We start from the raw sequence: 71365 nt of genomic DNA, 5'->3' as shown, positions 1-71365 counted from the left end.
CTTTCTTCCTGCTGTCATGAAAACAAGCTCCAATGAATCAAGTAAATTGCTTGGCCGCAATAAGGTAAATGTTCATTCAGTGACCAGCTCCTTAATTTTACTGATGTTGAGGGAGAGATTGATATTGTTACACCACACCACTAGGTGTTCCTTCTCCCTCCTGTACTCTGATTCATCATTGTTTGAGATCAGACCCACGACGGTCGTGTCATCAGCAAACGGGTAGATGGAGTTGGAGCCAAATTTTGTCACACAGTTGTGTGTGTATAGGGAGTGTAGTAGGGGGCTAAGTATGCAGCCATGGGCGGGTAAGGATGGTGAATGGCATGGCTTGGAAGGGGTGGCTGATAGAAAATGGTGTGGGAGGGAAGGGCTTGTATCGAAGGGATGACATGGAAAGGAAGGAATGGCTTGAGATGGGGATGGTGTGGGAGGAATGGGAGGGATGAGGTGGCATCAGTGGGGTGGCATGGGAAGGATGAAATGGCATGGGTTGTGGATGCCGTGAGAGGGATGGAATGGTATAGGAGGGGTGGATGAGATGATGGAATCGGTTAAGTCTACTAATTTGACTGCAAATGCTTTGCAGGTCTTTGCTAGCATCAAAATAGCATTAGGACTTCCTTTGTGCATGAAGATTTTCATTAATGTCAAAAGGACTGGAATTCCTGAGCTGCTCTCTGCAATTCCAACTACGATGGAATGGGACTTGAAGCTGTCATTTTGAGCTTTGGTGTAATCTAGGACAAAAGTTTGGCACAACATCGTGGGCCGAAGGGCCTGTTCTGTGCTGTATTTTTCCATGTTCTAAAGTACACCTGAAGCTACAATGATCTCATTGACACATAAAGTCCCTTTTTTAAAACACACAGATTGGCTGTGGTCAACACACATTCTACTCTGAACCCAAGTTAATGTCTGAGGATTTCTCCTCAGAATCTCTGCAGATGATTGTCAGGTGAGAGTTTTCAAGCTCCACTCCCAAAACCACATTTTAAAACCTTCTCTCACAATAAGGCTTTCCATTAGCATGTTGCATTCTGAACTCCACTCCATGTTTTCCAAAGGACTCTTGAACAGAGATTCCACTCCACTTCTACCAATAAATATATTCCAGGTTTTACACCAACCCCTTTCAGGATTTCTTTGTCTTGACTGCTTTTACACACTGGTGGTGCAACCACCAATTCCCACAGGTATTTGAATTCACATTCTGCAGGCTGTGGTAAAACCTCACTGATGCGACCATCAATTCACACGAGACGATTAGTAGGAGTGAACAGTGGTTTTAGTAAGCTAGATTTGTGCCTGCCTGCGACTGCTCTGTACTGAGTGCCACCTACAGGCTGCAGATCTATATACCTCCCCCGAAGGGGCAGAGCTACAGGCGGAGCCCACAAGGGCGTCAACATAATACAATACAATACAGTGGTGAATTGTAGCAGCAATACGTTTACCACACTCACAAACCAGAAAATCATTTCAGATGTCCTTCTGGCAACTCAGCCTTCATCTGAGCTCTGTCTGCATTTACTGAACATCCCTCTGTTCTCAGAATATTAACCACCTGGAAACTTCTCCATTTCTCTAGTTTCCTTAAATAGTTGTCCTTTTAGATATCTGATGCTGCATTTCTTAACCATTACTCTATTGTGTGGCTTTTCTTCTAACAGAGAGGAGAGAGATGTTTCCGTGCTAGCTGTCTGTCACCAACTGATGTAGCTTCCAGTTAAAACTAAAGAAGAAAGGGAATCTCTTTTCCTTACAAGGGGCTCTAGTTACTAAGCAACTATATTTATTCTTCACGCCACAGCTCTCTTCAACACAGTTGGAACTCAACCAACCCTCCCCACACACAAACAACTTTGACCAGCATGAATTCTCACTGTAGGTTCCTATCAGACACAGAAACATGAAATCAAACCCACCTAAAACTATATCTTATTTCAAATGTTTACTTATAGAGATATAAATCCCTTAAAACTACCTTTGTTTTCCTAACACTCTTGAAACCTCAACACCTGCATCACCATGAAATCATCCAGGTGCTTACGGGTAATGGCATAGAGTATTGTCACTGGAGGAGTAAAACCAAAGGCCCAGATTCAAATCCCACCACTACAGATGGTGAAATTGAATTCAATAAAAATTTGGAGTTAAAAGTCTAATGATGACCACAAAACCATTGCTGATTGCCGTAAAAACCCATCTGGTTCACGAATGTCCTTTCGGGAAGGAAATCTGCCATCCTTACCTGGTCTGGTCTACCTGTGACTCTAAGATCCACAGAAATGTGGTTGACTCCTGTGGTAGTGAGTTCTACATTCTAACAACTTGCCAGGTAAAGTAGTTTCTCCTGAATTCCCTATTAGATATATTAGTGAATATCTTAGTACCCATATTTCTGGTCTCCCCTGCAAGTGGAAACATCTCTATGCCTACCCTATCAAACCCTTTTGTGATCATAAGGAACTGATCAGTTCACCCTGTGTTCTAGAGAAAGAGCTCCAGCTTTTCAACCTTTTCAGCGAGATATTAACCTTTCTGTTTTGGTGTCACCCTCATCAATATTTTTTTGCACACTCTCTCAGTGCCTCTATATCCTTTTTATCATATGGACACCATAGTACCGCAAGCTAACATTATGCTCTGCTCTTAAATTTTCTCTCTCTGGAAATGTGTTTTTCATGCACTTCCGAACTTGCATTGTTACTTTTAGTGAATTGTATATCTGCATCCCAAATTCCTCTGCATCTCTACCCAATTAATAAACTTATTTTCCAATATATTTAGTCTCCACTAAAATATACTACCTCACAATTATATAGGTTGAAATGAATTTGTTAATTACATATCCATTCCACATTAATATCTTCCTGTATAATGATTAAGTGTTTGTTTTTATCACGGGTTGGCCACTTATGGGGATTTGATTTTTTGAATGAGCTTTTATGAGGTTTTTTTCAGTATAAAGTATGTTTGAATGAAAACACTATTAGATTTTTATAGGTTTATTTTATGAATGCCTATTTAAAAAACAGAATGGATTCTGGGTGAATGGCTGTGGAGGATACATGGGGAGGACATGTCGGTGGGTGTATGGGAATTGGAGGGATATGTGTATAAGGGGGGATGGGGAGTATGAGGGAATATGATGCGCATGAGGCGACATGAAGATATGTGGATGGGGCCTGGTATGAGGGGCATAGGGATATGAAGCAGTATGAGCGGATGTGAAGAGGCAGGGGAGCATGAGAAGACTTGGAGATATGAATGTATTTGGAGAGGAAATGGGGATATGAGGGGTATGAGGCAGCATTGCATAGGAGGGGCATTGGGAGTCTGAGGGGACATGAAGGGGATATGGTGGAATGAGGGGATATGCTGTATATGAGGGAGCATGGAAGTGAACACGGGGAGTACTAGGGAATATGGAGAGGGCATGGTGATGTGAGGGGACATTGAGGTATAAAGGAGCATAGGATATAAGGGGATATGGAGGGGGCATGATGGTATGAATGGCATGGAAGGAAGCATAGGATGTACTGTAGCCACCTGGGTTGGCCAAGTCCCGATTTAAAATGGAGAACAGCAAGGCTGAAGGGAAATTCAGCCAACACAGGCAGAAACTAGCAGGTGCAAGTTACTGTGTATTAAACTCTGCAAAAGCCCAGACAGCATCGATACAAGCAGCCATACATAGAACATAGAACATAGAAAATACAGCACAGAACAGGCCCTTCGGCCCACGATGTTGTGCCGAACCTTTGTCCTAGATTAATCATAGATTATCATTGAATTTACAGTGCAGAAGGAGGCCATTCGGCCCTTTGAGTCTACACCGGCTCTTGGAAAGTGCACCCTACCCAAACGCAACACCTTCACCCAACACCAAGGGCAATTTGGACATTAAGGGCAATTTATCATTGGCCAATTCACCTAACCCGCACATCTTTGGATTGTGGGAGGAAAACGGAGCACCCGGAGGAAACCCACGCAGACACGGGGAGGACGTGCAGACTCCGCACAGTCAGTGACCCAAGCCAGAATCGAACCTGGGACCCTGGAGCTGTGAAGCAATTGTGCTATCCACAATGCTACCGTGCTGCCCTTGAGAACAAATAAATCTACACTATATCATTTAACCGTAATCCATGTACCTATCCAATAGCTGCTTGAAGGTCCCTAATGTTTCCGACTCAACTACTTCCACAGGCAGTGCATTCCATGCCCCCACTACTCTCTGGGTAAAGAACCTACCTCTGATATCCCTCCTATATCTTCCACCTTTCACCTTAAATTTATGTCCCCTTGTAATGGTTTGTTCCACCCGGGCAAAAAGTCTCTGACTGTCTACTCTATCTATTCCCCTGATCATCTTATAAACCTCTATCAAGTCGCCCCTCATCCTTCTCCGTTCTAATGAGAAAAGGCCTAGCACCCTCAACCTTTCCTCGTAAGACCTACTCTCCATTCCAGGCAACATCCTGGTAAATCTTCTTTGCACCTTTTCCAAAGCTTCCACATCCTTCCTAAAATGAGGCGACCAGAACTGTACACAGTACTCCAAATGTGGCCTTACCAAGGTTTTGTACAGCTGCATCATCACCTCACGGCTCTTAAATTCAATCCCTCTGTTAATGAACGCGAGCACACCATAGGCCTTCTTCACAGCTCTATCCACTTGAGTGGCAACTTTCAAAGATCTATGAACATAGACCCCAAGATCTCTCTGCTCCTCCACATTGCCAAGAACTCTACCGTTAACCCTGTATTCCGCATTCATATTTGTCCTTCCAAAATGGACAACCTCACACTTTTCAGGGTTAAACTCCATCTGCCACTTCTCAGCCCAGCTCTGCATCCTATCTATGTCTCTTTGCAGCCGACAACAGCCCTCCTTACTATCCACAACTCCACCAATCTTCGTATCGTCTGCAAATTTACTGACCCACCCTTCAACTCCCTCATCCATGTCATTAATGAAAATCACAAACAGCAGAGGACCCAGAACTGATCCCTGTGGTACGCCACTGGTAACTGGGATCCAGGCTGAATATTTGCCATCCACCACCACTCTCTGACTTCTATCGGTTAGCCAGTTCGTTATCCAACTGGCCAAATTTCCCACTATCCCATGCCTCCTTACTTTCTGCATAAGCCTACCATGGGGAACTTTATCAAATGCCTTACTAAAATCCATGTACACTACATCCACTGCTTTACCTTCATCCACATGCTTGGCCACCTCCTCAAAGAATTCAATAAGATTTGTAAGGCAAGACCTACCCCTCACAAATCCGTGCTGACTATCCCTAATCAAGCAGTGTCTTTCCAGATGCTCAGAAATCCTATCCTTCAGTACCCTTTCCATTACTTTGCCTACCACCGAAGTAAGACTAACTGGCCTGTAATTCCCAGGGTTATCCCTAGTCCCTTTTTTGAACAGGGGCACGACATTCGCCACTCTCCAATCCCCTGGTACCACCCCTGTTGACAGTGAGAACGAAAAGATCATTGCCAACGGCTCTGCAATTTCATCTCTTGCATAATAATGTAGCAGCCATCTACATACTAATGAGCGATCCCCGGGAACAATCGAAACATTTGGAATAAACAAAGCCAAGCCAGACTCCCTGGCGCCAGCAGGAGCCAACACAAAAGAGGTTAACGGATACCTCAAGACCACCCATCGATCAGGGAACCGCTCAAGTATTGGAGAAATCGAACCAAGTGATTGGAACAAAGTCCAATCACTTGGAACCAGGTACAGGGTCCGCCCCAAAAGGCGGGAAGCCCCTGGGGACTATAAAGTTAAGCCCCCAAGTTCCAATCGTTCTTCTTGACCGGGTCACTCAGAACGCAAACCAACCCTTGACAGTGACCGGTGCAGCTGCCGCCGATATCCAGTAAGTCTTAAGTCAACGCTCGCTATGCGATAGGTGCTCCTAGCTACCAATCCGTACCAACTTCGAATCCCGCAGACTCAGAACCCAAACGAAAGGCCATTTGTTCCCTGACCTGGTGGGCCAGTCCGAAGCTAAGTATAGACCTGTTAGTTATAGAAGTAGCTTAGAAGTAGAATTTATGCATGAGTAGCGATTACTGTGCATAATAAATATGCTTTGATTTGAATCTTACTAATCGGTGTATTGAGTTATTGATCATTACTTGAACTTGAACCTCGTGGCAGTATCATAAAGTACCTGGTGACTCGAAAGCAAAGGTTATAAAACAGAGCCAATTGAACCAACCAAAAGTTAGCAACATATTACTGGCGACTCTGGTAGGACCCGAACTAGAAGTGGCTTAACCACTCCGGGAGTAACCAAAAATTTGAATTAGAGATCCAATTGCGAACAGAAAACCACAAGTGTTCAAGCCGTTCTGATCAATCCTCATAATTCGGAAGTGTGTAAAATGCATGCTTAACTAACAGGGCTATAAGGTAAAACTGACAGATTTTTGTTGCGACAAAACTGTCGGGAGTTTGTATTTCGGAAATTAGCGAAAGCCGTACCGGTAACTACAGCACCGCCTTAGTCCCCCTGTTCAAAATTTAAAAGAAGCATTCAGATAAGAAAGATGGCAATGCAGGCAATGCAACGCCTCATGAACCCAGAAGAATTTGCGGTCGCAGCAACCAGCAGCAGTAGAGTAGGACAATGTCCCGTATTGGAAGAAGAAACCAGGAAGTACCTCAAAGGGAAAGGATGGCCCCTTTGGAGCGAATTCTGTAGCAATAAGGAAACAGGTCCCGGGAGTATACGACATACATGGTGGGAGAACCTGAGCGAGATTCACACGAAGAGCTTAGGAAAAGCTTGCAAACCGATGGGAAACGTGTCCTGCTTGGCACAATTGCGAGGCACAGAGGAGGTCGTTAGGATGCTCCGGAAAGAGATAGGAGGCATACATCGAATGAGCAAGGTCGATGTCAGTGAGGTAGAGAGAGAGAACTTAGAGTTAAGGGGGAAGTTGGCGGCAAAAGACGGAGAGGTGGATGATGCCAAGTGGGCACACCAGTCTTGTCTGGCGCACTTAAGCAGCTTCCAGTCCCAGTATGAAAAGGCCTATCAGGACACGCAACGTGCAGTCCTGGTATGAGAAGAAACTGAGAAGCAGGTAGAGGCATTGCAGTGGCAGTGTAGTGACCTGAAGGCAGCGTTAAAAGCACTGCATGCTGCCGCCACGGAGCAAAAACAAAGCTCACTAGACCACGCAAAGTGCCGGAAGCAGATTGCAGAGCTGCAATCTCTGCTTTCAGTTCAAAAAGGATTCCAGGAAACCTTTGGAGCAAAATTAGATGAGGAAGACGGCCCTGATTGGGAAGAGTTGAATGAGACAGCACAGAGATGTGCTCAGGGAACATGTGCGCAGGGAAAGCCCCAAAAGAGAAAAGCGCCCCAACCCCCCACAGAGCAGATAGTTCAGGCTCCAATGAACCCACCGCACAGCCACATCGGACGATAAGTAATTTCTGTACACCACCCCCTTAACAGTGACCCAATTATGGGACGCGTGCGAGAAAATCACACCATTCCTCCCCACCTCAGACTCCCACCACTTCTTTGCCAGAGTAAAGCAGCAGGCGACCATGTACGGCCTGGATGAGCGAGAGCACATAAAGCTCACCATTTTGAGTTTAGACCCTTCAGTCGTAGCAGCCCTTCTCGACCCACAGAATGTAGGAGGAGTCACCCTTGCAGAAATGCATACCGCGGTCCTAGACGCGATCGGGTATAGCCGGGGTGACCCCGTAGATGGCCTCAATAAGTGCAGGCAAAAGAAAACCGAGCACCCCACAGCGTTTGCTGGATGCCTATGGATCCACTTTGCAGCAGTTTTTGGAGACTTAGACCGTGCCCATTTGTCCCCAGACAACATGGCCAAATGGACCCGCACCCTTATCTCCCATGCCACAGAAACAGGACAAAAAAGCTTGTGCGAATTATGATCCCTCAGAGGAGGCTCATAATGAGAAATGGATCGTAAAAGGATTGTCCCGCGCCTGGGAGCAGTCTGTACAAAACAAACCCGCAGTTAAAAATCCCGAAGAACAGCAGGCAGAAGCAGACATACAAGCAGTTAAAACACACCAGAACCCCGCATGGGTAAATGAAGGAAAGAACAGCCCCCCACAGAAACCACAGGAGTGTTACAACTGTGGCCATTTAGGACACTTTGCAAGAGAGTGCAATGCCCCACGAAAGCCACAGAGAACCCAGCAACGGGCACTCTAAGTAAGAATAAGACAGAGCCCATACATAGTGTGAGCACCCGTTCAGATCAGATGGACCTGAACGGAACGGACTGATGGTGTTCGGGCTCCCCCAGTTGGGTCTGCGACACCCTTTCGGATAGGTCCGGACGACCGGTAGTTGCAGCGAAAATACGGGGACAGCCTATCGAGTTTCTCTGGGACACAGGAGGGTCCCATACCACAATAAATTCCTCCACCTGTTCCAAAAGGACACGTGGCCCACTACAGCCACTATCACCCTCAGCGGCTTTACAGGCCACTCACAGCAGGGACACATCACAGCCCCTGTACCCATTCAAATCGGCAACATCACCACCCCGTAGTTTTAATTGACCTGCCCCACACAGCAGAACACATTCTGGGAATCGATTTTATGAATTCCCACAACCTATCATTTGATCCAGTCAACCAGTGTGTCTGGAAAATGACAAAATCTTCAAGAGCCCCCGCAACGCTCACAATAGGAGAATACGCCAACAAAATTAGCGCAGTAGGCAAATTTTGGTTTAACCCGACTACAATTAGCACGGACAAGCAGGTTAGGACAGTGTTACAAAAGAACAGGACAGCATTCGCGACCCACAAACACGACTGTGGCCGGATGACTGGTTCAGTACAAATCACAGGACCTGAGCCTAGACCCCAAAGGCAATATGGATTTCCCCAAGAGGCAGAGGGAGAAATCTCAAAGGTAGTCAAAAGCTTTTTAGAGCAGGGCGTACTTAGATCAGTAGCCTCCACTAATAATGCCCTGATTTGGCCAGTGAGAAAGCCCGATGGATCATGGCAAGTGACCATCGATTACCGGGAACTCAACAAAATCACCCCCGCAGCAGCCACCACAGTAGCAACAAGTCCCGGGACCATGCTCAAACAGGGACTCAATTCCCAATACTTTACGGTTTTGGATATCAGTAATGGATTCTGGTCCATTCCATTGGCAAAGGCGTGCCAGTACAAATTTGCCTTCACCTTTAAAAACCAACAGTACACGTGGACATGCCTGCCACAAGGATTCCACAACTCCCTCTCCATTTTCCACCGACAGCTGGCAAATGGTTTAGCCAAATTTTCTCGCCCCGAATGTCTGGTCCAGTACGTAGACGACGTACTACTGCAGACAGACACCAAGGAAGAGCACATCGAGCTTTTGTCCGAACTCCTGGAACTCCTACAAGCAATTGGATGTAAAGTTAACCCCTAAAAGGCCCAGATTCTGGATAATAAGGTGATATATTTGGGTACAATTATCACACATGGTAAACGCGTGATCGAGCATAAAAGGATTGACTCGATTGCTAAATTGCCCTTTCCCCAGAATGTTTCAGCCCTCCGGTCGTTTATAGGACTGGTTGGCTACTGCTGAAACCACATTGACGGTTTCACCAGCAAGGCAGCGCCCCTCTCAGACCTCCTAAAGAAAGGAGCCCCCTGGGAGTGGCTTCCGCAGCATACGGTTGTGGATTCTTTGAAACAAGCATTCATTGTAGCCCCCGCACTACAAGTTCCCGACCCACTTTCCCCCTATGCGATAGAGGTAGCGACCACAGACCGCACCCTTTCAGCCGTACTCCTGCAGGAATGGCACGACCAGTTAAGGCCCGTGGCTTACGCCTCCAGAGTTTTAGATGCTGTGGAGCAGGGATTTTCAGCCTGTGAAAGGCACCTGCTCGCAGTCTTTTGAGCAGTACAGTATTTTTCGCACATAGCCGGAATGAACCCCATCATAATCCTCACCGAACACACCCCACCCAGCTTTTACTGGACGGACGACTCAAGGACGGTACATACAGTTAGTCAGATAAGAGCAGCCAGATGGACCCTTCTTTTGCTGTTAAAAGGACTAAGACCCACACTTTTTTAGCCGACAACCTACAGTACCCCGGAGCCCCCCATGAATGTGAAATTATATCTCCACACCACAACACAGGCCCCTTTATTGCGAAACCCCCTCCAGAAAGATAGGTAGTTCAACCCAGAGCCCCAAGCACACAGACACGTGCGAACCCAAAAGGATATATGTGGATGGATCTTCCACAATATTAGAAGGGAAGCGCATAACAGGATGCGGTATTTATGTTGAGGATCCGCAGGGACGCACCCTGGAAGAAATAGCAATAAAACTTCCAGGACACTTAGGCGCGCAGGCAGCAGAACTGGCGGCCATCGCATACATAGTGGAACACCCAGATTCCTTCCCCAGCCCAGCAGACATATATTCGGACAGCCTCTATGTCTGCAACAGCCTTACGGAATTCCTACCCCTGTGGAAAGCAAGAGGATTTGTTTCCGCAGACGGAAAACCCCTCCCTTCAGCCCCATTGCTCCGTTACATTTTAGAGCGAGCACAGAACAGGACTTTTGGTATAGTCAAAGTTCGTAGTCACCATCGTTCCTCCCCCCCTGGAAATGTAAAGGCCGATGCACTGGCTAAAGCAGGTTCCAGGCACGGATATTTTTGGACACCACCCGAAAGCGCACCAGTGAATGCAGTTCAGGTCTCGCAGACTAATATTGAGGATTTCGTGCAGGCCCAGAAGCAGGACAGCAATCTCAGGGAGATTTTGAAAGGAAACTATCCAGCCTCCTATGAGAGGTTTAAAAATGCTCTGACCACACATGACGGTGTGGCGTTAAAAGACACCCTTTATGTGGTTCCTGAACAGGACAGGAACCAACTGATTTGTTTGTTCCATGACGGTCATGGACATCAGGGAATCAATCCCATTACAGCCCACCTCAGGCAGCTCTGTTGGTGGCCAAGTTTGAAGGACGATGTAAATCACTACATTGAGAATTGCCTTATCTGTGCCCAGAACAACCCGGACAGATACGCCAAAAAGGCTCAGCTCAGTTACACCTGACCCGTTAATGGCCCCTGGACTAACCTCGAGATTGATTATATTAGACCATTGCCCCCTTGCAGGAATGGTTATAAATATGTACTCGTGGTGATAGACACGTTTACAAAATGGGTGGAAGCATTCCCATCCAGAACGAACACGGCAAAGACCACAGCCAAGATTTTAATCCACCACATCTTTACGAGATGGGGACTCGCCCGCAGCATTGAATCCGACCAAGGTTCCCGTTTTACGGGACGTGTCATGAAGAACGTCCTCACGATATTTGGCATTACCCAAAAATTCCACATTGCATACCACCCCCAGTCAAGTGGTATCGTGGAGCGCATGAATCGGACCCTAAAATCCATCCTCAGAAAAATGGTCCAGAAAAACAACTCCACTTGGGACTCAGTCCTCCCTTTTGCGCTGATGTTTCTGCGAAATACGGTTTCAACATCCATAGGTTACACCCCACACACTCTCATGACCGGACGCCCCATGAAAGGCACAGAATTTTTATGAGGATTAGATTTGACCAGCCCCGAAGTGACGGCCCTCACACACGAGAAAGCAGTCAAACAATTAGTGGAGATGTTAAAACGGCTCAGCTAGCAGCCGCAGTGAAATTGGGCACAAGAAAGAAACAGAGCAAGGCCTGTTTCGATAAGACAGTGCATGCGACTGAATTCAGTGTAGGACAGCAAGTCTTGCTCTCTGCATACAACCCCAGCCCATTCCTGTCACCTAAATATTCGGGTCCGTACTCCATTGCGGACAAAGTAAGCCCTTCCGTCTACAAAATAATGTACCCCAATGGAAAGACTGCGTGGTTCCATATCAACCAGATGAAGGCATATGGAACACAGTCTAACCACGCACACCACGTCATGCTCGACGCAGCAGACCACACCCCACCCACAGCCAACGTAACCCTACCCTCCCCCAACACGTCCAGCCCAGGCACGGACTCAACCTCGACTCCACCCCCGAGATATAGACTCCGCCCCGGAACGCCCACAGACTGCAGCAGCAGAGACAGTGACTGTGACTCGGACAATAGCCACAGCACGCCTCCCTACTATCCCCATGCAACAGGACCCACACCCAACGAATCTTACCACGATTCGAGTGATCCCTTCATGATCACTTTCCTAAACAAACCCCACCATCGACCACCGACTTACAATGACGACCCCGATTCCGTCCCCACAGAACTAGACACCACCTTTTGGCACCGAGATAATTCGTACAGACTCGTCCGGAACGACGAGAGCGATCCAAAATCACACCATGCAGCCCTATCAGCCCTGATACACTCGAGAGTTTGGCATCCAGGAGAAAATGCCGACTTTGAGTCTGACTCCCAAAACGAGAACCCCTTTGCGACCCTGTACGCAACCGATAACTGAGGTGTCCAGATGATGTTTAAAAAGGAACCGCTTGGGAGAAAATGGTGTCCTTTCTGATGGGACCTGCAGCATGTTTGATGTTGTTTGTACTTGTTGAATGTTAGACCGGAATTTTTTTTTCCACGGCCCCACGACACCACCCTTCTGACGCCCACTGGCAGTCAGAGAAACTAGTTTGGCCAGACGCTAGTTCAGCGGAACTAGTTTGTCCGCAGAGACTTGTTAATGTCCCAGATGCCAATTCAGCGGAACTCGTCTGTCGACAGAAACACAGACCCCCGTTCATAACTGCTTTTCTGGTTCGATGGTAGAACCAATACGGCAACCCCCCACGATGACTACATTTCTTGCCCGTTCTTGTCGGTTGCTCAGGCAGTGGTGAAACGGCATTGGGACCCACCCTGCCTGGGAACCCCCCTCTGGTCAGCTGCGCTCGGGTAGGGCACACACGGTATTGGTCGCCGTCCTACCCTGGGACTCCATCCAAATCGTACCCGTCGCGGCCCTTACGCACCTCATTTCGGCACGTTTTGTTCAAAAAAAGTTTTGTTTTGTTTTTAGGTGACCCTTAGGTTGCCAACCTTATGCTATTTACATCCTCAAACATTTGGATGGTAAATCGCACAGTCTGCGAGACGGCTCGCACTGGTTCATTATTTGTAAGTGTCTCTTATCCTGAAATTCGGTTTTTGGAAAAAAAAATGAGGAAGTCACACATAGTGACCAATTATAAAGGGAGTAATTGGCACTAAAGGACAGACAGGCTATCGTACGAGATATTAAACCAAGATAGTAACAGACACTATGCTTGATCACACAGAACCCCAGAATCTTCAGGACCAGAGAAGAGAAGAGTGAAAGAAGAAGAACCATGAGGACATCCTCCGCGTGGCTCATAACCATAATGGACATTTGGTTGCGCGCGAACGCGAATACCCTGACCTCAACTCCCCCAGCCGGTAATGATTCACGTCCCCACAGTACCCAGAGCCCAGTCACAAGCGACACCACACCATCTTGGTGTGACAGGTTCATAACCTGGTATTCCCTGTCCTACTTGATAGAATCCCTATTGGTATTGGCGATACTCTGCTGCATTGTGCAGACTATTCGTCTGAGAAAATGGAGAAGGAGAGCCTACCACGCTCGCACCCCGGTATATAGGATAAGATCCCTTATTTTTGGATATGACCAGACCCCCGACCCCCGCGATCTATAATAAAGAGCATTCGTTTGCAATTTGTTGTAAATAAAGAAATGTTCATGAGCAATTGTACAATCCTGAGCTTGACTGCCAAGCCAGAAAATGTGTATAATACTGCTATGATTTTGTTTGTATGGTTTAGGAAGTTAGTGTGATGAAATGTTTGAGTGAGTGTAGTTTGTTAAGGATAGTTAGAGGTTCCGATTTTCTTGTTTGGTAATGCATGTCCCTGTTTGACATAGCGCCCCTCAGAATTGTCAGTTAAAATTTTTTTGCATAGTTATGGTCAGTGTAGAGGCCATAGAAGAGTGCTCGCTGGGTCAGGGAATGAAAAACAACGCAGTTATGTGATCCTTCACGCTTTGCGTTAGGGTAGCCACCTGGGTTGGCCAAGTCCCGATTTAAAATGGAGAACAGCAAAGGCTGAAGGGAAATTCAGCCAACACAGGCAGAAACTAGCAGGTGCAAGTTACTGTGTATTAAACTCTGCAAAAGCACAGACAGCATCGATACAAGCAGCCATTTGCATAATAATGTAGCGGCCATCTACATACTAATGAGCGATCCCCGGGAACAATCGAAACATTTGGAATAAACAAAGCCAAGCCAGACTCCCCGGCGCCAGCAGGAGCCAACACAAAAGAGGCTAACGGATACCTCAAGACCACCCATCGATCAGGGAACCGCTCCAGTATTGGAGAAATCGAACCAAGCGATTGGAACGAAGTCCAATCACTTGGAACCAGGTACAGGGTCCGCCCCGAAAGGTGGCAAGCCCCTGGGGACTATAAAGTTAAGGCCCCAAGTTCAAATCGTTCTTCTTGACCGGGTCACTCAGCAACGCGAACCAACCCTTGACAGTGACCGGTGCAGCTGCCGCCGATATCCAGTAAGTCTTAAGTCAACACTCGCTACGAGATAGGCGCTCCTAGCTACCAATCTGTACCAACTTCGAATCACGCAGACTCAGAACCCGAACGAAAGGCCATTTGTTCCCCTGACCTGGTGGGCCAGTCCGAAGCTAAGTATAAGCCTGTTAGTTATAGAAGTAGCTTAGAAGTAGAATTTATGCATGAGTAGCGATTACTGTGCATAATAAATGTGCTTTGATTTGAATCTTACTAATCGGTGTATTGAGTTATTGATCATTACTTGAACTTGAACCTCGTGGCAGTATCATAAAGATACCTAGCGACTCGAGAGCAAAGGTTATAAAACAGAGCCAATTGAACCAACCAAAAGTTAGCAACAGTACGAGAGGACATGAAGGGGCATGGAGATTGGGTTGGGTGGGTGAGGTTTAGGGGCATTAGAATGATGTTGGAAGCTGGTCTGCTGTCTCCAAGGAGTGAGGCATGCCACCTAATTGGCATAAATCCATTTTCACGCTGCTTCTGCAATGCACCGTGGCTCATAAAACCTGGCCCCTCCCCACCCATGTCTTTCAGAGACAAGAGTATGATGGGATTGAGGCTTGGATTCAGAAGTCAAGAGTGGTCTGAACACATATTTCTCGAACCCGAGACAACAATCCAGGCCATAGAACTACAATTTGTTACAGAAGTCTTCAAGTAAATGGCTCTCCATCGAAAGCTAATGAGTTCCCTGTGGTAGAAAGTATGGTGATATGCCTGTGAGTAATATTGTATATAGTTAGCAATGCGACCTTCCATCAGCTGGTGGCGTCAGTCATCGGACATGTGATATCCGACTCTCGCCAGTTGGTAGTAAGGCGTACAACAGGACAGTCGCACATGGGGTAGTTCCAGCAGAGTTCACAAAACTCAAATAGTAATTTAGTCTGTATTGTCTTCTGTGTGTTATCTTTCCACGTGTTGATCAATAAGTCATCATTCTAGTTAAGGCACCAGCAGTTCTATGTGCATCATTGCAACGGCAAGGTCATAGAGCACAACAGGAAGAATCAAAGAGGCAGCTACTGAGGAGCCATCAGGGAAATGTAGGCCATCAACTGATTTATGTTCTACCTGCATTTCCATAAAAACTATTACTTACACCTCAGCACGCTACAATCAAAATGATAATTATTCATTGAACAATACTCAGTCTGATATTTGCTTTTCCCATAGTGCTTTTAAAAATACTAAAAACCTGGCAAATTTATTGTAATGCACTTGAGAAATTGAAGTTTTGACTTCAGTGCAGGATCTGACTCATGGATCCTTTCAAAGTGGAATACCTTGGGTTATAATAACACAAAATATAACAATATGAAGTCTCATATTTGTTTTATAGCAAAACAACATGAATCAAGTCAATAAAAGTTGGAGTATATGGCAAGCCACCAATTTATAAAGGAAATTTAAGAATAACGTGACAAGAAGCATAACTGAAGACAGGGTGGATTCAGTAATAAATTAGAGCCAAATCAGGGATTTAAAGGATTCTACGATTCTTTACTCCTTTTCCAACATTCTATTTTTACATCAAGTGAGTGGACAAGCCTATTACACAATTTGGATCATTAATGTGGCTGACAAGGCCCAAGCTTGTATATGAAGCTGTGTCCACCATGTTGAAAGCTGGTGCAGATCATAGCAGTTATTTTGAGCTTTCAAGTAATTCTAAAAGCAATTATCTGGAATCCGGGTAAAAGAAAATATGCTCATATATTCAGGGTTTGATATCCATGGCTTGATTTCACACCGCCCTAATATTGGCCTCTTACACATCTTTGATTTGCTTCACTCCCAAATTGGTAGAGGCATGTGCTTTCAGTCTTTTTGCCACAAGCTCTAGAATTTCCTCTCTAATCCATCTTACCTCTCTCTCCTCCTTTAAGGCACTCCTTAAAATCTACTTAGACCAAGCATTTGGTCTTCTGTTCTTATATCTCCTTTGGAGGCTCTGTGTCAAATTGTGTTTGATAGCACCCCCTCTAAGCATCTTGGGACATTTTACTATGTCAAAGGTGCTGTGTAAATTCAACTTAATGTTGTAGATACCTAGCAGAATTTGCTAAGAGAACACAATTGCTCGACCAATTTTGCACCTCCATTCAGGGACAATGAGCATTCAATAGGATCCTGATGAAAGTCCTGAAACATTGGCCGGAATTCTCTGGACGTTAGCTGGTGGCAGGATTCTCTGGTCCAGCCAGCAGCACACCCCCACCCACGGGTTTCCGGGTGGCGTGGGGTGCTTCAATGGGAATTCCCATTGACATCGGCGGGAACAGAGAATCCTGCCACCAGCAAACAGCACGCTGCCTCCCATTGCCAAGACACATGCTGCGGGGTGTGTGGGCGGTGTGGGTGTGTGTGTGTGTGGGGGGGGGGGGGGGAGAGAATCCCACCCATTATTTCTGTTTCTCTCTCCGCAGGTGATTTTAGTATTTTCGGCATTTCTTGTGTTTCTTTTTTTCAGATTTCCAGTATCTGTACTATTTTGCTTTTGTTTCAACAAGTGGATGTTCGGAAAGTAGGGTTGCCACCTGTGATAAAGTATGTTCCTGGAGGTTTCATCACGTGACATGCCCCTTCCTCCAGCCATTAGCCAGCCAACACCATCCTTGAGATGCATGATATTCCAGTGCCACATGGAATGCAAAGACTCAGTGCCCAATTCGATGTTGCATGGCTATTAGCCAAACAGCCTCTTCCCCCCACATTTTTAGACGTGATGAAGAAAAAATGTTCAAAGTAAATACCAAAAACAATCTTTTTAATGTTCCAATGATTTTTCTCACTGCTGCACACAGCAGTGTCCTGGAGATTGATCTTCAATTTCTGGAATATCCTAGCCCAGGCCGATCCTGGAGGGCTGGCAGCCATACCAGGACAAAGGATCATCTGGACTCAAAACGTTAGCTATTTTCTCTCCCTAGATGCTGCCAGACCTGCTGAGATTTTCCAGCATTTTCTCTTTTGATTCTAGGAAAATTGTGCTGTTCATTAAAAGTGCCTATGACTTGCTTTCTACTGAGTCAAAACCTGTACTTGCCAGTTTGACAATCATCTAGTAACTATCCTTCTTGGAGGTGCAGAGAGTGGAGGAATGAAGACTGGCAGGCGTTCTGAGGGTGAGGTGGCTTCAAGATGATGTACAATGTAATGTGTTATGATCCCCTTGGGGGCAAGGACTATGCTCTATACGATCCCCCCCCTTCACCTCAGAGTATTAACTCCCCCCGGTAATTGGGGGCAGCGTTTCCCCTTAACAAGGGGGAACCTCTCAGTATAAAAACCCCGATCTGGGTACAGGTCAAGGAGGATGGCTCTTTGGGAAGAGGAGTAGTAACTTTTGTGATTTTGTCTACCATAATAAACCTTTGTTCATTCCTATCCTACCATGCGTTCCTGCGTCATTTCCGTTGGATTCTACACTGGCGACACGGGAGCCCAGGGTGAAGCTACCACAGCCATTGTGCATTGTACCACCAACCCACTCTGTCCAGCCCAGAGAGGCTTCCACTCTGAACAGTGAGATGCAACACATCAGGAAATTTGAACAGTTAGATGGTGATCCGGATGACTGGATCCAGTACGTCCAGGGGCTAGTTTAGCACACTGGGCTAAATCGCTGGCTTTGAAAGCAAACCAAGGCAGGCCAGCAGCACGGTTCAATTCCCGTACCAGCCTCCCCGAACAGGCGCCGGAATGTGGCGACTAGGGCTTTTCACAGTAACTTCATTTGAAGCCTACTTGTGACAATAAGCGATTTTCATTTTCATTTCATTTCGAGGGGATACAGTATTTTTTTCGGTCTAAGGCAATTGTTGTGGATGAGCAACAAACCGATATCCTACTGACCGCAGTTGGGGGACCCAACAATGCGCTCATCAGAAGCCTCACTCACTCGGACTCGCCGGTCTCCACGTCTGTTGCGGTGTTGGTGTCCCTGGTTGAGGCACACCTTAACCCACAGCCCCGATAATGGTCCGTCGGTTCCGTTTTCACACAGCCTCGCAGGCCCAAAGAGAATCCAATGGGGACATGTTGGCATGCTTGCCGCTTCATGGGAGTTTGGGGCCACACTGTCCGAACCGCTTCGGGACCGTTTTATCTGTAGACTCCGAGACATCAACACACAGAGGAAACTCCTCACGGGGGCCCACTTAACCCTCCAACGGGCAGTAGGCATTGCCATTTCCTGGGAGTGCGCAGGATCCAAGAGTTGCAGTGCCTGGCGGTCCTGAACCTTGGTTGCCGAAACGATCGGCGAAAGGCCACATCCAGGCCTGAAATGCGCGAGCTTCCACAAAGCAGGACCGACCGCAGGACACAAGACCGTTGCTATGAGGCACCTGGAAGACTCCTCTGAACTGGATCACCAAGATGGCGGCTGCGACCAGGGCCGGGATGCCAGATAAGCCCGTGAAGTGCCGTTCCATGCCAACCCCTCAGGTGGTACCGCGCCCCCCCCCCCCCCCCCCCCACCCCACAGACCTACCATATTTTGTTGACGACCAGGAGGACGCAAACCAGCAAATGCATTGCGTTACAGCATCCAGGGTCATGCCCACCCGTATTGTATTGCAGGTGAATGGACACCCTATTGACATGGAGCTTGACACTGCAGTGGCAGTCTCACTGAACGGTCGACAGATATTCGCCATGATCCGGGTTTGGCTCCAGACCTTGGACCTTCAGGACAAAGCTGCCTGCTTGGTTGCATGCACTGGAGAGCCTTTGGCCATTGAGAGGGCACCACGATGGTGACCGTGGCATATGGGGACCAATAGCATGTTTGCTGTTGGTGGGAGTACGCAGTGGAGGACCCAGCTTACAGGCACCCAGTGGAAGACAAATTGCGGACGATCTGGCAGGCTCCCAGCCCTCAAGGTCCGACCGAGTTCCACTCTTTCTTAGGGCTTATAAATTACTATAGGAAATTCATCCCCAACTTAGCCATGGTGCTTAGCCCAGTCCACCAATAGTTGAAGAAAAGACAGGAGTGGGAGTGGGAATGACCCCCCCCCCCCCCGCCCCCTCCACAGCAGAAGGTATTCCAAGAGGTCAAGCTGTGGTTATCATCCGAGAACCTGCTGACACACTTTGACCCAGAAAAAACACTTCTCCTTGCATGCGACACTTCCCCTTATGGCATGGGGGTCCTTCTCGCACACCGATGCCCAATGGGTCGGAGCACCTGATAGCTTCCACATCCCGCGCACTCACCGACACGGAGCGGAACCATGCCCAAATCGAAAAGGAGGACCTGGCTGTCGTGTTTGGCATGAGTAAGTTCCACCAGTATGTCTATGGCCAAGCATTCACGGTCTATACAGACCACAAGTCTCTGCTGGGGCTGTTCAAAGAGGATCGAGTGATTCCCCGGATTGCGTCCGCTAGGGTCCAGCAGTGGGCATTACTCCTAGCAGAGTACGAGTATATGCTGGAAATCTGCCCAGGCACGCAGATCCCACATGCTGACGCATTGAACTGCCTGCCCCTCTCCACGAGGCCGCCAGTATCCACCTCTGCCACAGAGGTAATAGTGGCCTTCCACTTCATGGACTCTTTGCCGCTCACATCAAAGGGTGAACCCAGGTGGACCCGCAGTTATCCAAGGTCCAGCACATTGTCCAGTACAGGGTTCAACACAGAGCCCTGCCCGACTATCTGTGGGCTACACGACGAAGCTCCCGGAGCTGAGAGGGGAGGGCAGCATTTTGTTGTGGGGGACAAAGGTGGTTGCCCCGGAATGCGGTCATGCGCCTTTACTACAAGACCTCCACAATGGACACCCAGGGGTAACCAAGGTGAAGATGCTTGCCTGCAGCTACATTTGTTGGCCCCGACAGACTCGGACATCGAGAAGGTGGCCCAGCGCTGCTGCCCTTGCCAGGAGAACCAGAAGACCCCACCTGCTGCTCCGATGCACATTGCGTGTTGCGATATGTTGTGTTGCCCTATTATGTATTTTCTTTTATTCCCTTTTCTTCTCATGTACTTAATGATCTGTTGAGCTGCTCGCAGAAAAATACTTTTCACTGTACCTCGGTACACGTGTCAATAAACAAACCACTCCAATCCAATCCTTGGGAGCGGCTTGGAAAACATTGGTCCCGCGTCCACATAGACTTCGCTGGCCAATTCCAGGAGCGACATTGATCATCATGGTGGACGCCCACTCAAAGTGGCCCGAGTCCACTAGGTGCAGATCATGGTCAAAAAGACAACCGTGGATAGACTGAGGCACACGTTCAGTACCCATGGAATGACCAAAATGTTGCTGTATTTTCTTTTATTCCCTTTTCTTCTCATGTACTTAATGATCTGTTGAGCTGCTCGCAGAAAAATACTTTTCACTGTACCTCGGTACACGTGACAATAAACAAATCCAATTCAATCCAAATGGGCAATTAGGGATTGGTTAAAAAAAAGTGACACAAATGAATAAAAAACAATGATGATCCATATGGGGCAGTCAAAGGCAGTGTACATTCCATGTTGCGTAAGGAGTAACTCCCCATTCGTATGTGGGTTTCTCAGCAGCTGGCAGGTCCTGAAAAGCATGATGGCGAGTTTCTTTGTGCATCATGAATCCAGCTCACAAAACTAAGTCATCCAACAGTCCATTCTTGAGCTTATTATGAGAAATGAATGCGGCACTGGATGAGAGCAGCAGCTTCAAATCATGAAGATAGGAAAGGGAAAGGAGACTGGAGCAAGGAGCTGTTTTGTAAGTTTTTGTAAAACTCGGGTCCAAATAGGGGGTTTATTTTTTTTCTATCGCGCGCCCGATGGCACACTAGATGGTGCTCAACGTCGACAAATCCCCGCCGCACTGGAAGCAGCGACGCACATGTTTATTTGAAGCGCTGGAGGAGTTACAAGGTCTTTCCAGCTGACCTCTGGCGGAGTGCCCCGCCCCTAAATCTCTCCCGCTTTCCCATTGGCTCTTTGACACCATAGAAACCGGATCACTGGCTCCGTCACAATGGCCAGGGTTCGCTTTCCAGTGCAGACTTCTCTAGCCGCTCAGCCATGATGCTTTTCAATTGAGGGGGAAAAGTTCAGCTTCCGCTAATAAAGTTAGCCCGGGCCGTCTTCACTTCGTTCAGTCCCCTCTCGGCTCGGAACTCGTTCTGAGAGGGAAAAAAAAACATATATACACACGCTCGGTCAGTGTCGGCGGAGGAAAGTGAAAGGCAAACCGACCAGAAGCTGTCCCGTCTGGTGGAAAAAAAAGTCAGTCACGTTCGATAGCGGAGAGATTTCGCTTTCAACCGAAAAAAACATAAAACTAACCGGGGCGAGGTGGCCAAGAACAGAATAAAGAGAGCCCGAGGGGGCCCCGACAAGAAAGGGGAAAGTTAAGAGTTGCGGCAAGTGAATCCTCGAAGGGAGGTGGCGGTTGGAGCTCGAGCAGCGGCCGGCGGCGCGAGGGGAGAGCGCGAGCCCCGGAAGGCAGGGCGCAGGCGCACGAGGGCCCGAGGCCAGGCCGAGCTACCCGCTGCCGCCTCACCATGGACTTCAAGACGGCCGTGTTCAACGCGGCCCGCGACGGCAAACTGCGGCTCCTGCAGAAACTGCTGACCGCCAAGAGCCCCGACGAGGTGTCACAGTTGGCGGCCGAGAAGACCAACGGGGCCACGGCGCTGCTGATGGCGGCCCGCTACGGCCACTTGGACGTGGTGGTTTACCTACTGGAGCAATGCGGCGCCGACGTGGAGCTGGGCGGCTCGGTCAGTTTCGACGGGGAGACCATCGAGGGGGCGCCGCCGCTGTGGGCCGCCTCGGCCGCCGGCCACCTCGCGGTGGTGCGGTCCCTGCTCGAGCACGGTGCGTCGGTCAACAACACCACTCTGACCAACTCGACCCCTCTCCGGGCCGCCTGCTTCGACGGTCACCTGGATATCGTCAGGTATCTGATTGAGCACCGCGCCGACATGGAGGTGGCCAACAGGCACGGCCACACCTGCCTCATGATCTCCTGCTACAAGGGCCATCGGGAAATCGCCAAATATCTGCTGGAGAAAGGGGCTGATGTTAACAGGAAGAGTGTGAAAGGTAATAAATCCAGGAACAGCAATTCTCTTCCTCCCCCCCCCCCCCCCGTTTCTCTGATCTACCCCCCCCCCGTTTCTCTGATCTACCCCCCCCCCCGTTTCTCTGATCTACCCCCCCCCCGTTTCTCTGATCTCTTCCCCCCCCCCCCCGTTTCTCTGATCTCCCCGTTTCTCTGATCTCCCCGTTTCTCTGATCTCCCCGTTTCTCTGATCTCCCCGTTTCTCTGATCTCCCCCCCCCCCGTTTCTCTGATCTCCCCCCCCCCCCGTTTCTCTGATCTCCCCCCCCCGTTTCTCTGATCTCCCCCCCCGTTTCTCTGATCTCCCCCCCCCCCCGTTTCTCTGATCTCTTCCCCCCCCCGTTTCTCTGATCTCTTCCCCCCCCCCGTTTCTCTGATCTCCCCGATCTCTTCCCCCCCCCCGTTTCTCTGATCTCTTCCCCCCCCCCCCGTTTCTCTTCTCCCCCCCCCCCGTTTCTCTTCTCCCCCCCCCGTTTCTCTTCTCCCCCCCCCCCGTTTCTCTTCTCCCCCCGTTTCTCTTCTCTTCCCCCCCCCGTTTCTCTTCTCTTCCCCCCCCCCGTTTCTCTTCTCTTCCCCCCCCCCGTTTCTCTTCTCTTCCCCCCCCCCCGTTTCTCTTCTCTTCCCCCCCCCCGTTTCTCTTCTCTTCCCCCCCCCGTTTCTCTTCTCTTCCCCCCCCCGTTTCTCTTCTCTTACCCCCCCCCGTTTCTCTTCTCTTCTTCCCCCCCCCCCCGTTTCTCTTTTCTTACCCCCCCCCCGTTTCTCTTCTCTTCTCCCCCCCCCCCCCCCCCCGTTTCTCTTCTCTTCCCCCCCCCCCCCCGTTTCTCTTCTCTTCCCCCCCCCCGTTTCTCTTCTCTTCCCCCCCCCCCGTTTCTCTTCTCTTCCCCCCCCCCCGTTTCTCTTCTCTTCCCCCCCCCCCGTTTCTCTTCTCTTCCCCCCCCCCCGTTTCTCTTCTCTTCCCCCCCCCCCCGTTTCTCTTCTCTTCCCCCCCCCCCCGTTTCTCTTCTCTTCCCCCCCCCCCGTTTCTCTTCTCTTCCCCCCCCCCCCGTTTCTCTTCTCTTCCCCCCCCCCCCGTTTCTCTTCTCTTACCCCCCCCCGTTTCTCTTCTCTTCCCCCCCCCCCGTTTCTCTTCTCTTCCCCCCCCCCCCGTTTCTCTTCTCTTCCCCCCCCCCCCCCGTTTCTCTTCTCTTCCCCCCCCCCCCCCCCGTTTCTCTTCTCTTCCCCCCCCCCCGTTTCTCTTCTCTTCCCCCCCCCCCCCCGTTTCTCTTCTCTTCCCCCCCCCCCGTTTCTCTTCTCTTCCCCCCCCCCCCCGTTTCTCTTCTCTTCCCCCCCCCCCCCCCGTTTCTCTTCTCTTCCCCCCCCCCCCCGTTTCTCTTCTCTTTCCCCCCCCCCCCCCCCGTTTCTCTTCTCTTTTCCCCCCCCCCCCCGTTTCTCTTCTCTTTCCCCCCCCCCCCCGTTTCTCTTCTCTTTCCCCCCCCCCCCCCCCCCGTTTCTCTCTCTTCCCTCCCCCGGTTTCTCTTCCCCTCCCCCCGTTTCTCTTCCCCATCCCCCGTTTCTCTTCCCCTCCCCCCGTTTCTCTTCCCCTCCCCCCGTTTCTCTTCCCCTCCCCCCGTTTCTCTTCCCCTCCCCCCGTTTCTCTTCCCCTCCCCCCGTTTCTCTTCCCCTCCCCCCGTTTCTCTTCCCCTCCCCCCGTTTCTCTTCCCCTCCCCCCGTTTCTCTTCCCCTCCCCCCGTTTCTCTTCCCCTCCCCCCGTTTCTCTTCCCCTCCCCCCGTTTCTCTTCCCCTCCCCCCGTTTCTCTTCCCCTCCCCCCGTTTCTCTTCCCCTCCCCCCGTTTCTCTTCCCCTCCCCCCGTTTCTCTTCCCCTCCCCCCGTTTCTCTTCCCCTCCCCCCGTTTCTCTTCCCCCTCCCCCCGTTTCTCTTCCCCCTCCCCCCGTTTCTCTTCCCCCTCCCCCCGTTTCTCTTCCCCCTCCCCCCGTTTCTCTTCCCCTCCCCCCGTTTCTCTTCCCCTCCCCCCGTTTCTCTTCCCCTCCCCCCGTTTCTCTTCCCCTCCCCCCGTTTCTCTTCCCCTCCCCCCGTTTCTCTTACCCTCCCCCCGTTTCTCTTACCCTCCCCCCGTTTCTCTTCCCCTCCCCCCGTTTCTCTTCCCCTCCCCCCGTTTCTCTTCCCCTCCCCCCGTTTCTCTTCCCCTCCCCCCGTTTCTCTTCCCCTCCCCCCGTTTCTCTTCCCCTCCCCCCGTTTCTCTTCCCTCCCCCCCGTTTCTCTTCTCCCCCCCCCCCCGTTTCTCTTCTCCCCCCCCCGTTTCTCTTGTCCCCCCCCGTTTCTCTTGTCCCCCCCCGTTTCTCTTGTCCCCCCCGTTTCTCTTGTCCCCCCCGTTTCTCTTGTCCCCCCCGTTTCTCTTCTCCCCCCCGTTTCTCTTCTCCCCCCCGTTTCTCTTCTCCCCCCCCGTTTCTCTTCTCCCCCCCCGTTTCTCTTCTCCCCCCCCGTTTCTCTTCTCCCCCCCCGTTTCTCTTCTCCCCCCCCGTTTCTCTTCTCCCCCCCGTTTCTCTTCTCCCCCCCGTTTCTCTTCTCCCCCCCGTTTCTCTTCTCCCCCCCCGTTTCTCTTCTCCCCCCCGTTTCTCTTCTCCCCCCGTTTCTCTTCTCCCCCCGTTTCTCTTCTCCCCCCCGTTTCTCTTCTCCCCCCGTTTCTCTTCTCCCCCCCGTTTCTCTTCTCCCCCCCGTTTCTCTTCCCCCCCCCGTTTCTCTTCTCTTCCCCCCCCCCCCCGTTTCTCTTCTCTTCCCCCCCCCCCCGTTTCTCTTCTCTTCCCCCCCCCCCGTTTCTCTTCTCTTCCCCCCCCCCCGTTTCTCTTCTCTTCCCCCCCCCCCCGTTTCTCTTCTCTTCCCCCCCCCCGTTTCTCTTCTCTTCCCCCCCCCCGTTTCTCTTCTCTTCCCCCCCCCGTTTCTCTTCTCTTCCCCCCCCCGTTTCTCTTCTCTTCCCCCCCCCCCCCGTTTCTCTTCTCCCCCCCCGTTCCTCCTCTTCTCCCCCCCCCCCGTTCCTCTTCTCCCCCCCCCCCCCCCCGTTTCTCCTCTTGCCCCCCCCCCCGTTTCTCCTCTTCCCCCCCCCCCCGTTTCTCCTCTCCCCCCCCCCGTTTCTCCTCTCCCCCCCCCCCGTTTCTCCTCTCCCCCCCCCCCCCCGTTTCTCCTCTTCCCCTCCCCCCCCCCGTTTCTCTTCTCTTACCTCCCCCCCCCGTTTCTCTTCTCCCCCCCGTTTCTCTTCTCTTCTCCCCCTCGTTTCTCTTCTCTTCTCCCCCCTGTTTCTCTTCTCTTCTCCCCCCCGTTTCTCTTCGCTTCTCCCCTCCGTTTCTCTTCTCTTCCCCCCGCCCCCGTTTCTCTTCTCTTCCCCCCCCCCCGTTTCTCTGATCCCCCCCCCCCCGTTTCTCTTCTCTCCCCCCCCCCCCCCCGTTTCTCTTCTCTCCCCCCCCCCCCGTTTCTCTTCTCTCCCCCCCCCCCGTTTCTCTTCTCTCCCCCCCCCCGTTTCTCTTCTCTCCCCCCCCCCCCCCCGTTTCTCTTCTCTCCCCCCCCCCCCGTTTCTCTTCTCTCCCCCCCCCCCCCGTTTCTCTTCTCTTCCCCCCCCCCCCCGTTTCTCTTCTCTTCCCCCCCCCCCCCCGTTTCTCTTCTCTTCCCCCCCCCCGCCCCCGTTTCTCTTCTCTTCCCCCCCCCCCCCGGTTTCTCTTTTCTCCCCCCCCCCCCCCCCCGTTTCTCTTCTCCCCCCCCCCCGTTCCTCCTCTTCTCCCCCACCCCCCCCGTTCCTCTTCTCCCCCCCCCCCCCCCGTTTCTCCTCTTCCCCCCCCCCCCCGTTTCTTCTCTTCCCCCCGCCCCCGTTTCTCTTCTCTTCCCCCCCCCCCCGTTTCTCTTCTCCCCCCCCGTTCCTCTTCTCCCCCCCCTCCCCCGTTTCTCCCCCCCCCCCCCCGTTTCTCATCTCCCCTCCCCCCCCCCCCCGTTTCTCTTCTCCCCCCCGTTTCTCTTCTCCCCCCGTTTCTCTTCTCCCCCCCGTTTCTCTTCTCCCCCCCCGTTTCTCTTCTCCCCCCCCCGTTTCTCTTCTCTTCTCCCCCCCGTTTCTCTTCTCTTCTCCCCCCCGTTTCTCTTCTCTTCTCCCCCCCGTTTCTCTTCTCTTCTCCCCCCCGTTTCTCTTCTCTTCTCCCCCCCCGTTTCTCTTCTCTTCTCCCCCCCGTTTCTCTTCGCTTCTCCCCCCCGTTTCTCTTCGCTTCTCCCCCCCGTTTCTCTTCGCTTCTCCCCCCCGTTTCTCTTCGCTTCTCCCCCCCCCCGTTTCTCTTCTCTTCCCCCCGTTTCTCTTCTCTTCCCCCCCCCGTTTCTCTTCTCTTCCCCCCCCCCCCGTTTCTCTTCTCTTCCCCCCCCCCCCCGTTTATCTTCTCTTCCCCCCCCCCCCCCGTTTATCTTCTCTTCCCCCCCCCCCCCCCCCCGTTTCTCTGATCTCCCCCCCCCGGTTTCTCTTCTCTCCCCCCCCCCCCCCGTTTCTCTTCTCCCCCCCCCGTTCCTCCTCTTCTCCCCCACCCCCCCTTCCTCTTCTCCCCCCCCCCCGTTTCTCCTCTCCCCCCCCACCCGTTTCTTCTCTCCTCCCCCCCCCCCCGTTTCTCTTCTCCCCCCCCCCCCGTTCCTCCTCTTCTCCCCCACCCCCCCGTTCCTCTTCTCCCCCCCCCCCCCGTTTCTCCTCTTCCCCCCCCCCCCGTTTCTCCTCTTTCCCCCCCCCCGTTTCTCCTCTTTCCCCCCCCCCCGTTTCTCCTCTTTCCCCCCCCCCCCGTTTCTCCTCTTTCCCCCCCCCCCCCCCGTTTCTCATCTCCCCTCCCCCCCCCCCGTTTCTCTTCTCTTCCCTCCCCCCCGTTTCTCTTCTCTTCCCTCCCCCCCGTTTCTCTTCTCTTCCCTCCCCCGGTTTCTCTTCTCTTCCCTCCCCCGGTTTCTCTTTTCTTCCCTCCCCCCCCGGTTTCTCTTCTCTTCCCTCCCCCCGTTTCTCTTCCCTCCCCCCCGTTTCTCTTCCCTCCCCCCCGTTTCTCTTCTCTTCCCTCCCCCCGTTTCTCTTCTCTTCCCTCCCCCCGTTTCTCTTCTCTTCTCCCCCCCGTTTCTCTTCGCTTCTCCCCCCGTTTCTCTTCGCTTCTCCCCCCCGTTTCTCTTTGCTTCTCCCCCCCCCGTTTCTCTTCCCCTCCCCCCGTTTCTCTTCCCCTCCCCCGTTTCTCTTCCCCTCCCCCCGTTTCTCTTCCCCTCTCCCCGTTTCTCTTACCCTCCCCCCCTTTTCCTTTCCCCCACCCCGTTTCTCTTCTCTTCCCTCCCCCGGTTTCTCTTCTCTTCCCTCCCCCGGTTTCTCTTCTCTTCCCTCCCCCCCGTTTCTCTTCCCTCCCCCCGTTTCTCTTCTCTTCCCCTCCCCCCGTTTCTCTTCCCCTCCCCCCGTTTCTCTTCCCCTCCCCCCGTTTCTCTTCCCCTCCCCCCGTTTCTCTTCCCCTCCCCCCGTTTCTCTTCCCCTCCCCCCGTTTCTCTTCCCCTCCCCCCGTTTCTCTTCCCCTCCCCCCGTTTCTCTTCCCCTCCCCCCGTTTCTCTTCCCCTCCCCCCGTTTCTCTTCCCCTCCCCCCGTTTCTCTTCCCCCCCCCCCGTTTCTCTTCCCCCCCCCCCGTTTCTCTTCCCCCCCCCCCCGTTTCTCTTCTCCCCCCCCCGTTTCTCTTCTCCCCCCCCGTTTCTCTTCTCCCCCCCCGTTTCTCTTCTCCCCCCCCGTTTCTCTTCTCCCCCCCCGTTTCTCTTCTCCCCCCCCGTTTCTCTTCTCCCCCCCCGTTTCTCTTCTCCCCCCCCGTTTCTCTTCTCCCCCCCGTTTCTCTTCTCCCCCCGTTTCTCTTCTCCCCCCCCGTTTCTCTTCTCCCCCCCCGTTTCTCTTCTCCCCCCCGTTTCTCTTCTCCCCCCCGTTTCTCTTCTCCCCCCCGTTTCTCTTCTCCCCCCCGTTTCTCTTCTCCCCCCCGTTTCTCTTCTCCCCCCCGTTTCTCTTCTCCCCCCCGTTTCTCTTCTCCCCCCCCGTTTCTCTTCTCCCCCCCCGTTTCTCTTCTCCCCCCCGTTTCTCTTCTCCCCCCCCGTTTCTCTTCTCCCCCCCGTTTCTCTTCTCCCCCCCGTTTCTCTTCTCCCCCCCGTTTCTCTTCTCCCCCCCGTTTCTCTTCTCCCCCCCGTTTCTCTTCTCCCCCCCGTTTCTCTTCTCCCCCCCGTTTCTCTTCTCCCCCCCGTTTCTCTTCTCCCCCCCGTTTCTCTTCTCCCCCCCCGTTTCTCTTCTCCCCCCCGTTTCTCTTCTCCCCCCCGTTTCTCTTCTCCCCCCCGTTTCTCTTCTCCCCCCCGTTTCTCTTCTCTTCCCCCCCCCCCGTTTCTCCTCTTCCCCTCCCCCCCCCCCGTTTCTCTTCTCTTCCCTCCCCCCCCCGTTTCTCTTCTCCCCCCCGTTTCTCTTCTCTTCTCCCCCTCGTTTCTCTTCTCTTCTCCCCCCCGTTTCTCTTCTCTTCCCCCCCCCCCCCGTTTCTCTTCTCTTCCCCCCCCCCCCCGTTTCTCTTCTCTTCCCCCCCCCCCCCCGTTTCTCTTCTCTTCCCCCCCCCCCCCCGTTTCTCTTCTCTTCCCCCCCCCCCCGTTTCTCTTCTCCCCCCCCGTTCCTCCTCTTCTCCCCCCCCCCCGTTCCTCTTCTCCCCCCCCCCCCCGTTTCTCCTCTTCCCCCCCCCCCCCCGTTTCTCCTCTTCCCCCCCCCCCCCCGTTTCTCCTCTCCCCCCCCCCCGTTTCTCCTCTCCCCCCCCCCCCCCGTTTCTCCTCTTCCCCCCCCCCGTTTCTCCTCTTCCCCTCCCCCCCCCCCCGTTTCTCTTCTCTTCCCTCCCCCCCCGTTTCTCTTCTCCCCCCCGTTTCTCTTCTCCCCCCCGTTTCTCTTCTCTTCTCCCCCTCGTTTCTCTTCTCTTCTCCCCCGTTTCTCTTCTCTTCTCCCCCCCGTTTCTCTTCGCTTCTCCCCTCCGTTTCTCTTCTCTTCCCCCCCGCCCCCGTTTCTCTTCTCTTCCCCCCCCCGTTTCTCTGATCCCTCCCCCCCGTTTCTCTTCTCTCCCCCCCCCCCGTTTCTCTTCTCTCCCCCCCCCCCGTTTCTCTTCTCTCCCCCCCCCCCCGTTTCTCTTCTCTCCCCCCCCCCCCGTTTCTCTTCTCTTCCCCCCCCCCCCCCCCCGTTTCTCTTCTCTTCCCCCCCCCCCCGCCCCCGTTTCTCTGATCTCCCCCCCCCCCCCCCCCCCCGGTTTCTCTTTTCTCCCCCCCCCCCCCCGTTTCTCTTCTCCCCCCCCCCCGTTCCTCCTCTTCTCCCCCACCCCCCCGTTCCTCTTCCCCCCCCCCCCCCGTTTCTCCTCTTCCCCCCCCCCCCCGTTTCTTCTCTTCCCCCCGCCCCCGTTTCTCTTCTCTTCCCCCCCCCCCCCCGTTTCTCTTCTCCCCCCCCGTTCCTCTTCTCCCCCCCCCCCGTTTCTCCCCCCCCCCCCGTTTCTCCTCTTCCCCCCCCCCCGTTTCTCATCTCCCCTCCCCCCCCCCCCCCGTTTCTCTTCTCCCCCCCGTTTCTCTTCTCCCCCCCGTTTCTCTTCTCCCCCCCCGTTTCTCTTCTCCCCCCCGTTTCTCTTCTCCCCCCCGTTTCTCTTCTCCCCCCCGTTTCTCTTCTCCCCCCCGTTTCTCTTCTCCCCCCCGTTTCTCTTCTCCCCCCCCCGTTTCTCTTCTCCCCCCCCCCCGTTTCTCTTCTCCCCCCCGTTTCTCTTCTCCCCCCCGTTTCTCTTCTCCCCCCCGTTTCTCTTCTCCCCCCCGTTTCTCTTCTCCCCCCCGTTTCTCTTCTCCCCCCCGTTTCTCTTCTCCCCCCCGTTTCTCTTCTCCCCCCCGTTTCTCTTCTCCCCCCCGTTTCTCTTCTCCCCCCCGTTTCTCTTCTCCCCCCCGTTTCTCTTCTCCCTCCCGTTTCTCTTCTCTTCTCCCTCCCGTTTCTCTTCTCTTCTCCCCCCCGTTTCTCTTCTCTTCTCCCCCCCCGTTTCTCTTCTCTTCTCCCCCCCGTTTCTCTTCTCTTCTCCCCCCCGTTTCTCTTCGCTTCTCCCCCCCCGTTTCTCTTCGCTTCTCCCCCCCGTTTCTCTTCGCTTCTCCCCCCCGTTTCTCTTCGCTTCTCCCCCCCGTTTCTCTTCGCTTCTCCCCCCCCGTTTCTCTTCTCTTCCCCCCGTTTCTCTTCTCTTCCCCCCCCCCCCCGTTTCTCTGATCCCCCCCCCCCCCGTTTCTCTTCTCTTCCCCCCCCCCCCGTTTCTCTTCCCTTCCCCCCCCCCCCCCCCGTTTATCTTCTCTTCCCCCCCCCCCCCCCGTTTCTCTGATCTCCCCCCCCCGGTTTCTCTTCTCTTCCCCCCCCCCCCCCGTTTCTCTTCTCCCCCCCCGTTCCTCCTCTTCTCCCCCACCCCCCCTTCCTCTTCTCCCCCCCCCCCCGTTTCTCCTCTCCCCCCCCACCCGTTTCTTCTCTCCTCCCCCCCCCCCCCGTTTCTCTTCTCCCCCCCGTTTCTCTTCTCCCCCCCGTTTCTCTTCTCCCCCCCGTTTCTCTTCTCCCCCCCGTTTCTCTTCTCCCCCCCGTTTCTCTTCTCCCTCCCGTTTCTCTTCTCTTCTCCCTCCCGTTTCTCTTCTCTTCTCCCCCCCGTTTCTCTTCTCTTCTCCCCCCCCGTTTCTCTTCTCTTCTCCCCCCCGTTTCTCTTCTCTTCTCCCCCCCGTTTCTCTTCGCTTCTCCCCCCGTTTCTCTTCGCTTCTCCCCCCCGTTTCTCTTCTCTTCCCCCCGTTTCTCTTCTCTTCCCCCCCCCCCCCGTTTCTCTGATCCCCCCCCCCCCCCGTTTCTCTTCTCTTCCCCCCCCCCCCGTTTCTCTTCCCTTCCCCCCCCCCCCCCCCCGTTTATCTTCTCTTCCCCCCCCCCCCCCGTTTCTCTGATCTCCCCCCCCCGGTTTCTCTTCTCTTCCCCCCCCCCCCCCCGTTTCTCTTCTCCCCCCCCGTTCCTCCTCTTCTCCCCACCCCCCCTTCCTCTTCTCCCCCCCCCCCCGTTTCTCCTCTCCCCCCCCACCCGTTTCTTCTCTCCTCCCCCCCCCCCCGTTTCTCTTCTCCCCCCCCCCCCCGTTCCTCCTCTTCTCCCCCCCCCCCCGTTTCTCCTCTTCCCCCCCCCCCGTTTCTCCTCTTCCCCCCCCCCGTTTCTCCTCTTCCCCCCCCCCCCGTTTCTCCTCTTCCCCCCCCCCCCGTTTCTCCTCTTTCCCCCCCCCCCCCCCGTTTCTCATCTCCCCTCCCTCCCCCCCCCCCCCCCGTTTCTCTTCTCTTCCCTCCCCCCCCGTTTCTCTTCTCCCCCCCCCGTTCCTCCTCTTCCCCCCCCCCCCCCCGTTTCTCCTCTTCCCCCCCCCCCCCCCGTTTCTCCTCTTCCCCCCCCCCCGTTTCTCCTCTTCCCCCCCCCCCAGTTTCTCCTCTCCCCCCCCCCCCCAGTTTCTCCTCTCCCCCCCCCCCCCCCCGTTTCTCTCTTCCCCCCCCCGTTTCTCTCTTCCCCTCCCCCCCCCCCCCGTTTCTCTTCTCTTCCCCCCCCCCCCGTTTCTCTTCTCCCCCCCGTTTCTCTTCTCTTCTCCCCCTCGTTTCTCTTCTCTTCTCCCCCTGTTCTCTCTCTTCTCCCCCCCCCGTTTCTCTTCGCTTCTCCCCTCCGTTTCTCTTCTCTTCCCCCCCGCCCCCGTTTCTCTTCTCTCCCCCCCCCCCCGTTTCTCTTCTCTCCCCCCCCCCCGTTTCTCTTCTCTTCCCCCCCCCCCCGTTCTCTTCTCTTCCCCCCCCCGCCCCCGTTTCTCTGATCTCCCCCCCCCCCCCCCCGTTTCTCTTTTCTCCCCCCCCCCCCCGTTTCTCTTCTCCCCCCCCCCGTTCCTCCTCTTCTCCCCCACCCCCCGTTCTCTTCTCCCCCCCCCCCCGTTTCTCCTCTCCCCCCCCCCCCCCCGTTTCTTCTCTTCCCCCCGCCCCCGTTTCTCTTCTCTTCCCCCCCCCCCCGTTTCTCTTCTCCCCCCCCGTTCCTCTTCTCCCCCCCCCCCGTTTCTCCCCCCCCCCGTTTCTCCTCTTCCCCCCCCCCCCGTTTCTCATCTCCCCTCCCCCCCCCCCCCCCCGTTTCTCTTCTCCCCCCCGTTCTCTTCTCCCCCCCGTTTCTCTTCTCCCCCCCCGTTTCTCTTCTCCCCCCCGTTTCTCTTCTCCCCCCCGTTTCTCTTCTCCCCCCCGTTTCTCTTCTCCCCCCCGTTTCTCTTCTCCCCCCCGTTTCTCTTCTCCCCCCCGTTTCTCTTCTCCCCCCCGTTTCTCTTCTCCCCCCCGTCTCTTCTCCCCCCCGTTTCTCTTCTCCCCCCCGTTTCTCTTCTCCCCCCCGTTTCTCTTCTCCCCCCCGTTTCTCTTCTCCCCCCCGTTTCTCTTCTCCCCCCCGTTTCTCTTCTCCCCCCCGTTTCTCTTCTCCCCCCCGTTTCTCTTCTCCCCCCCGTTTCTCTTCTCCCCCCCGTTTCTCTTCTCCCCCCCGTTTCTCTTCTCCCCCCCGTTTCTCTTCTCCCCCCCGTTTCTCTTCTCCCCCCCGTTTCTCTTCTCCCCCCCGTTTCTCTTCTCCCTCCCGTTTCTCTTCTCTTCTCCCTCCCGTTTCTCTTCTCTTCTCCCCCCCGTTTCTCTTCTCTTCTCCCCCCCCGTTTCTCTTCTCTTCTCCCCCCCGTTTCTCTTCTCTTCTCCCCCCCCGTTTCTCTTCGCTTCTTCCCCCCCGTTTCTCTTCGCTTCTCCCCCCCGTTTCTCTTCGCTTCTCCCCCCCGTTTCTCTTCGCTTCTCCCCCCCGTTTCTCTTCGCTTCTCCCCCCCGTTTCTCTTCGCTTCTCCCCCCCGTTTCTCTTCGCTTCTCCCCCCCGTTTCTCTTCGCTTCTCCCCCCCCCCGTTTCTCTTCTCTTCCCCCCGTTTCTCTTCTCTTCCCCCCCCCCCCGTTTCTCTGATCCCCCCCCCCCCCCGTTTCTCTTCTCTTCCCCCCCCCCCCCCGTTTATCTTCTCTTCCCCCCCCCCCCCCCCGTTTCTCTGATCTCCCCCCCCCGGTTTCTCTTCTCTCCCCCCCCCCCCCGTTTCTCTTCTCCCCCCCCGTTCCTCCTCTTCTCCCCCACCCCCCCTTCCTCTTCTCCCCCCCCCCCCCGTTTCTCCTCTCCCCCCCCACCCGTTTCTTCTCTCCTCCCCCCCCCCCCGTTTCTCTTCTCCCCCCCCCCCCGTTCCTCCTCTTCTCCCCCCCCCCCCCGTTTCTCCTCTTCCCCCCCCCCCTTTTCTCCTCTTCCCCCCCCCCGTTTCTCCTCTTCCCCCCCCCCCCCCGTTTCTCCTCTTCCCCCCCCCCCCCCCGTTTCTCCTCTTTCCCCCCCCCCCCCCGTTTCTCTTCTCATCCCTCCCTCCCCCCCCCCCCCCCCCGTTTCTCTTCTCTTCCCTCCCCCCCCCGTTTCTCTTCTCTTCCCTCCCCCGGTTTCTCTTCTCTTCCCTCCCCCGGTTTCTCTTTTCTTCCCTCCCCCCCCGGTTTCTCTTCTCTTCCCTCCCCCCGTTTCTCTTCCCTCCCCCCCGTTTCTCTTCCCTCCCCCCCGTTTCTCTTCTCTTCCCTCCCCCCGTTTCTCTTCTCTTCCCTCCCCCCGTTTCTCTTCTCTTCTCCCCCCCGTTTCTCTTCGCTTCTCCCCCCCGTTTCTCTTCGCTTCTCCCCCCCGTTTCTCTTTGCTTCTCCCCCCCGTTTCTCTTTGCTTCTCCCCCCCGTTTCTCTTCGCTTCTCCCCCCCGTTTCTCTTCGCTTCTCCCCCCCCCCCGTTTCTCTTTGCTTCTCCCCCCCCCCGTTTTTCTTCTCCTCCCCCTCCCCCCGTTTCTCTTCCCCTCCCCCCGTTTCTCTTCCCCTCCCCCGTTTCTCTTCCCCTCCCCCCGTTTCTCTTCCCCTCTCCCCGTTTCTCTTACCCTCCCCCCTTTTCCTTTCCCCCACCCCGTTTCTCTTCTCTTCCCTCCCCCGGTTTCTCTTCTCTTCCCTCCCCCGGTTTCTCTTCTCTTCCCTCCCCCCCGGTTTCTCTTCTCTTCCCCTCCCCCCGTTTCTCTTCCCCTCCCCCCGTTTCTCTTCCCCTCCCCCCGTTTCTCTTCCCCTCCCCCCGTTTCTCTTCCCCTCCCCCCGTTTCTCTTCCCCTCCCCCCGTTTCTCTTCCCCTCCCCCCGTTTCTCTTCCCCTCCCCCCGTTTCTCTTCCCCTCCCCCCGTTTCTCTTCCCCTCCCCCCGTTTCTCTTCCCCTCCCCCCGTTTCTCTTCCCCCCCCCCCCCCGTTTCTCTTCTCCCCCCCCCGTTTCTCTTCTCCCCCCCCCCCCGTTTCTCTTCTCCCCCCCCCGTTTCTCATCTCCCCCCCCCCCGTTTCTCTTCTCTTTCCCCCCCCCTCTGTTTCTCCTTTCCCCCCCCCCCGTTTCTCTTCTCCCCCCCCCCGTTTCTCTTCTCCCCCCCCCCCCCGTTCCTCCTCTTCTCCCCCACCCCCCCGTTCCTCTTCTCCCCCCCCCCCCCCCGTTTCTCCTCTCCCCCCCCCCCCCCCCGTTTCTCCTCTCCCCCCCCCCCCCCCGTTTCTCCTCTTCCCCCCCCCCCCGTTTCTCCTCTTCCCCCCCCCCCCCCCCGTTTCTCCTCCCTCCCCCCCGGTTTCTCTTCTCTTCCCTCCCCCCCGTTTCTCTTCTCTTCCCTCCCCCCCGTTTCTCTTCTCTTCCCTCCCCCCGTTTCTCTTCTCTTCCCTCCCCCCGTTTCTCTTCTCTTCTCCCCCCCGTTTCTCTTCTCTTCCCTCCCCCGGTTTCTCTTCTCTTCCCTCCCCCCCGGTTTCTCTTCTCTTCCCTCCCCCCCGGTTTCTCTTTTCTTCCCTCCCCCCCGGTTTCTCTTCTCTTCTCCCCCCCCGTTTCTCTTCTCCCCCCCGTTTCTCTTCTCCCCCCCGTTTCTCTTCTCCCCCCCGTTTCTCTTCTCCCCCCCGTTTCTCTTCTCCCCCCCGTTTCTCTTCTCCCCCCCCGTTTCTCTTCTCCCCCCCGTTTCTCTTCTCCCCCCGTTTCTCTTCTCCCCCCGTTTCTCTTCTCCCCCCCGTTTCTCTTCTCCCCCCCGTTTCTCTTCTCCCCCCCGTTTCTCTTCCCCTCCCCCCGTTTCTCTTCGCCTCCCCCGTTTCTCTTCGCCTCCCCCGTTTCTCTTCCCCTCCCCCCGTTTCTCTTCCCCTCCCCCCGTTTCTCTTCCCCTCCCCCCGTTTCTCTTCCCCTCCCCCCGTTTCTCTTCCCCCCCCCCGTTTCTCTTCCCCCCCCCCCCCGTTTCTCTTCTTCCCCCCCGTTTCTCTTCTTCCCCCCCGTTTCTCTTCTTCCCCCCCGTTTCTCTTCTTCCCCCCCGTTTCTCTTCTTCCCCCCCGTTTCTCTTCTTCCCCCCCGTTTCTCTTCTTCCCCCCCGTTTCTCTTCTTCCCCCCCGTTTCTCTTCTTCCCCCCCGTTTCTCTTCTTCCCCCCCGTTTCTCTTCTTCCCCCCCGTTTCTCTTCTTCCCCCCCGTTTCTCTTCTTCCCCCCCGTTTCTCTTCTTCCCCCCCGTTTCTCTTCTTCCCCCCCGTTTCTCTTCTTCCCCCCCGTTTCTCTTCTTCCCCCCCGTTTCTCTTCTTCCCCCCCGTTTCTCTTCTTCCCCCCCGTTTCTCTTCTTCCCCCCCGTTTCTCTTCTTCCCCCCCGTTTCTCTTCTTCCCCCCCGTTTCTCTTCTTCCCCCCCGTTTCTCCTCTTCCCCCCCGTTTCTCCTCTTCCCCCCCGTTTCTCCTCTTCCCCCCGTTTCTCCTCTTCCCCCCCGTTTCTCCTCTTCCCCCCCGTTTCTCCTCTTCCCCCCCGTTTCTCCTCTTCCCCCCCGTTTCTCCTCTTCCCCCCCGTTTCTCCTCTTCCCCCCCGTTTCTCTTCTTCCCCCCCGTTTCTCTTCTTCCCCCCCGTTTCTCTTCTTCCCCCCCGTTTCTCTTCTTCCCCCCCCGTTTCTCTTCTTCCCCCCCCGTTTCTCTTCTTCCCCCCCCGTTTCTCTTCTTCCCCCCCGTTTCTCCTCTTCCCCCCCCGTTTCTCTTCTTCCCCCCCCCCCCGTTTCTCTTCTTCCCCCCCGTTTCTCTTCTTCCCCCCCCCCCGTTTCTCTTCTTCCCCCCCCCCGTTTCTCTTCTTCCCCCCCCCCGTTTCTCTTCTTCCCCCCCCCCCGTTTCTCTTCTTCCCCCCCCCCGTTTCTCTTCTCCCCCCCCCCCCCCCCCGTTTCTCTTCTCTTCCCCCCCCCCCCCCCCCCCCCCGTTTCTCTTCTCTTCTTGCCCCCCCCCCCCCCCGGTTTCCCTTCTCTCTTGCCCCCCCCCCCCCCGGTTTCCCTTCTCTCTTTCTCCGCGCCCCCCCCCCCCCCAGTTTCTCTTTCTCTCCCCCTTTGCCCCCCGTTTCTCTCTTCCTCCCTTTCCAACCGTCTTGAAGGTCAAATCTGAAGTATTGTTTATTCATACATTCAAGCCTGGGGAATGGTTTTCACAACTTTAATAACTAAGCAACTATGATGTGCTTATTGTCACAAGTAGGCTTCAATGAAGTTACTGTGAAAAGCCCCTAGTCGCCACATTCCGGCACCTTTTTGAGGAGGTCGGCACGGGAATTGAACTATATATGAACATAGAAGTAGGGGACAGTTAAGAAGTGAAAGAACAAAGAAAAGTACAGCACTGGAACGGCCCTCCAAGCCTGCGCCGACCATACTGCCCGTCTAAACTAATACCTTCTACACTTCCGGGGTCCGAATCCCTCTATTCCCATCCTATTCATGTATTTGTCAAGATGCTCCTTAAACCTCATATCGTCCTTGCTTCCACCTCCAGCAGCTAGTTCCAGGCACCCACTACCCTCTGTGTATATTAAAAAAAAACTTGCCTCACACATCTCTTAAACCTATGCCCCCTAGTAATTGACCCCTCTACCCTGGGAAAAGTCTCTGACTATCCACTCTGTCTATGCCCCTAATAATTTTGTAGACCTCTATCAGGTCGCCTCTCAACCTCCTTCGTTCCAGTGAGAACAAACCAAGTTTATTCAACCTCTTCTGAAAGCTAATGTCCTGCATACCAGGCAACATCCTGGTAAATCTCGTCTGCACCCTCTCTAAAGCCTCCACATTCTTGTAGTGTGGCGACCAGAATTGAACAATATACTCCAAATGTGGCCTAACTAAGGTTCTATAAAGCTGCAACATGAATTGCCAAGTTTAAACGAGGATGGCAGGGGGGTGAGTACTGGAGCAAGTAGGTCAGAAGGTGAAAAGATTGAGGGAGAACGAGGAAATAGGGCCAGTATGGCTCTGAGGAAGAGCAGACAGGGAGATGTTGCTGAAAACAATGGGACTTGGTGGCCTGAAGTGCATATGTTTTAATGCAATAAGTATAACAGGTAAGGCAAGTGAACTTGGAGCTTGGATTAGTACTTGGAACTATGATGATGTTGCCATTACAGAGACCTGGTTGAGGGAAGGGCAGGATCGGCAGCTAAACGTTCCAGGATTTAGATGTTTCAGGCGGGATAGAGGGGGATGTAAAAGAGGTGGAGGAGTTGCACGACTGGTTAGGGAGAATATCACAGCTGTACTGTGGGAGGACACCTCTGAGGGCAGCGAGGCGATATGGGTAGAGATCAGGAATAAGAAGGGTGCAGTCACAATGTTCGGGGTTTACTACAGGCCTCTCAACAGCCAGCGGAAGATAGAGGAACAGATAGGTAGACCGATTTTAGAAAGGAGTGAAGGCAACAGGGTTGTTGTGGTGGGAGACTTTAACTTCCCCAATATTGACTGGGACTCACTTAGTGCTAGGGGCTTGGATGGGGCAGAATTTGTAGGGTGCATCCAGGAGTGCTTCTTAAAACAATATGTAGATAGTCCAACTAGGGAAGGGGCTGTACTGGACCTGGTGTTGGGGAATGAGCCCGGCCAGCTGGTAGAAGTTTCAGTAGGGGAGCATTTTGGGAACAGTGACCACAATTCAGTAAGTTTTAAAGTGCTGGTGGACAAGGATAAGAGCGGTCTGAGGGTGAATGTGCTGAATTGGAGGAAGGCTAATTATAACAATATTAGGCGGGAACTGAAGAACCTAGATTGGTGGCGGATGTTTGAGGGTAAATCAACATCTGACATGTGGGAGGCTTTCAAATGTCAGTTGAAAGGAATTCAGGACCGGCATGTTCCTGTGAGGAAGAAGGATAAATATGGCAAATTTCGGGAACCTTGGATAACAGATATTGTAGGACTCGTCAAAAAGAAAATGGAGGCATTTGACCGGGCTGGGAACAGACAAAGCCTGTGTGGAATAGAAGCCAAGTACGAAGCAACTTAAGCAAGGAGTCATTGGCAAATAGGGTTAAGGAAAATCCCATGGCTTTTTACACGTACATAAAAAGCAAGAGGGTAGCCAGGGAAAGGGTTGGCCCACTGAAGATCAGGGGAGGGAATCTATGTGTGGAACCAGAGGAAAGGGGCGAGATAATAAATGAATACTTTGCTTCAGTATTCACAAAAGAGAAGGAATTGGTGGATGTTAAGTCTGGAGAAGGGTGTGTAGATAGCCTGGGTCACATTGAGATCCAAAAAGACGAGGTGCTGGGCGTCTTGAAAAATATTACGGTGGATAAGTACCCAGGGCCTGATGGGATCTACCCCAGAATACTGAAGGAGGCAAGGGACGAAATTGCTGAGGCCTTGACAGAAATCTTTGGATCCTCACTGTCTTCAGGTGATCCCGGAGGACTGGAGAATAGCCAATGTTCCTTTGCTTAAGAAGGATAATCCAGGGAATTCCAGACCGGTGAGCCTTTGTCAGTGGTAGGGAAATTACTGGAGAGAATTCTTCGAGGCCGGATCTACTCCCAATTTGGAAGCAAGTGGACGTATTTGCGAGAGGCAGCAAGGTTTTGTGAGGGGGACGTTGTGTCTTACTAACTTGATAGTGTTTTTCGGGGAGGTCACAAAGTTGATTGCAGGTAGGGCAGTGGATGTTGTCTATATAGACTTCAGTAAGGCCTTTGACAAGGTCCTTCATGCAGACTGGTACAAAAGGTGAAGTCACACGGGATCACCGGTGAGCTGGCAAGATGGATACACAACTGGTTAGGTCATAGAAGGCAGAGAGTAGCAATGGAAGGGTGCTTTTCTGATTGGAGGGCTGTGACTAGTGGTGTTCCGCAGGGTCCAGTGCTGGGACCTTTGCTGTTCGTAGTATATGTTAATGATTTGGCGGAAAATGTAACTGGTCTGATTAGGAAGTTTGTGGATGTCACGAAGGTTGGTGAAATTGCGGATAGCGGTGAGGACTGTCAGAGGATACAACAGGATTTAGATCGTTTGGAGACTTGGGCGGAGAGATGGCAGACTGAGTTTAATCCAGACAAATGTGAGGTAATGCATTTTGGAAGGTCTAATACAGATAGGGAATATACAATGAAAAAGTGTTATACAACTAGGAATAACTTGAAGCACAAAAATGAGCATATTAATTTGTGTGAATGTACAACTCCATTGAGGGTTAACATTCTGGTGGTAGCTGAAAGCAGGATTTGCTGAAATTTATCAAAATTGGTGGTGATGCAGCAAGATGAAATTGGCATACAGAGTCTTGGTCTGCTCTACAGGCGTTGGCAGGAATCATCCAGAGAGAACCAGGCTTCAAAGGGGTTTAGACTTGAGGCTTGCTTTGGTGTTGACAGGCTGGATGTTAACAGCAGACTGCCCTGGGAGTTCAGGAACATAACATTAAAACTTTCCAAAGACGAAAGGAATTTGGGTCATGTGATGTTGCCCATTGATAAGCCAGTTTCAGGTTGACAAAAGTTTTGATGTCTCTGGTCAAAATCCATTTTGCACCTTGATTGATGGTGACTATTAACACATTTGCAAGTATAGCCAGCTTTAATGGCTCTCTTTGTTATGAGTCCAGGCTGGGGTCCTGGACTTTCTGCTGCCCCCTTGTTTCATTGGTTGCAATGGGTCCACACAATGATTGATGTGAGATTCCACAATGATGAAAGTTGGTTTTGTCCTATAATTACTGTTGGAGATTGCAAATCGTGTAAACTATGGGGTCATGTTTTGGTCCAGCAAATCCATTTTCAAGTAAGGTATGATTTAAAGAATTTTTGATCCTTTTCATGTCTTATGGACATAACAGCCGTCAGAAAAAGGTGCCAGTTTCCAGATATTTGCTGAAGGGGCTGTATAGCACAGGGCTAAATCGCTGGCTTTGAAAGCAGGCCAGCAGCACGGTTCAATTCCCGTAACAGCCTCCCCGAACAGGCGCCGGAATGTGGCGACTAGGGGCTTTTCACAGTAACTTCATTTGAAGCCTACTTGTGACGAGCGATTTTCATTTCATTTTTTTCATTTCAAGAGAACCAGCTCTAGCCGAGTACTATTTATAATTATCAGACTGCTTCTCTGACATCCAGTGCTGGATGAGCAGAAATTTCCTCCGATTATTTCTGGCAGCTGTCTGACGTTGAATCAAACTGTTTGCAACCTTGATATGCTCTATGATCCCTAGGTGAGCTTCAGATTACATCCGCAGCATCCATCTCCACGTCTCCCTCAGGTCATCTGCTGAAAGCTTCATCTGTGCCTTTGCTGCCTCTAGGATTGACCCGATGTATACTACCGGTCCTCTCACATTCTACCTTCATGTAAATTTGAGGCCAACCAAAGCTGTCCTGCCCCAAATTGCATCTGATCACACTTGTGCTCCTTATCCTAGATTGACTGTCATTTTTTTTTTTAAAACTCATCCTCTTTTTCAATTCCCTCCATGGCCTTGCTCTTGTACTCTCTGCCCTACAAACCCCTGAGATAATCTGCGCTCCTCCAGTTCTGGCCTCTTTGAATGCCTCCAGTTTTAGTAGCTTCACCATTAATGACAGTGCCTTCAGTTGCCAAGGCCCTAAGCCCTAGCTTTCCATTCCTAACTCGTCCTTTTTATAAAAATTTTAAAAAATATTTTTTCGAGTAGCCAATTCATTTTTTTTCCAATTAAGGGACAATTTAGCGTGGCCAATCCACCTAGCCTGCAAATCTTTGGGTTGTGGGGGCGAAACCCACGCAAACACGGGGAGAATGTGCAAACTCCACACGGCCAGTGACCCGGGGCCGGGATCGAACCTGGGACCTCGGCGCCGTGAGGTAGCAGGGCTAACCCACCACGCCACTGTGCTGCCCTAACTCGTCCTTTTAAGACATTCCTTAAAATGTATCTTTTTTGATGAAGCCTTTGATAATTTGACCTAGTATCATTATGTTGCTTTGTCACATTTTGCTTTATAGGGCATCTATATTTTATTGCATTAAATGTGCCATATAAATGGCAATATTGTGGTTATGTGGAAATTTGTACGCACATTGAGATATTTAGCCCTTGATGCTAGATTGCAATATGCATAGAAGAATCCTGTATTCTTGTTGAGTGAATGTTTTCAAAGGTTAGTTATATTGTTTAAATCACAGGTCAAGCTGGACACGCATCTGATATTTTCTGCCTAAAGTGTGTATTCAGTTTGAACACATTTTGGAGTTTTAAAAGCTGCTTCCATCTATAATTTCATATCAAAATGTAAACATTGAAATTTACATGGAAATGTCAAACGTGATGCATTTTTTCACCTTCCTCTAATGTGTTAAGCATTGAATGTTTGCTGTTAATTGATTTTAATTATTTTTCCAACTTTTTAAAGGAAACACAGCTTTACATGATTGTGCTGAGTCTGGGAGCCTGGAGATCATGAAGATGTTGCTCAAATATGGAGCCAAAATGGAGAAAGATGGTTATGGAATGACTCCATTGCTTTCAGCCAGTGTAACTGGTCACACCAACATTGTGGACTTCTTGACCCAGCACCCACAAACAAGTAAAATTGAACGTATTGATGCCCTTGAGTTGCTAGGAGCCACATTTGTGGACAAGAAGAGAGACTTGTTGGGAGCTATGAAATACTGGAAGAAAGCTATGGACATGCGATACAGTGATGAGACTAATGTCCTCACTAAACTGGAGCCTCAGGAGTTGATAATGGCTTACGATTATGCCAAAGAAGTAACTTCTGGAGAGGAACTGGAAGCCTTGATTGCTGACCCCGATGAAATGAGGATGCAGGCACTTTTGATCAGAGAAAGAATTCTAGGTCCGTCACACCCTGATACCTCTTACTACATAAGATACAGGGGTGCAGTCTATGCTGATTCTGGCAATTTTGAAAGGTGTATTAACTTATGGAAATATGCATTGGACATGCAGCAGAACAATCTGGATCCACTGAGTCCAATGACAGCAAGCAGCTTGCTGTCTTTTGCTGAACTTTTTTCTTTTATGTTGCAAGATCGGACAAAAGGTGTATTAGGAACTTCTGTGTCCTTCAATGATTTGATTGGAATATTGAGCAAAAGTGTCTTTGAAATAGACAGAGCCATGAAGCAGGTACAGACCCCTCCTGACTTGATACAGTTGAGCAAAGCTCTCTCAATAATCCTGCATCTCATCTGTTTGTTGGAGAAAGTGAAATGTAGCTCTGAGCAAGAATATCTCAAGCGACAAACTATCTATAGATTTTTAAAACTGAACTCTCGAGGAAAAACTGGGTTTTCCCCACTTCATCTCGCAGTTGATAAAGACACTACTTCTGTAGGTCGCTATCCAGTTTGTAAATTTCCATCTTTGCAAGTTACTGCAATGTTGCTGGAATGTGGAGCAGATTTCAATGCAAGAGACTTTGAAGACAACAGCCCATTGCACATTGCAGCACGTAACAATCATCCTGAGATCATGAATCTTCTCATTAAGGCTGGTGCACACTTTGACACCACAAACTCCCATAAACAGACTGCCTGCGATTTACTAGATGAGAAGGAAATGGGAAAAAATATAATCCAGCCCATCAACCATACAACTTTGCAGTGTCTTGCTGCCTCTGCCATAGTAAAACACCAATTAGTTTACAAAGGACAGATCCCGGAAAAACTGGAGGCTTTCATTTTGCTCCATAGATGAAATGAACAATTTTGGGGTTAGTTTCTAGAATGCCTGTAAATATGGGAAGAAATTGGTCATGTATGCGAGTTTTCATCTGTGCGCTAAGAGATGTTGAATAGATTCAGCAGCTGTTAGTGACTTTTGATGATTGCATGTTTTGTTTTGCCCTCTTGATCACCTTGCATCCCAATTCATGCACAATGATAATGCATGTGTATATTGTATCTGTTTATCAGTATTTTAGTGGAAGCCTGCTCTATGCTGCTTTGCTTTTGGTTAAACTTGGGATTGTTTATAATAATTTGGAGTCCTAGCAACACCTCTGCCAAACAACTTGATTTTTTTTTTAAATACGTACGATGGAATAATAGATGCAAGCTGACTTTTTAAATTTTCCTTTTGTCCTGATTAGTGTAAATGCAATATTCACACTGGGGGGGAGCCTGGCATTCTATTTCTTTAATTCTGTACACTGTCAAAGCTGGCTTTAATGTCAATACCTTAAGTGCTTTTAAGTCTTCAGTGCAGTTGCTGGAAAAAAAGACTGCTCTATGTTGACACATCACTATGCAGATACTGGAAATTGATTAGAGCATTGGGCATCTTTCTCATGCTTTTTGTGGAGTGCTCATTTATTCAAAAAGCTTTGCATTTTTCATATGGTATTCTGACTACCTTGATGGAAGCACCTATGGGCTATTTTGTATATAAATGCATTTGACTCTTTTTACTGTCTGTTATGGAGTAAGGAGAAAAATAAGTTACTTTGATCCACATGAGTTATTGCATCGTAAAATGGTGATTTCAAATCCTTTTTTAAAGCTTTGTACAGAAAACTGGAGAGATTTCCTTTCTTTTGAAGAACAGCCTGCCACCTACAAGGTGTTCATAATTACAAGCTTTTGCATCAAAGTAATTGCATCTGAAAGAATATCCACATTACTGTTGTAACAGGAAGGGTGACATTTGAGGGTTTGGTTGGATTCAGGTAACTACTGTAATTCTGCACTTTACTGATACAGATGAGGATTATTATGGCACATTGGCCATGTAATGTCTTAAATGAAACATTCACAATAAAATGCAAAAAAACTGCACTTGCCTTTGCCGGAGTGAAATTGCTGTCTCGTCAACTGATAAGAGGAATTGCTGTTTACTTGTGGTTCATATCATATCCATAGCATACCTTCCTTGAGAGAGCACAGCTAGAATTCACCTTTATTTTATTTATTAACTTGAAAATACTTTTTTGGTTTTTTTGGCCTTGGTTGAATTGAATGAAAGTAACTTGCTAAAATGGCATTGCTTTACAGACTCAACCCAAGCTTTTCTTACATATGGAAGTCTTCTGGGTCTAGCTCTCTGATATGTGTTTTATGGTATATCTGAGCAGGTTAATGTTGTAAATCTTCATCTGGTTTCTGTGTAACGAAATTTTCTTGCTGTACCCATTTTATTTTAAAGTGCATTTAAGGTAAGTCATTTTTAAGCGTCCCTGATTTCTGGCTGTGAGGACAACCATGAGCATTTGAGTTTCTCAAGTGCCACAAGATGCGGTGGAATTTTTCACTATTCCAGTTCGGCAATTACTGCAGTAAAATTCATATGTTGAAGATGACCAGTTTCTTTGTGGAGGGACTGAGGGGGTTAAAGATAAATACTATGATGAGAGCATGTATCATAATAGTAAACATTTTTACAACAGCGTCCCTACTGTCCTAGATGAATTGGGGTGAGTGCAGGTGTTTAAATCTTTTTTACTTTTTAAACGGCCATCAGTTTATTAGCTCACTGCACAAACTGCTTTGGTTGGGCATTTCTGTTATACTACTATCGTGGTCACAAACCCCTGTCAATCCAATAATAGTATCTTCAGTTGCATGTTTTTTTTCTAGGTACACGGGCTTGCCTGAATAGTGTGTGTATCATCATTGTCAAGGCAGTGGCTACTTGGGTGAGGTGCTAGCTGCCTTGCTCTCACTGAAATGTCATGCCCATTAGGGTCTCCTTTTTTTTTAAAGAAGAGAGAATGTTGTCATCTGGATTATGGTGTTTTGTACTGAATAACATTTTTCATGTTAACCATTTCAATACCAGGTTCAAAGGGCCAATGTTCATGTTTGAGCCTCAGCTAGATATTTTGGATGGGTGGGAGCAGAAATGTCACACTAGTGATTATTTTATCATCTGGGGGTATCCAGATTCACATTTTCAAGAGAAACTCCCACATATTTCTATTTATTCCTCTGGTCCCAATTCTGAGGTGAATGATGCTACGACATGTGAAATGAAGTCATCACTTGTAGGAAAGGTGGTAGCTTTGTTTGCACACAACATGGTGTCTCAAACAATGGGATATTGACCAGGTCTGTGTTTAATGTTGGCTGAGGTGAGAAACATTGGTCAGGACATCAGGGATAATTTTCCTGCTGTCTAAGATAGTGTATAGGGATCTTTCCTCTCCATTCGAGAAGATGAGGCTCTTATGTCTCGTATAGAAATAATGGATTAAATTGAAATGGACCGTCCTGCAAGTAGTTTCGTAGCTACCTAGTAGTTGCAATATTGTTCAATGCAAAACTTAAATAGGTGATTGCTTACCTTTTAAAGCCCACTATGAATGGCTTGAGCAGCTCTGCTCTGAACATTTTTTTGATTTTGGCAAACCTAACAGTATCAACAGAATTTCTGCTTTGTGTACGATATTGTCAGAATACCTACTGGTATAATATCGGAAAATACTTGCTCCTGTTTTATTTGGGTAGAACTATTCTACAGTATAATTGTTGGTAAAACAGAATGTTGACCTTACAATTAACAACTAGGAGAAGAAGTTGACCATTTGGCCTATCGAGTACCCTGTTTCAATAAGATCACCTTGCATTCATCTAAACTCCAATAAGCATTAGTGCAACCTGCTCAACCATCTTGATGGTGCATTTTAAATTTACTTTAGTATTGATAAAGTGACTAATATGTTATATCCATGAATTGAGCAAATGTGAGTTTGATTCCTTTACTTGCTGAAATTGTGCGTGTGGTAAAGGTCTCCTGAGTCCAGGAAATGAACACCATTCAGAAACAGCTAGTGATCTAACAATATCTCCTGTTTCAAACACTTGATTTGGGTCATTACAATGTTAGCAATCATTCCAGTCTATCCACATGTGATTTCATTTCTACTGCATTTGATGGGTAAATAAACCTATTGTGGCATAGGCCTATTGCTCAATTTGTTTACAAGGGGCATTTGTGGGAGTTATTTAAACTAATAGTAAACATAGAATAAGAAATTGACAGCACAGAAGACGACCTTCATCCTCCAGCACAGCATGTTGCCTCGCATCCGAATCCCACTTTTCAGGCCTTCTAGTTTACAGCATTTTCAGTACATATGAGTACTTTTTAAATGTGAGGGCTATCCACCACTCTCTGGATGAAAATACTTCACCTTGAATTGCCACTAAACTTCCTACCTCTTGGTCTAAATCTAGGAACCCAGATTATGGGCTGCTTAAAATAAGGGAAAAAAGGCTTTTTGATGTATATCTGGACCCTTCACACTTTTAGACACTTCAATTGGGCCTCCCCTCAGTCAAATCTGTTTCAAAGAAAGCCACCTCAATCTTTCGTCTCTAAAATTCTCCAGACCAGGCAGCATTCCCATAAATCTCCTTTGCATGCTTAAATCGCATTTTTTCCTAGAGGAGGATGATTAGAAATACATACTGCACTCTAGCTATGGTCTAACTAGCGTTCCAACATCACCTCCCAGCTCTATTCTATGGCTCAGCTAATAAAGGCAAGTATCCATTTTAAAAAAAAATTGTGTTCTTTGAATTAATGGTTGTAAGGCAAGTATTTATTGTCCATTCCTAATTGCTCTTCAGGTGACTTGCCTTCAGGTGACAGTGCTGTTGGTGAAGGAGTTTCAGGAATTTGACCAACAATAATGAATGAATAGGAATGTGGTTCCAAGTCGGGGTGAATGGTTTGGAGAGGAACTGGGAAGTACGTTCCCGTGTATCTGCAGCCTTTTTCCTAGGTAGTAGAGGTTGTGGGATTGCAAGATGCTTTGGCTAGTTGCTGTAGCTTGAATGAAGTTTGCCACTTATCAGCCCAAGCATGGTATTGTCACACGTGGGCACAGATTGCTTAAATTTCTGAGGTGTTGTGAATGGTACTGATGAGTTTAACCACCTCCCATTGACATTCAATGGCACTTCCATTGTTTAATCCTGAATGAATTGATGGCACGCGTAGAAATAATTAGGTATGCCCTGATAGCCATTACACAGACATGGTTGCAGGGTGACCAAGGCTGGGACTAAATCTTGAAGGGTTTTTAGACCCTGGGGTGTAGTCCATCGATCGGTCCAGGTGACTTATCCACCTTCAGGCCTTTCAGTTTCCCCAGAACCTTCTCCTTAGTAATGGTCATTGCACTCACCTCTGCCCCCTGGTTCTCCTGGAGCTCTGGCATCCCACTCGTGTCTTCCACCGTGAAGACTGATGCAAAATAACTATTCAGTTCATCTGCCATTTCTTTGTTTCCTATTATTACTTCTCCAGCCACATTTTCTAGTGGTCCAATGTCTATTTTTGCCTCTCTCTTACCTTTCATAATTGATAAAATCTCTTCCTATCTTCCTTTATATTACTAGCTAGCTTGCACTCATACTTCACCTTCTTCCCCCTTATTGCTTTTTTAGTTGTCCTCTGCTCGCTTTTAACCACTTCCCAATCCTCTGGTTTCCCACTAATCCTCGCCACTTTGTATACTTTTTCTTTAGCCTTTATGATGTCCTTGACATCCCTCGTCAGCCATGGATGCTTTGTCCTCCCCTTAGCATGTTTCCTCCTCCTTGGGATGAATTTCTGTTGTGCCTCCCTAATAACTCCCAAAAACTCCTGCCATTGCTGTTCCACTGTCTTCCCTGCTAGGCTCCTTCTCCAATCAACTCTGGCCAGCTGCTCCCTCATGTCTTTGTAGTTACCCTTATTTAATTGTAATACCGTTACATCTGATTGTAGCTTCTCCCTCTCAAACGGCAGGGTAAATTCTATAATATTGTGGTCACTGCTCCCTAAAGGTTCCTTCACCTTAAGTTCCCTGATCAAGTCTGCCTCATTACACATCACCAAATCCAGAATTGTCTGTTCCCTAGAAGGCTCTGGCACAAGCTTCTTCAAAAAACCATCTCTTAGACATTCCACAAATTCCATTTCTTGGGATCCACTACCAATTTTCCCAGTCCACCTGCATATTGAAGTCCCCCATGATTATTGTAATATTGCCTTTTTTACATGCCTTTTCTATCTCTTGATTTATTTTCTGCCCCACATCCTGACTACTGCTAGGGGACCTGTACATAACTCTCATCAGGGTCTTTTTACCTTTGCGATTCCTCAACTCTACCCACAGAGATTCTATGCCTTCTGATCCTATATCGCTCCTTGCTATCAATTTAACTTCATTCCTTACTAACTATGCAACCCCGCCCCCTTTGCCCATCTGCCTGTCCTTTCGATAGGACATATATCCTTGTATATTTAGATCCCAGCCCTGATCCCCTTGCAGCCACGTCTCTGTGATGCCCACAACATTGTACCGGCCAATTTCAATATGGGCATTGAATAAAATATAGGACAAGAGTTTGGTTAAAGATAAGAAATAGTAAAGGTAAAAGGTCACTTGTGGGAGTGGTTTATCGGCCCCCTAAAAGTAGTTAGAGAGTATACAGGAAGAAATAAATGGGGCATGTAAGGAAGATAGTCATATGTGATTTTAATCTACACATCGATTGGATAAATCAGATTGGCAAAGGTAGCCTGGAACATAATAATCTTTAGTGTCACAATATGAGTTCATAAGAGTGTATTTGGGACAACTTTGAGCAGTATGTTCTAGAGTCAGGCAGGGAGCAGGCTGTCCTAGAACTAGGAACGAGCAATGAGACAGGATTAATCAATAACCTCCTAGTGAAGGAGCCTCAAGGCGACAGCGATCATTACTTAATAGAATCATGTTCAGTTTGAAAGGGAGAAATATGAATCTAAGACCAATGCTTAAAACCTGAATAAAACTAATTATAAGGGTATGAAAGCAAATCTAGCTCAAGTGAATTCGGAAACTAGGTTAACCGGAAGCTCTGTATAGATGCGGGGGCAGACCTTTTCGAATATATGTAATAATTCTGAGCAAGTGATTAATCCCAGTGAGAAAGGAAGACTCTTCGAAAAGGATGCACCATCTATAGCCGAATAAGGAAGTTAAGAATTGTATCAATTGAAAGAAATAGTGTGCAAATCTGAAAGATTAGTGGTAGGTCAGAAGATTGGCAAAAAATTTAAGAACCAGCAAAGAATAGCTAAAAAATAATAATAGGAGAAAGAGGACTATGGGAGAACACTAACTGGTAATATATAAGCAGATAATAGTTTCCACAAGTATTTAAATAGGAAAAGAGTAACTGAAGCTAGTGTTGGTCCTCTAGAGAGACAGTCTGAGGAATTAACAATGGAAAATAAAATAATGGTCGAGGTATTGGCAGGTGTCTGCCTTCACTATGGAAGAGTTCAAAAACTTTCTAAATATACCTTTAAAATCAAGAGGTGAACAGGAGGGAGGAATTGAGCATCACATGGGGAAAGGTGCTGGGAAAACTTAGACACGAGTTGACTATGTGTTCTGTTATATATTCCACCAGATGCCAACACAGGAGGCAGCTGGAACTGTTTTGAAATTGTCCAAGGAATGGCTCCTACTTCTCCAGATTCACTAAAGATCATCCTTGGTGATATTAATCATTGTGACTTGGCTTTGAAGGACACTGTCTGTAACTACAGTAGGTATGTTGATAAACCAACTCATGGTGAGAAGACTCTCAATCAATGTTTTAGCTTCATTCCTCACTCTTGCAAGTCTTTGATTCAATCAGAGATTTAGTTCATACTGTTGTGCGTCTGCGTGCTGAATGTGGACACAAACTGAAAACCGTAAAATCAAGTCAGAAAGTGGCTAAATTGTTATAATCTGGCCATTCAAGATCTGCACATATGCTTTGATAACATGAATTGGGATTTTTTAAATGGATGATAAAGACATAAATAAGAGCTCAGATATAAATAATTCTATCATCTTCTATGTACAGCTTCAGGTCCAAAGTAAAATGATTTAAGACCTATCTAAATGAGAAGCCCTGGGTTACAAAGGGTTTAAAAACCACAACAAAGGAAAAACAAATTGGACAAATAGTGGTTAGCACTGCTGTCTCACAGCGCCAGGGACCCAGGTTCAATTACGGCCTTGGGTGACTGTGTGGAATTTGCACTTTCTCTCAGTGTCTGCGTGGATTTCCTCTGGGTGCTCTGGTTTCCTCCTGCAGTCCAAAGATGTGCAGGTTAGGCGGATTGGCCATGATAAAATTGCCCCTTAATGTTTAGTGACATGCAGGTTAGGTGGGGATGGGGCATCGGAGTGGGCCTAGGTTTAAGGTGCTCTTTCAGAGGGTTGGTGCAGACTCAATGGGCCGAGTAGCCTCCTTCTGCACTGTAGAGATTCTATGGTTCTTCTATGAACTAGACAGGACACCTTGATGAACTAAAATTAGAGGTGAGACAGGAAATTCAGAATGAGAACGATGCATATAGAGCTGGCCGCATAAATGTTTGTGGACTAAAATCCCAGATATGCAGAATGAATTGAATGGATTTTCTAGCTATTAGGATATGATGAATTTGAGGAACATGTGGTTCTGTAGCAGGCTTCACTTCATGAACTAGAAGGGTCTCGTGGTAATCACAACACATGGGAGGTAGAGAAACAATTAAAGTGAGTGACTCCACAAAACGTTTGTGGCTCTGATCAGGCCAGCAAAAACATTCTTAAGGAATGTGCTCATCAGTCAGCAGTTCCTTTCTCTCTGGTCTTTCAAAAATCTTTTTGACATGCATACTGTTCCTTGCTGTTGGAAATCAGCGATCATCGTCCTGTTGCTAAGACATCACAACCTGCTGAACTGAATGATTACCAACCAGTTGCTCTTTCATCAATAGTCATGAAGTGTTTCAAATGCATTGTGTCAAAGCATCTTTTCAAACCTCTTGTTCCACATATTGATCAGTTACAGTTTGCCTATTAACTTCATAAGTCAGTGGACAATTTTGTTCTGACCTTCTTCCATTTCATCTATCAGCACAGGTATATTAAGCAACGATGCTCGCACTACCTTTGTAGATTTTTCTTCAACTTTTAAAACAATGCCGTTCTGGCTATTTGAAGAAGCTTGATGTCAATTTTACTCTCCTACTTTGGATCAGTGATTTCCTTCACAACAGGACCTAACAAGTGTTTTAGTTTCCAGGATTTACTTGGAACCCATATTGATGAAACTGGATCTGCTCAAGGCTTTGTACTTTCAGCTTTACTTTTCATCCTGGAATTGTCGAACAGAGCATGACGACATAGCAATCCTGGAATATTCTGATGGAACAGTACCCGTGGGTCTCCTAAAGAAGGACAAAGTCAACCAAAAGAACTCGATGGGGAAGTTTGTAAAATGGTTCAATAATAATTCTCTTAAACTGAACTGAAACAAGACAAAATAACTATTTATAAACTTTAGGGAGAAGCCAGTTAATGATATTCTCATGAAGATTCATGATGTGCGCATTGAAATAGTAACTAATTACAAGTATCTGGGTGTAAACTAGATGATAGTTGAATTGGAGGGAATTGTGTACAGATGTGGTGGCAGAGTGACACAGATAATTGCACTTCTTCAGAAAGTTAAAATCCTTTTGGGTAGACCCCATGATCATGAAATTCTTCTACCGCTGTGGTTGAAAATGCAAGCCTTTTTGGATATCTCTCCTAGTACTGTTGTCTTAGGAAAGTAGACTCTTGGGCGGCACAGTGGTTAGCACTGCTGCCTACAGCACTTGAGGACCCGGGTTCGAATCCCAGTTCTGGGTTACCGTCTGCGTGGAGTTTGCACATTCTCCCTGTGTTTGCGTGGGTTTCACCCCCGCAACCCAAAGATGTGCAGGGTAGGTGGATTGGCCACGCTAAATTGGGAAAAAATATAATTGGGTACTCTAAATTTAAAAGGAAAGTAGACGGATACACAGATTATTTAAGAAGGCAGGAAAGGTATTCAATGATCAACTCTTTCTTGATGGACTCTGCTCTTGAAGAATTTTGATGAAAGTAGAGTGTCATGAACAATGAGAATCACCCCTTGTCTCACACTATTGGATGGTTTCCGGGAAAAGGTCAGAATCCTGTGAGTGCAGTTCCGGAACTTGCTTGTGTCCTTCTCTATCAGGACTTTTAACAGGAGTTTGATATATGGATGAGGATATGCACTCAGGGCGGGACTCACTGGCTGATTATTTTCATGCATTGGAATTTATTTTAATACATATTATAGTCAGACCTCTGGGATAGGGTAATTTTCTTTCCTTTTTATTGCTGTACTGTTATTCATTTGCATATAATTTTTAAAAGAATGAGCAATGTACCCAAAATAAATTCCCATATGGATGATAAAGTGAAATTGAATAGAATTGAAAAATAGTCAATTAATTATCCATGTTTCCCTGAAGGTCTCGCATCTATAGACCTGTGAGCCTAACATCGATAATAGGGAAGTTGCTAGAGTCCATTATCTAGAATTTCATAAGCACAGCATTTGGAAAGCAGTGGTATAATCAGACAAAGTCAGCGTGGATTTACAAAAGGGAAATCATGCTTGACAGATCTATTACAATTCTTTGAGGGGTCAGTCACTAGGGGGAATAGGTTTAAGGTGCGTGGGGCAAAATTTAGAGGAGATTTGCGAGACAGGTTTTTTACCCAGAGGGTGGTGAGGGCCTGGAACCTGCTGCCAGGGGAGGTTGTGGAAGCAGATACATTAACGGCATTCAAAAGGCACCTCAACAAATATGTGGATAGAATGGGTATAGAGGAATACGGCACTAAGAAGTGCTGAGGGTTTTGGCCAAGGGTGGTATCATGACCGGTACAGGCTTGACAAAGGACCTGTTCCTGTGCTATTTTGTTCTTTGTGTAACTAGTAGAGTTCACCAGGGAGAACTGGTGGATTAGTTTTTTTTTAAAAGATTTTTGACAAAGTCTCACATAGCAGATTACTATGCAAAGTTAATGGGATTGAGATGGGTAGAAAGTTGGTTAGCAGACATTAAACAAAAAGTTGGAATAAATGGGTCTTTTTCCCATCGGCAGGCAGTGACTAATGCTGCAGGGACCTCAACTGTTCACATTATATATTAATGATTTGGATGAGGGAATTAAATGTATTATCTCCAAATGTGTAGATGATACAAAGTTGGGTGGGCGGGTGAGCTGTGAGGAGGATGCAGAGATGCTACAGCGGGATTTGGACAGGTTGAGTGGGCATGTGCATGGCAGATGCAGTATAATGTGGATAAATGTGAGGTTATCATAGATCATGGAATTTACAGTGCAGAAGGAGGCCATTCAGCCCATCGAGTCTGCACCGGCCCTTACAAAGAGCACCCTACTCAAGCCCACGTATCTACCCTATCCCAGTAACCCCACTTAACCTTTTTGGACACAGGGGCAATTTAGCATGGCCAATCCATCTAACCTGCACATCTTTGGACTGTGGGAGGAAACCGGAGCACCCGGAGAAAACCCACGCAGACACAGGGAGAACGTGCAGACTCCGCACAGACAATGACCCAAGCCGGGAATCGAACCTGGGACCCTGAACCTGCGAAGCAACTGTGCTAACCACTATGCTACGGTGCTGCCCAAGGTCTCCGCGATCTGTTCGGTCGCAAAAATTGGAAGGCAGATTATTACTTCATTTGGTGTAAATTGAGAGAAGTGGATACTCGGCAAGACCTCTGCGTCCTCGTGCATCAGTCACTGAACGTAAGCGTGCTGGTACAGCAGGCAGTAAAGAAGGCAAATTGTATGTTGGCCTTCATAGTGAAAGGATTTGCGTATAGGAATAGGGATGTTTAACTGCAAGTGTATCGGGCATTGGTGAGGCCCCAACTAGTGTATTGTATGTAGTTTTGGTGTCCTTATCTGAGGAAGGATGTTTTTGCTATGGAGGGAGTGCAGCGAAGGTTTACCAGGCTGATTCCTGGAATGGTGTGACTGTCATATGAGGAAAGACTAAGTTGGTTAGGATTATATTAATTGGAGTTTAGAAGAGTGATAGGGGATCTCACAGAAACTTTTAAAATTCTGTCGGGATTAGACAGGGTAGATTCAGAAAGAATGTTCCCGATGGTGGGGGAATCCAGAAAAAGGGTTAATGTTTGAGGATAAGGGGTAAACCTTGTAGTACTGGGGTGAGGAGAAATTTCTTCACCCAGACTGGTGAACCTGTGGAATTCACGACGACAGAAAGTAGTTGAGGCCAAAATAGTGTGTAATTTCAAAAAAGAATTAAATACAGCTCTTGGGGTTAAAGGAATCAAGGGATATGGGGGGAAAGGTGGGATCAGGGTATTGAACTTGATCAGCCATGATCATAATGAATGGCGGAGCAGGCTCGAAGGGCCAAATGGCCTCCTCATGCTTCTATTTTCGGTGTATGTTTTTATGTATCATGACCTTTATCCTGGCCTAACACTACCAGATATAACTTCCAGTATTTGACCTCTCAAGCCTTCTGAAACAATCCGAGAAGAATTAAGATAGCAAGATTGAATAAATACTTCCTTACTTGAAATGTTCCAAGGGCAGGCTTGGCTAGACAAGATTTCAATTTTTAGCTCTTGAATTATTCATGACAATTTGCTTATAAGCAATCTTTGGGGTTGTGTGTAAAAAAACTTTGCTTACTTATGGAAGATGGTTGTAGCAAGATACGTCCGCTTGTTCATTTAATGATTTGTATGGTGAAAAAGAAATATCTGGAATAGCATACTATTATATGCAGTGAATTACTTTGAAGCATGAGGATTCTTTGTAGGTAGCCATTTTGGACACAGCAAGATTGCAAGACAGCAATGAGATGGGTAACCAGTTAGCCTGTTTTAGTTATAATGGAATTTTGGCCAGCATTTTTTTAAAAAATAATTTTTACGGGATGTGGGCTTCGCTGGCTAGGCCAGCATTTGTTGCCCACCCATGATTGCCTCTGAAGGTGGACGTGAGTCTTCTTGAACAGCTAAAGTTCTTGTGGTGTATGTACACCCGCAGTGCTGTTAGGAAAGGAGTCCCAGAATTTTGACACAGTGAAGGAACGGCGATATATTTCCACGTCAGGATGGTGCGTAACTTGGGTGGGGAACATCCAGGTGGTGTGATTCCCAGGTTATTGTTGCCCTTTTCCTTCTAAATGGTAGTGGTCGTGAGTTTGAAAGTTGCTGCCGAAGGTGCCTTGGTGTGTTCCTGCAGTGCATCTTGTAGATAGCATACACTGCTGCTACTGCGCATCGGTGGTGGATGGAGTGAATGTTTGTGGAAGGGGGAGTTATCAAGCGGGCTGGTTTGTCCTGGATGGTGTCGAGCTTGTTGAGTGTTGTTGGAGCTGCACTCATCCAGGCAAGTAGGGAGTATTCCATCACACTCCTGGCTTGTGGGTGGCGGATATGCTTTAGGAAATCAGGAGGGGAGTTACTCGCCACACGATTCTTAGCCTCAGACCTGCTCTTGTAGCAATAGTATTTATATGGCTAGTTCAGTTTCTGGTCAATGGTAACCCCCAGGATGTTGATAGTAGGGGCTTCAATGATGGCAATGACATTGAATGTCAAGGGATGGTTTGATTCTCTTTTATTGGAGATGGTCATTGCCTGACATTTGTGTGGCACGATTGTTACTTGCCACTTGTCAATCCATGCCTGGATATTGTCTAGGTCTTCCTGCATTTGCACATGGACTGTTTCATTATTTGAGGAGTCGCAAATGGTGCTGAACATTGTGCAATCATCAGTGAACGCCCCCACATCTGACCTTGAATTGGAAGGAAGGTCATTGATGAAACAGCTGAAGATTTGGGCCTAGGACACTACCCTGAGGAATTCCTGCAGTGATGTCCCAGGACTGAGATGACAGACCTTCAATAGCCACAACCATCTTCCTTTGTGCTAGGTATGACTCCAACCAGTGGAGAGTTTCCCCTGATTCCCATTGTCTCCAGTTTTGCTAGGGCTCCTTAATGCCATATTCGATCAAATGCTGCCTTGATGTCCAGGGCAGTCACTCTCCCCTCTGGAGTTCAACTCTTTGTCCATGTTTGAACCAAGGCTGTAATGAAGTCAGGAGTTGAGTGACCCTGAGCATCAGTGAGCAGGTAAGTGCTGCTTAATAGTTCTGTTGAGCACCCCTTCCAACACTTGATTGAAAGTAGACAGAGAGGGCGGTAATTGGGCTGGGTTCTATTTGACCTTTCTGTGTACAGAGGTGTGGCAAGTCTTTAATATTATTGTCGGAATAATCGGCCATTGCCTTCAGCTGTCTCTTGATTGTACTTGAGGTGATGGATCATCCACTCCGCACTTCTGGCTGAAGATTATTGCGAATGCCTTTTGCACTGATGTTCTGGGCTCCCCCTTCATTGAAGAAGCGGATATTTGTGGAGCCTCCTCCTCCAGTGAGATATTTAATTTTTCACCACCACTCACTCTTCACTGGTTTGGAGATATGCCGGGCCATGAGGTTACAGATTGAGTTGTTAGATTGTTCTGAATCTAAGCCATTTAGCACGAGAGTATCTTCTGTGTGAAGACGGGACTTCGTCTCCAGAAGGACTGTGCGGTAGTCACTTCTACAATTGACTCTGCGGCAGGCAGGTTGGTGAGAATGAGGTCCAGTATGTTTGTTCCTCACCACCAGTCTATCGGGACAGCAGATTTCCTTGGGGTTTTTTTTGCGACAGATTGCAGATATTTATTGGATTTAATTTCCACCATCTGCCATGGCGGGATTCAAACCCGGGTCCTCAGAATTTTGGGTCTCTGGATCACCGTTCCAGCAACAATAACACTACGCAACCTCCTCTCCTGCTTGCTTTTCTACTCATGTAAGGAATATTTAGCATTTACTGGAATGAACTGACGTTCTCTAGAATAACATTTTATTAGGAATAAAACACTTGCAGCAATGCAGCCCTTTCTCCGTATTACATTGGAGTCGGTGTCTGCCTAGATCGTCACACAATGGTCCATCAGAGAGCAGAAGTCTTAAGTAGCGAATGGCAGGAAAGACTAAGGCTCCAAGCGGCGAGCCTTTAAACAAGAGTCATCTAAGTCCAAAGCCTGCAGGGGGCCCAGCAGAATAGTTCAGAAGAGAGACTGGAGAGAGAAGTTTGGTAAGATAGAAATGAGGAACAGATCAGAGAAAGGTCACAAAAATGGTTTTAAGGTGGAGTCAAAATTGGAGATTAAGAATCTGCCATAGTGGGTGAAATAATATTCCTGGAACACCAGGCTCTTAATGATAAATATAAACATGAATCCAGCTTATCAACTGATCTGAGAAAGTTCAGGTCTGAAATTTTCTCAGGACGTGGCAATGTTCTCCGGCACCACATGTCCTGCATAAAGTGTTAAAAGCTGGGCATTCTTTGGGTGCATTTATGAGGCCACACTGTCCAAATTTCTCACTAGGCTTGCCAGCATTGGCTATTATGCCAATGATAGGTGAATTTTGAACAGCCTGCAGTTGGAACAAAGTGATTTCAGATAGGAATATTGGAAGCTTTGATGACATCCTTTAGCTTTTGTCATGACCTTTAATGCTATCTGGAACTTTTAACAGCTATTTAGGTTTTGTCCAGTGCTTTGAGTTAACTTAGTTGCAATACCTTCAGTGGTCATTGCCTTAGCTGGTCATAGATTACTGTTTGACTGCAATGCTGGAGCTGTTGAGATCTTTTTGACTTTTCCTGGTTTACTCTAACCAGCTCCACCCACAAGTCAGTAATTTTAGGAGAGAAATTGGTTTCAAGACTTCCAGAGTGAAAGAAAACAGTGAAAATAGACATTTTACAGGCTTCTTTTGGTGTTAGGAGCCGGTACTGGTTAGTTTCTTCCTCCCAACCCAGTCTATGCGTTTTCGTGTCCGCAGTAATGAATTCTCCTGTCTGTGGATTTCTTCTTAAAGTGAGTCCACTTGCTGTTTAATTTCTGTTCTTGCTTAAACATTGCAGTAGTTACACTTTTACTAATTGAGCTCTGCCAGGTTTTAACAATCTTACAGGACCCAATACCTACTGGCTGGAGTGAGGTGCAATCCCAGAATGGAGGTACAGCATGTAGAATCTTTACAAAACTGGAGAAACCTTACACATGGTGAGTCTTCATGATTGTTTCACTATTACACCAGTTATTTTCTATTCTATTCTGCTCAGTTAGATCTTCAAAAACATACTTATCATACACAATGACAGGTAAAACGATCTAGATTCTTTGTTAAAGGTAAGGCTAGAGACAGATAGTATTCACTGCAAGACTGTGAGACACATGTTTGACCTCAATCACTGTTGTTTGCTGACTGCCTACTAGTCATGGGTCTAATCCAGCACATCCCATTGAGGTGGTAATGATTGCCAAAAGCCTAAGATAAGCTCCCCCAAAGGTGCATGGGCATCATACCAGAATAATAATCAGGAAATTATAGACCCATTAATTTGACTTCAGTATAGGCATGGAAAATCATATTTCACCGACCTGATTGATTTTATTTGGTGGATGCAGGCAGCCAGGGGCTAGTCACATAGTGATTTCAAAAAGCCTTTTGACAGGTGCCACACAATAGACCGCTTAGCACGATAGCATCCTGTGGATTCAGTGGGCTGCTTTTGCATTGGCTAAATAATCAGTTACATCCTCATAGGCAGAGATAGCTATTAATTGTTGTGGGAATCCGTTGCTAATGGAGTTCTGCAGGGATTGGGGTTAGGGCCTTTGCTCTTCAATGATCTGGATGAAAGTGTTGGTTGAAGCTGTGTACAGTGTTAATGCCGGTATGAGGACCAAGACTCTCAATACAGCATACAAGGGAGCAGTGTTGGCCATATCTGTCTGCTGCACCTTTGTGAATGAATAGCCCATTTTGTTTCCCACCAACTCACCTTCCTTAATAAAGGCATTCGAGTGAGTTGGCAAAAGGGCACACATACACTGCTATCCTGAGAAACATCATAATCACATCAGCATATTCCTGCCATGCCATTAACATTTGCCAACAGTTAATGTATATTTTTTTTAATTTTAAGAGTACTCAATTATTATTTTTTCAATTAAGAGGCAATTTAGCGTGGCCAATCCACCTAACCTGCACCTCTTTGGGTTGTGGGGGTGAAACCCATGCAGACTCGGCAAGAATGTGTGCAACAGTTAATATTAACTGCTCTGCAGGAAAGCAGATCAATGGTGCCAATGCAGGCAATGAGGCTCTGCTTAATGGTTGTCTTCAAACTGCCATTAAGTTAGAAGAGACCATCCTCTCCAGTTTAGTATTCCTGTCCTCTGTAGCAACATTCTGAGCATTCATCGAGAAAATGCATGCTGGCTTTAAGGTCTACATCATGGACCATAACTTCTGACATCCCTGGAGCTTCCTGGTGGACTACTGTACTGTTAAATTGATCTGCCGCTACAACCCAGCCACATCTACAGAAAGCTGTTTGGCATGACCATAAATGCCTGGCTTGATGTCTGACAGAAAGCTTTATTTGTAAATCCGAACCTGCAATCTGCAATTCAGTCTGCTTATCTGCCTCTTGACCCTTTCAAAAGCAATCATCTTCTTCCTCATATGCCACTGCTAAACAATCTTGTTAATTTTAACTCTGCCACCCTCTTTAACTGCACTCCCAATCCCCAAATTTAAAGGATGTTTCTGAGCTGGTGGAAGGGATAGAATGAGTGACCACACACCAAGATATCATTGCAGGATGAATTACCTCTTCTTTCTAAAGGAAGGTAAGAGGCAGAAAGGTCAGGCTGGTTTATGAGGGCAGAACTAATCTGATATATGAGTATTTGATTCACTGATAATTGATTAAGGGTGCAGTACAAATTTGAGTAAATCAAAACAGAATATTATGAAATTGCTTCAGTTGGAACTTGCCTTCCTACTACCCTCTAAAGCCTCCTGCTATAATCCTGCATGGGACTCATCCTGCTGGGGATGATTGTTTCCGAGTGCTGTTTCCTAGTGCTGATCGGGTTGAGAGTTAACCAGCACTTGTGTAACAGGTCAGCTGCTGTAGCAACTGGCAAAAAGGAGTGAGAACCCTGAGATGAGTAACCGGGTCATATGTAAATACTGCTGTTATGCTGAATAAATGTCTGATGAACTCTTCACGCTCCCCTTTGCTGTTTACTTCACCACCCTTCCTCGAATTGCGGAAAAGCACTCCAGATTTGGAGTCATTCATCTTTTGCATTTGTCTCTCACCAGTTATTGTTTGGATTTTGAAATGCAATCATTACTACATATCCTACCTGGCTTGCCATAATCTTGTGGCCTCTGCCATGAGGGAATATCTGGAGGCATCCATGATACAGTCAGTAAAATAAAGACACCACATCAGAAAGACTGGAGTCTTCATGATGTCAGAAGTGGAGCTGAGATTCAGTTTTGCAAAGCTGAAGAGAAGCCACAGCCATTGAGAGAATAACACTGAAATGTTCCAACCTGCAAAAATCTGCTGAAACAAAATCACAGACAAGGAAGCTGAAGACTGCAAGCAAAATACTGGGTGAGACAAAAATAGCTGTAAATTTCCCTCTTCTAGCGCCTGCCAAAATGAAAGGAGATATATATGTGATGGAACTGGCAGTTTTTCCACTTGCATTGAAGCAGATTGAAACAAAATTGAAACATTTAATTAACAAGCCAGAACTGATGCAAATAGCAACACTTTCAACGTTGTTTGGGAAAGACTGCTGCAAAATTTTGTCCACTCTAAATTTATCTGAAGAACAGGGAAAAACAGACAACAGAGATTTTGAAAGCCTTGAAGATATGCTTTGAACCCCAAATCAATGTAACTTACAAATGGTATGTGTTCAACATTAGAGCTCATGGGGACAAAAAGTCCATTGAATAGAAGGTGACTACAGTAACACGAGTTGAAGAATCCTATGAATTCAGCCAACTAAAAGATGATCACTGAAGACAGAATTTTCTTAGGCAAAAGAGATCCAACATGGGGAGCTGTCTGCTGAGAGAGGAGATGCTTACTCAAGAAAGCGATAGACGTGCAGAAATGCTGAGATTGCAAAAAGTCAGCGAGAGTCCATGTATGGCAGAACAGAACAGGAGAGACATTATGTGGAGACATTCCAGGTCAAAAGAGCAGAACACGTATGGGCAAAGGGCGGGATGCAAATATTGCACTGGACATCATACTGAGGGAAAAAAGGATTGTCCAGCTTGGGGAAAGCAGTGCTTTAACTGCAGGAAGCCAAATTATTTCACACAAGTGTTTGGTTAGAAACAAGCATATGCAGATGGCCACTGGAGATATCAGCTGACGAGTCTGATGAAGCACTATACACCATACAACACGCTGGTTCCATCAAGTCGATAAGTGATAAATGGTTTGTGACTGTTAGCATGATGACCGTGAAGGAGAGCTTCAAGTGAACAAGAATTTCAGACACTGGTGTATCCTGCAACACCATGACCTTCACAGACATGTGCGAAGTGATGATCCAAAAATTATGCCTTCAAAAAATTATACTCTTGAAAGTAAGGTGAAGGCTATATGACACGATACACATACTGAGAGGACAAATTAATCTGAGAGCCCAATGCAATGGCAAGAATGAAGATCTGGAGTTCCAGATCATAGACAGTACACAACAGCCACTCATCTCCGCTGGAGTAAATCTAAAACTTGGACTGGTAACCATAAATTGCCAACCGAGATTTGACACCTGTCGAGCACACACAGTCATTGACTACTGATCACATCCTAGAGGAATACAAAGATGTGTTTACAGGGTATGGATACCTACCTGGAGAATATCACCTTGAGGTAGATGAGTGTATGATCAATTCAGCATCAACTGCGAAGAGCTCTGGCTGCCCTGAAGTCAAGCCTAAAACCAAGATGGAAGAGCTGGAAAAGAAGGCAGTAATCAAGAAAGTGACAACTCCTTCAAACTCAGTTAACAACATGGTAGCAGTCAAACAACCTGGAAAGCCACGAATATGCTTCGACCCAAAAAGTATTTTAAAAAATGCTGAAGAGGTGACATTAGCCCATGCCAAACATCAAAGGAATTTTACCACAACTTGCCAAGGCAAAGATCTTTGCTACCCTAGGTGTGAAAGGATGATTACTGGCAAGTGAATATGGATGAAAGCAGCAATTTTCTAACGACGTTCTGGATGCTGTTCGGGAGATACAGATGGTTGCGCATGCCGTTTGGTATTTCCATGGCTCGGGAAGAGTTCAACACGGACAACATGAGATCCGTAATCTTCCCAGAGTGGAAGCTATAGTGGATGATCTACTAGTCTATGGACGTAGAGACACAATGGAAGAAATCATAGCTGGCCATGATAAGAATGTAATATGACTGCAAGATGGAGCAAGAACCTGAACCTGAACAAGAAAACATTACAACTGAAAATGCCTGCAGTCAAATGCATAGGTCATGTACTGACAGCAAAAGGTCTTCACTCGGATCCTGGCAAGTTGAGTGCTGGTGCAGCGATGCAGTGACCAACTGAAAGCAATGCAAAACATGTGCCTAATTTGTTATTGAAGAGTGAATGTAAGCTCACTGCCAAGGATGTCTTGTTCTCCCCGGAAGGGTAGGGGATTTTAGTTCAGATGGGCAGCATGGTCGGTGCAGGCTTGGAGGACTGAAAGGCACGTTCCCGTGCTGTAATTTTCTTTGATGTGCAGTTGGATTGGAGCGCAGAGCAAGAAGCAGCATTCACTAAAATCAAACAACTTGTGATGACGACACCAATGCTGAAGTACAATGATGTCAATGGAAGCAATCTTGCAGTTTGATGCCAGTAAAACAGGTCTTACAACTGCAGACAGGTTGCATTACATCCAGGGTATTACTGCAATTTAGCGTGGCCAATTCACCAAGCTTGAATATCTTTTTGGATTGTTGGGGTGAGACCCACGCAGACACTGGGATAATGTGCAAACTCCACACAGACAGTGACCCGGGACCGGGATCAAACCTGCGTCCTCGGCGCATGGTTGTATCTTAAATCTATTTATCTGCCACTGATTCCTTGAACACTCTGATTCCGTGAATATCCTTGCCATAAAAACTTGACAATTTTGATCTTGAAAATTTCAGTTCACCCAACAGCCATCGCCTTTTCTGGGAGAGATTTCCACGAGCTTAAATGTGAAATGTGTTTCCTGAACAGTCTAGTTCTAATTTTTGGATTACGCTTTATTGTTCTGGATTCACCCATCCGTTGTGTTTACTCTGCCAATTTCTTAAAAAACCATTGTGTACATCTCCACCAGATCATTCTAAACTCATGGGAACACAAGCAAAATGTTGCTACCTGTCCTGATATTTTAATTTTTTAAATTCTAATTATAGTCTCTGCACTCTACACTCACCAACACATTCTTCCTGAGGTGTGGTGCCCAAAACTGAGCATTACTTTGGGCAGCATGGTAGCACAAGTGATTAGCACTGTGGATTCACAGCACCAGGGTCCCAGGATCGATTCCCTGCTGGGTCACTGTCTGTGCGGAGTCTGCACGTTCTCCCCGTGTCTGCGCGGGTTTCCTCCCACAGTCCAAAGATGTGCAAGTTAGGTGAATTGGACATGATAAATTGCCCTTACTGACCAAAAAAGGTGAGGAGGGGTTACTGGGTTACGGGGATAGGATGGAAGTGAGGGCTTAAGTGGGTCGGTGCAGACCTGATGGGCCGAATGGCCTCCTTCTGCATCGTATGTTCTATGTTTCTTCAAATGGGGCTTGACCAAAGCTCTATACAACTGAAACATAATCCTCTCTCCTTAACATTGCTGTCCCTTTGAAATAAATGTTAATATTCCATTAGCCATTTCAGTTATCAGTGCACTAGCTTCCAATGATTTGTGTATCTACACACCCACCCAAATCCCTTTGCTCTTTCAGAGTTGCTATTCTTTTTGCTTGTAAGAAAACAAGGACTCACGGCGAAGAATCACTGAAACGACTACACGATGACATCAATAAGTTCCACCCCATCATCAGACTCACCATGGACTACTCTCCAAAATCAGTTGCATTCTTGGACACACTCGTCTCCATCAAAGACGGTCACCTCAGCACTTTGCTTTACCGCAAGCCCACGGATAACCTCACGATGCTCCACTTCTCCAGCTTCCACCCTAAATACATTAAAGAAGCCATCCCCGATGGACAAGCCCTCCGTATACACAGGATCTGCTCAGACGAGGAGAAGCGTAACAAGACATCTACAGACGCTGAAAGATGCCCTCGTACGAACGGGAATTGACGCTCGACTCTGATTCACAGTTCCAGTGCGTCACAGCAAATAACCGCACCGTCCTCCTCCGAAGATAAACACGGGACACAACCGATAGAGTACCCTTCGTCGTCCAGTACTTCCCCGGAGCGGAGAAACTACAACATCTTCTTTGCAGCCGTCAACACGTCATCGATGAAGATGACCATCTTGTCAAGGTCATCCCCACACCCCCACTACTTGCCTTCAAACAACTGTGCAAACTCAAGCAAACCATTGTTTGCAGCAAACTACTCAGCCTTCAGAACAGCGACCACGACACCACACAACCCTGCCATGGCGATCTCTGCAAGACGATCGACATGGGTACCACCATTACACACGAGAACACCAGGTACGCGGTACATACTCGTGCGACTCCGCTAATGTTGTCTACCTCATACGCTGCGGGAAAAGATGTCCCGAAGCATGGTACATTGGCGACACCATGCAGACGCTGCGACAACGGACATCATGCGATAATCGCCAGGCAGGAATGTTCCCTTCCAATCTGGGAACACTTCAGCAGTCAAGGGCATTCAGCCTCTGATCTCTGGGTAAGCGCTCTCCAGGACGCGCGACAACGCAAAATTGCCGAGCAGAAACTTATAGCCACTTTCCGCACACGAGTACGGCCTCAACCAGGACCTTGGATTCATGTTGCATTACATTCATCCCCCACCAACTGGCCTGGGCTTGCGAAATCCTACCAACTGTTCTGGCTTGAAACTAGTTCAACCGACGTTATACACCAGATACATCGATGACATTTTTTTCCTTTGGACCCACGGAGAAGAATCACTGAAACGACTACACGATGACATTAATAAGTTCCATCCAACCATCAGACTCACCATGGACTACTCTCCAAAATCAGTTGCATTCTTGGACACACTCGTCTCCATCAAGGACGGTCACCTCAGCACTTCGCTTTACCGCAAACCCACGGATAACCTCATGATGCTCCACTTCTCCAGCTTCCACCCTAAACACATTAAAGAAGCCATCCCCTATGGACAAGCGCTCCGTATACACAGGATCTGCTCAGACGAGGAGCAGCGTAACCGCCATCTACAGACATTGAAAGATGCCCTCGTATGAACGGGATATGGCACTCGACTCATCGATCGACAGTTCCAACGCGCCACAGAGAAAAACCGCACCAACCTCCTCAGAAGACAAACATGGGACACAACCGACAGAATACCCTTTGTCGTCCAGTACTTCCCCGGAGCGGAGAAACTACGTCATCTTCTTCACAGCCTTCAACACGTCATTGATGACGATGAACATCTTGCCAAGGTCATCCCCACACCCCCACTACTTGCCTTCAAACAACCGCGCAACCTCAAACGAACCATTGTTTGCAGCAAACTACCCAGTCTTCAGAACAGTGACCACGACACCACACAACCCTGCCATGGCAACCTCTGCAAGACGTGCCAGATCATCGACATGGATACCACTATTACACGTGAGAACACCACCCACCAGGTACGCGGTACATACTCGTGCGACTCGGCCAACGTTGTCTACCTCATACGCTGCAGGAAAGGATGTCCCGAAGCGTGGTACATTGGCGAGACCATGCAGACGCTGCGACAACGAATGAACGGACATCGCGCAACAATCACCAGGCAGGAATGTTCCCTTCCAGTCGGGGAACACTTCAGCAGTCAAGGGCATTCAGCCTCTGATCTCCGGGTAAGCGTTCTCCAAGGCGGCCTTCAGGACGCGCGACAACGCAGAATCGCCGAGCAGAAACTTATAGCCAAGTTCCGCACACGAGTGCGGCCTCAACCGGGACCTGGGATTCATGTCGCATTACATTCATCCCCCACCATCTGGCCTGCGAAATCCTACCAACTGTCCTGGCTTGATGCAATTCACACCTATTTAACCTGGGGTCACCCCATCTCTGGATCTGTAAAGATTTAATCACCTGCTAATGGTCGCATTCCAAGCATTGTTTGGCATCTTTGAATTTGTCTATATATGTGTTTCTGGAACATACCTCTTCATTCACCTGAGGAAGGAGCAGCGCTCCGAAAGCTAGTGACATCGAAACAAACCTGTTGGACTTTAACCTGGTGTTGTAAGACTTCGTACTGTGCTCACCCCAGTCCAACGCTGGCATCTCCACATCATGGCTTGAAACAATTCACACCTCTTTAACCTGGGGTTACCCCTATCTCTGGATCTGTAAAGATTTAATTACCAGCAAATGCTCGCATTCAAAGCACTGTCTTGCATCTTTGACTTTGTCTATATACATATATATATATATATATGTTTCTGGAACATACCTCTTCATTCACCCGAGGAAGGAGCAGTGCTCCAAAAGCTAGTGATTTCAACCAACCTGTTGGACTTTAACCTGGTGTTGTAAGACTTCTTACTGTGCTCACCCCTGTCCAACCCCGCATCTCCACATCAAGAAAACATTTGTTAGTCTTTCTTGGATCCAAAGTGGTGGATCTTTTGTTTTAAGGTGTTGGATAGGGCATTATCTGGTGGGTTTCTTTTTCATGGATGGTGAGAGCTGCAACCAGGCAAGTGAAATATTCCATCACACTCATGACTTCTGCCTTGTTAACGGCGGACAAACTTTGAGCAGTCGGGTGACTTGTTGCAGAATTCCTACCCCATCTTACTGTGCAGCTCTGCACAGCCCCCGGGGTGTGGTGTTGATGGTGAGGATTAAACCATGGAAGTGCCATTGAACGTCAATGGGAGGTGGCTAAACTCATCAGTACCATTCAGTAATGAGAACATTACAAACGTTTCAATATTTTCGTTTGAGTGCATAGATACTTGTTCGAATTTTTGAATGTCGCAGCGCCTCCGTTTTTCCAGAAGGAGCTGAGACATGCTCCTTACTGTAAAGGGAAGATTGTTCGCCAATGCAAATACAACTGAATTCTGCCTCCTCCGTGGCTGATATCAGGTTTCCTGCCGATTCCAGCGACAGAAGATTCTTATTCCTTCCTTGAATGCGGATTCTATGGAGAATTTGATTGGAGGTGGCACCTTTTCAGAAGCGCACGCCTACTTCAGTACAGAACTTTTATCTGAAGAGATTGATACCGTTATGGAGTTGCGTGTTTTTCGTTATCCATACCGCTTTCTCCATCTTTAAAAACCCGCTCTGACTTCTTTCATCCAAGTCTTCAGTCATCTTTCCAAATCATCCTGTTTATGCCCACTTTTGCCTCAATGAAACATTTTAGATTGTTATTACATTAGCAACACTTTAAATGAATGGTATTACCTTAATAGATGCAGTTTATTCAAAGATTGTCACAAGGGTGTTTTCAGGGTGGGTGGGAGGTGAAAACATGGGCTTGATTTTTAAGCGCCCCCGGAGGTGAAGTCGAATGTAGGAGGTGTGCTTTAAAAGCTGTGCTCCCGGATGGTGTCAGAATGCTGAAGGTTCAGCGACACGCTGTGAAGGGGTGTGGCGCTGAGCCGCAGCCGGAAACCCACTCAGCTCGAATTAACTGCCCGTTAATCCCCTTGAGGACTTGTAAAGTGCTGGAGGAGGGCCTGAGTGTAATGTTCAAAGTTCACGTTAGGCAAAGTCTGGTGCACGTTAATACACAGCTGACATTAAGCGATTTTTTTTTGCTGTAGAAAAATTATTGGTAATGAAAGGTTGTTCACACACAGTGGGTCAAGCAACTTTACTCTGATCACTTGGCCACTTGTGTACTGTGAGACTGCTTGCTGGCTCTCTAATTTCTAACCCGCGCTATTCTGCAAGGCAAAGGCAAAAACATGTGGTTGTCATTTGCACTCCAACGGTAGTTCCTGCTTCCTGGCAGCACCCGACGCCACTAATGGGGCATTGAGCTGACCCCCGGCCTAGTCGGGGAAATTTGCATTTGAAAATATCACATTAGCTAAGTCGAGAACTAATCTATGGGTTGACCACCTAGGATTGCAAACCAAGCCCCATTGTCTGAGAAGGATTCTGCCATGAAATAGTGGGGCAGGATTTTCTTGGACGCTTTATGTTTCTGCAGTCAGACTGAAGTTTGCAGTGTGTAGGAAACAGTCACTCACTTGCGATTTTTCTTAATTTGGCCAATTAATGGACGAGAAAGGAGCTCACCATCCAATTAAGTACGAGGTCTTACAACACCAGGTTAAAGTCCAACAGGTTTGTTTCGATGTCACTAGCTTTCGGAGCGCTGCTCCTTCCTCAGGTGAATGAAGAGGTCTGTTCCAGAAACACATATATAGACAAATTCAAAGATGCCAAACAATGCTAGGAATGCGAGCATTAGCAGGTGATTAAATCTTTACAGATCCAGAGATGGGGTAACCCCAGGTTAAAGAGGTGTGAATTGTATCAGGCCAGGACAGTTGGTAGGATTTCGCAGGCCAGATGGTGGGGGATGAATGTAATGTGACATGAATCCAATTAAGGGTGGTGGGCTGGTTCCTGAAGCCTAAGGGCCAATAATTGGCCTATCTTGGAAGCAGCAGCAGGATGCTCCAAAAGTAATTGTTGGAGCCTGAAATGAAGGTTCCTAATCTCCAAATATTTCACCCAATAATAAAAGCCAGTCCGCTACCAGAGGCTAAGGGGGTGGGCAGGATGCAAGGGTGTTGCTGAACTTACCCAGAAGGGAAAAAAACAGGTTGGACCAGTATTACTAGTACCCCGTTTTATTGTTTCTTTTTCCTTCTGGGCAGGCAGGTGGGTGGTGCCTCTATTCCTGCCTGGAGATCGGACCCCCAGTGTGCCATTGGGAGACTGCCTCCAAGCAGCAATATTATACCCCCACCACCTGTTGAAGACCTAAAGGCTGACTAGAAATTCCCAGTTGGCCTCCTTTAACAGGCCTAAATAGGCCTTCAGGTGGGCCAATTGGGCTTTCCACTACTTGTAGGATAGTCTTGCCACCTGCCATTCTGCCTCTAGGAGAATAGCCTGGGGGCTAGATGGAGCCAGGAAACTGACATACCAGTCAATAATGTAAAATTACAACCCGCCTCCATGTCTAGTGGGGGCTAAAGAAAAACAGCCTTTGGCGTTTCGGTTTATTAGGGAAGAATCACTCAGAGGGTAAAGTTGGGTTGACGGGCTGCTGGCCCAGTGGGATGCAGCATCTTGAGCAAGCAATGACACTGAAAACCTGGATGCCACGATCATCATCCTTACCTGTGCCCTCCACTGATGACCTGAAAGAAGGGTACCTAATTTAAATTGGGCTGGCTGATGCCTGGATGCTTTATAAAGCTGGAAAGTTCAGCACCCTCCAATCAATGGCTTTGGTTTTGCCCAGCAAATGTCACCTCTTCCCCACCCCTGGGTCTCCAGTGGCTGTACAGTGCCTCTCCTCAGCTCGTTGTGTAAAGAGGCCAATCAAACTTTATTTTTAAAAATATTTATTATTTTCAGGCATTTGGGCCATTCCCCTCATTTGGCTCACTTGCACCCATCTGGGGAATAGTAAGCCTCAGCTCACTTGGCATACGGGCAGCACTGTAGCATAGTGGTTAGCACTGTTACTTCACAGCTCCAGGGTCCCAGGATCGATTCCCGGCTTGGGTCACTGTCTGTGCGGAGTCTGCACGTTCTCCCCATGTCTGCGTGGGTTTCCTCCAGGTGCTCCGGTTTTCTCCCCCAGTCCAAAGATGTGCGGGATAGGTGGATTGGCCAAGCAAAAATTGCCCTTGGTGTTCAAACACTGTTAAATGGGGGTTACTGGGTGACTGGGATTGGGTAGAGACGTGGGCTTGAGTAGGGTGCGCTTTGTAAGGGCCGGTGCAGACTCGATGGGCCGAATGGCCTCCTTCTGCAATGTAAATTCTATGATACCAGCCTCTGGTTTTATGCCATGAAACAGAATACTTGGCTTTGGGGTCCCTGTCTCCAGCAGCCACTTCCTGACATCATTAATCTTATAAAGAATGGGTTGAAGCTTCACCATGGTTGACTTGGAAACGCTGGAATTGGTGGGAACATTTGGCCCCGTGCCATTTTCTGGTAGGTTCAAACAGATTTCTGCCATTTTTTTCTGGCAACCAAGAGAGATTTTTTAAAACATGTTTATGGCAGTAATTTGCACAGAGGGAACAATTGCATTCTGGTTTAAAAATACTGTAGAGACCCTAAGACAACTGAACAAA

General features: G+C 49.0%; 1 protein-coding gene across 1 annotated transcript; it reads left to right on the top strand.

The window, feature by feature from the left end:
• Positions 1–21559: 21559 nt before the first annotated feature.
• fem1c (fem-1 homolog c) lies at positions 21560–44852 on the top strand. The gene is made up of 2 exons (XM_072516484.1): positions 21560–22700; positions 42459–44852. Exons 1-2 carry the CDS (start codon positions 22157–22159, stop codon positions 43766–43768), a joined length of 1854 nt encoding a protein of 617 aa, XP_072372585.1. The 5' UTR covers positions 21560–22156; the 3' UTR covers positions 43769–44852.
• Positions 44853–71365: the final 26513 nt, after the last annotated feature.

This window comes from Scyliorhinus torazame, chromosome 9 (assembly GCF_047496885.1).
Source record: "Scyliorhinus torazame isolate Kashiwa2021f chromosome 9, sScyTor2.1, whole genome shotgun sequence".
In the NCBI taxonomy this organism is placed as follows: domain Eukaryota; kingdom Metazoa; phylum Chordata; class Chondrichthyes; order Carcharhiniformes; family Scyliorhinidae; genus Scyliorhinus; species Scyliorhinus torazame.
Note: the sequence above shows the minus strand (reverse complement) of the source record. Positions and strands in the feature narration are given on the sequence as shown.

Bases quoted from the DNA above. Each gene is read 5' to 3' on its own strand.
- fem1c (XM_072516484.1), top strand. From the start codon at position 22,157: ATGGACTTCAAGACGGCCGTGTTCAACGCGGCCCGCGACGGCAAACTG. The intron at 22,701-42,458 runs GTAATAAATCCA...AACTTTTTAAAG, and splicing joins TAACAGGAAGAGTGTGAAAG to GAAACACAGCTTTACATGAT.